Here is a 72,089-nt window from a genome sequence, read left to right as displayed (position 1 = left end):
GATTTCATTCACAAGCAGGGTTTGGCACCTGTCCACACTGCCAAAAGTACCAATACCTGGTTTTCACAGTATCACTGTGATTGATTGGCCAGCAAACTCACCTGAGCTTAACCCCATAGAGAATCTATGGGGTATTGTCAAGAGGAAGATGAGAGACATCAGACCCAACAATGCAGACGAGCTGAAGGCTGCTATCAAAGCAACCTGGGCTTCCATAACACCTCAGCAGTGCCACAGGCTGATCGCCTCCATGCCACGTCACATTGATGCAGTAATTGATGCAAAAGGAGCCCCGACCAAGTATTGAGTGCATTTACTGAACATACATTTCAGTACGCCAACATTTTGGATTTTAAAATCATTTTTCAACCTGGGTTTTCATTGGCTGTAAGCCATAATCATCACCACTAGCAGAAATAAACACTTGAAATAGATCACTATATTTGTAATGACTCTATATAGGAGTTTCACTTTTTGTATTGAAGGATTGAAATAAATTAACTTTTTGATGATATTCTAAGTTAGTGAGAAACACTTGTATATATCTGGTTATATATATTTATCTTTATTTCTATTCAGGATCATGATTTTTTTTGCATAATTATTATCATTGTTCCAATTTCATCATGTTTTTAAATGTCCCTTGTCATTTATGACTTACTGTTCATTTTTTAGCCTTGTTTTGCCAATAAAATATACCTATGGAATGTCACGATGGTAACTCGCATGCCTTATCAGGACCATCCTACTCACTGGGTACACCACTCTACGCCTCTAAATTTCAGGCTGTCTTGCTGAGCTGCCTCTTGCAGTACTCCCAGCACTGCGGCTTCCTACTGCCGTCTCCACCTCACTATAGGGAGGCACGGCCAGACTCTGCAGGAATTTAACTCTGCTGTGTCCTGCAGCGTTTTGCCTCCTTGCCTTATAACAGGAGATATATTAGACGGCTTCTCTCTCCATACCTTGCCTGAACTTAGGTTCCTAGTTCCAGACCATTCCTAGTTACCTGCCTTGGTGCATTCCTGTTTTGACCTTCCTGTTACTGACCCTGCTTGTGTAATTATTTTATCTGACCTCTCTGCTTCTCACCCTGGCTTTATATTCTGAACTGTGCTGCCAGCCCAGACCTCGGACTTCCTGACCAGGTCTTCTTTTACACCCTCTGTACTCTTCAATAAGCTGCTGCAGGTTCGGGGACTGCCCTGGATTGACTCCTGGTGGCTATCCTAATAGCCTTAAGGTACCTTCACACGAAGCGACGCTGCAGCGATAGCGACAACGATGCCGATCGCTGCAGCGTCGCTGTTTGATCGCTGGGGAGCTGTCACACAGACCGCTCTCCAGCGACCAACGATGCCGAGGTCCCCGGGTAACCAGGGTAAACATGAGGTTGCTAAGCGCAGGGCCGCGCTTAGTAACCCGATGTTTACCCTGGTTACCAGCGTAAAAGTAAAAAAAACAAACAGTACATACTCACCTGCGCGTCCCCCAGCGTCTGCTTCCTGACACTGACTGAGCTCCGGCCCTAACAGCACAGCGGTGACGTCACCGCTGTGCTTTCACTTTAGGGCCGGCGCTCAGTAAGTGTCAGGAAGCAGACGCTGGGGGACGCGCAGGTGAGTATGTACTGTTTGTTTTTTTTACTTTTACGCTGGTAACCAGGGTAAACATCGGGTTACTAAGCGCGGCCCTGCGCTTGGTAACCCGATATTTACCCTGGTTACCAGTGTAAAACATCGCTGGTATCGTTGCTTTTGCTGTCAAACACAACGATACACGGCGATCGGACGACCAAATAAAGTTCTGGACTTTATTCAGCGACCAGCGACATCACAGCAGGATCCTGATCGCTGCTGCGTGTCAAACTAAACGATATCGCTAGCAAGGACGCTGCAACGTCACGGATCGCTAGCGATATCGTTACAAAGTCGTTTCGTGTGAAGGTACCTTAAGCCTATCTCACAATCAGAGGATAGTGAAAACCAGGTAGCCAATTAGTTACGCCCTCCAGGGTAAGCCCAGCCAGTGGCGCAGTCGGTCCACACCCACCGTCGTCACATGGAATTACTATAAGCTAGAAACCCATCCTGTCATGTTGCAAGGCTTGTTAAAGGGTCAGACATGGACTTACATGGTAGCTAGCTCTCCATGGTGTCACTAGTGAGTTTTCATCCTCTAGGAAAGAACTCATTTGCATGTTTATGTCTCATGCAACATTGTAAAATTGCCACTATTCACACATACGTAAATGTTATATCAGAATTTTTAACGCATACAACATGTACCCATTATAGTCTATGGACATTTCCACATGTGCAAGTTTTAAACACAGTTCAATATGGCATGGTTTCAGGATGCCACCATCAGCCTGTGAATTATCCCAGTAGGGCCTCTGGTCAAGCACGAGTTATTGTGGAAACATTCAGGAGCTCCAATCTGTCCCCAGCATCCAGAAACCTGAGATGGCCGGAAAAGTGTAAAGCACATGGATATGATCAAAAGATAAATGTGAGCTCTGTATGATCTCATACTTATTATCTGGGAATCTGATGAACACTCTGGCTTTAGTTGGAGATCGGAGAAAGCTGGGCAAAGGTATATTGCATCTGTAGAAAAATCTCAATGTGTTTTAACTAGTCTCATTCATAGGGATGTATGCATTGAGGCAAAAATAGGCCTGCTCCCTTTTGAAAGGCTTTTCTGTTTGGATATTTTTCATCTGTTTAAAGGTGTTTGTCAGTACAAATTGACTGTCCAAACCAAGTACAGGGGCTGGGTGGACCTCTGACATGGTCCATCAGTTCAGTGCACTTTCCCACCTACTTATTTTCCTTATATTTCTGCCATTTTCTAGCTGCTTTAGGACCAAAGCTGTCAATCAAGGAAGATGGAGGTGGAGATAGATAAAAAAACAAATAGGTGGGAAGGTGCACAGAGCTGCAAGGCCATGACGAGGGTGCACCAAGTGCCTCTATTGGTCTGACAAACTCATTTTAACTTCTGAAGTGCCAGTGAAGAGATCCAACAGGTCTACCACTAGTCCATTAAAGGGTTACTGTCGTTTCAGGAGAACTTGCGGCAGAATGTCTGTGTCGGCCTCTAGCTCCTCCACCTCGTCTCTCCATAGAATGTCACGAGCACCACCTGTCATCTCCCATCTCAGTAATGGGAAAGTCTGTATTCACGGATGACCGATCAGTCCAGGAGAAGAAAGAAGCAAATTCATCTGGTCTGATAAATCATAAAGTTGTTTTTTTATTGGCATGTGTACTATTGATTTATGGGGGGTAAAATGATGGTTACAATTTAAGCAATGTCTTGGAAACACCTGTAACTTATGGGTAATGAACATGTATCTACAGCACCCAACAGAGCCAAAGGCTTACCGTCACATGAAAGATCATGCCACGATGAGTAAGACTTCTCTTTTCCTGGAACTGAACATACAATCTATATCTAGTTGATGCTCCTCACACAATGGCTTACATGCTGTTGGAATATGCTGTTCTGCGCTGCCGTCTCCGGGGAGGTCATAGTATGGGAGAACTTGGTATAAACGATGACTGTAGTCAGGTAAAAGCCAAATCAAATAGACATATTGTTAATAATAGACTTCATGACTTTTAAAGGGTTTGTCATAGGAAGGCAATCCTCGTGCATAAAGGGGATCATCCACTTACCCGAAATTCTGAGTCAATACTAATAGCCACTTGATGAGGGTTTCCATACATTTTTCATTGCTTTTGAAGAGACACTTACTCAGTGGATGCCGATTCCTTCCTTAAACAAGCAGCCTCGGCTTAGCAGAAATGTGTTCTCAATGGGGAAAGTGAAGTAATCCATGGCCAGACACCTCTTTTGGCCGCATGTCTTTTGACAACAAATGGATCAAGTATATTGAAATAGAACATGCCGGACACCTCTTTTCCATAACATTCATCTCACATGTACAGCAACCACAATGGGGTTTTCAAGCACTTTATCATTGATGACCTTTCATAAGGATAGGCCTTCAATGTCTGATCGGTGTGCGTGCGACACCTCCACCAAGCAGCTGTTCTTGATGTCGGTGGAAGTTGGAACTGCTCCGTTGTGGAGCTGCACAGCGCGACTCCGTCACCAGAATAATGTTCATGGCCGGGAACTGTACATCCACCACCTATTGATTTGAAAAGTGGGCTGATGTTCAGTACCCACGGTGCCGCTCCAAAACTGAGGAGTTCCAGCCATCGCTGACACCGGGAACAGCTGACCGGTAGGGGTGCCAGGTGTAGCATCTAGCAAACAGGCAATCCCTGCATGTGTTGTGGCTGTCAAACAGTCACGAGATATGCAAGCTCGGGGACTTGAACATATTTTTCAGACACGCCGAAGTCACTTGGTTAGCACCCGAGCAAGCTCAGATAACATGTTATCTGAGCACATTCGCTCATCACTAATCTCGATGGCAGCTTCCGATTAAAAAAAAAAAAAGCAGCCAGTGTGGCTCAACACAATCTGTTGTATTAGAAAGTGGCTGATGACCCTGATCTAGATTGAAGATGAGAACACAAGGGTCTGGCAATGGCAGACTGGGGCTGACAATAACGCTCTCATGGAGGCAGAAATGTTCTCTCTCTCCTCGTTGCATCATGCAGACTCCAGCGATGAGCGGATAGTGCAGCAGAACAGAGTGGGCGTATGGAAGAGATTATGGAAGATGTACAGAAATAAAACTCACGCAATGCCTGATTGAAATAGTCAAGCATGTCACATAAAGCTGAAAAACATACCGAGTAAATGAACGCAGAGCATTAAGAACAAACACGCCGTCGTTTTAGGAAGTAGCTGGAGTGGGCACGGTGAATGAGACAAGTGTTTGAAATGGAACAATTCTCAGATGACACATAAAGGGGAAGGAAAAGGGGTGAAGAGGTGACAGAACGTTTGCTGAATTCGTGAATGGGACAAGTGAGGGTTGAACAGATGAGTGGATACATCCTACAACTGGCAAGATCCATAGAGCTTCAGGGAAATGATAGAGAGGAAGGTCAGGCCGGTGTACAAGTCATAAAAGCAAAGTTTGCTCAACAATAAATTCTTTACTTTTAGAAATGGAGCATTGATCTTCCTGCAGCAAATGTTGGCGCCAGAAAGGATCAAGTCCAAACTGTGACACTGCACTTACTCTGTTCTCCTAGGATTCCCATTGAAATTCTTGAGAACATTCACTTCTTTCATACAGCAGCAGTAAAAGTGCTCACACACGTTAGATAGCCATAGACCACATCTCCGCTATACACATGCATGCTCCACCGAGGGTGCATGTGTCCTCAGCATGGAAATAAGCATATACTGGAAATCTCTGGTGGCAACTTACATCCTATGAGAAAAACCGGTCCAATGAATCAAAAGCAAACCTGCCCGATACTCCTTCCACCCAACATTTGCCATTTGTCAGATGCCCCTTTCCACATTAAATGCTTTACCAGTCTTGCCAAAAGTGACAAGTTAGGGCTCAAGCTCGTCAATCATTTTCTCATAAGTGAGAAAGTCGAAAGAGTTTTATAAGTGTTTTCGATAAGAGTTTCACCAAATCTTCTTCAGAGTTTGGTTGGTTTCATCAGATGTTTAGAGTTTGGGCAGATCTTCAAGTTTGGTCAAAGTTTCATCAGTTTTTCGCTGATATTTTTTTTTCCCCCCACCTTCTCATATTTGTCTATGAAAAACAGACAGCACTCTGATGGATCCAAGTGCCATCCGATTATTCACAGACCTATAGACTTTCTTTGCCAAGTTTGATACCCCAGTCGGATCAACATTAGACACGTCTCTGTGATTTCGCATGGACCACCCAGTCCTCAAAACAATCATAGAATATGGGGCTGTTTATATATCAACTAGATGGTAGCCCGATTCTAACGCATCGGGTATTCTTGACTATGTATGTAGTTTATTTATGAAGATTTTAGAATAATACATTGAATACACAGGATTCGGCCGGCCGCAACCAATTAGCGAAGCGTGGTTCAAATCCCGCGCCAATTTGTGGCCGGACAACGCCTGTCGCTGATTGTTCGCGGCCGGCCTCATAGTATATTGCACAGCGGAGCATATAGCACAGCCCACATAGCGTATAACAGCCCACGCACGCAGTACATAACACAGCCCACATAGTATATTGCCCAGCCCACATAGTATATTGCCCAGCCCACATAGTATATAGCAATGTGGGCATCATATCCCTGTTAAAAAAAAGAATTACAATAAAAAATAGTTATATACTCACCTTCTATTGGCCCCCGGATCCAGGCGAAGCATTTACCGATGCTCCTCGTGTGTTCCGGTCCCAAGAGTGCATTGCGGTCTTGCGAGACTGCTACGTCATCATCTCGCGAGATCGCAATGCATGGAGCAGTCACCGGAGCGTCGCGAGGAGCGGGAAAGGCCTGTTCTGGATCCGAGGGGCCGACGGACGGTGAGTATATAACTATTTTTTATTTTTTTTATTATTATTTTTAACATTAGATCTTTTTACTATTGATGCTGCATAGGCAGCATCAATAGTAAAATGTTGGTAACACATATATAGCAGCGTGGCATAACGTGGGCCGTTACCGCTGCCATTAACCCTGTGTGAGCGCTGACTGGAGGGGATTATGGAGCGGGCACTCACTGCGGGGAGTAAGGAGCAGCCATTTTGCCGCCGGACTGTGCACGTCGCTGATTGGTCGGGGCTGTTTTGCCGCGACCAATCAGCGGCTTGGGATTTCTGTGACAGACAGAAGGACAGACAGACAGAAAGACGGAAGTGACCCTTAGAAAATTATATAGTAGATCATAGTGACCAGTGCTATCCATGAAGAACACTTACCTGAAAAACATGATCTGTGAATGAGCCTAGGTGAACATCAACATGTATGTGAGACTGCCTTAATCCAGGCATAAGGGCCCATTCACACGTACGTTCCTCTTTTCCCATCCACAAATTAGGGACCCACTTTTCTTCCATTTTTGATTTTCATTTTTCAATGGATTCAGACTTGAAAAGGAGTCAGGGGAAAAAAAAAGTAGACGGAAATAGGACAGGCACTTATTTTAACCTGTTCATGACAGCCAATACATCTTTTAACTGACCTGAGATATAAGGGAATAGCCTCCCCATACAGGTGACAGTCCAGCAGCTGTCGGCTGTCCACTATAGCTGACAACTTGCTGCATCAGCCACGATCAGTGTTTGCACTGACCAAATGTGTTTAACCCCTTAGATGCTGCTGATGACTACATCATATAAATGGTTAACAGAGTGTGGGGTCCTCCTCTTTATCCCAATCAGTGCCTTCAGATCATGATTGTGTGGCCCTGATGTCTGCTATAACAATTCATGACCAAATAGCGGCCTTAGGGTATGTGCACACGTTGCGGATTTGCCTCTGGAATTTTCTGTGCGGATTCTGCATCTCTTGGCAGAAAACGCAGGTGCAGATTTGATGTGGTTTTCTTATGCGGATTTCATGCGTTTTTACCCCTGCGGATTTCTATAATGGAATGAGTACAAAAACGCTGCAGATCCGCAAAAAAGAAATGACATGCTTCTTCTTTTAATCCTCAGCTTTTCCATTTTTTTTTCATTGATTTACATTGTACTGTAAATCACTTGCGGATCTGCAGCGTTTCTGCACGAAAAAAACGCTGCGGATCCGCAGGAAATCTGCAACGTGTGCACATAGCCTAAGGGTATGTGTCCACGTTCAGGATTGCATCAGGATTTGGTCAGTATTTTACATCAGTATTTGTACGCCAAAACCAGGAGTGGAACAATTAGAGGAAAAGTATAATAGAAACATATGCACCACTTCTGCATTTATCACCCACTCCTGGTTTTGGCTTACAAATACTGATGTAAAAAACTGACCAAATCCTGATGCATCCTGAACGTGGACACATACCCTTAGAGTCTGATGGCTGTAGCAACATGTTCAGAAGTTAGTGACAATTAGGTGGTAAAAATACACACATTTTCATTTCGGTTATGCCACTTTGCATTAATTCCTGAAAATCACCTGAAGGGTCAATAAGCTACCTGACTGCAGTTTTCAATATGTCAGAGGGTGCGGTTTTTAAAATGGTATAAGTTTTGGGGGGTTTCCCAATATATAGGTCCCCTAAAGGCACTTCAAACAAGGATAGGTCCCTAAAAATTACTGCTACATTTTTAAACCTACTAAAATGCTAACAAAATAAAAGAACATTTTACCAATGGTGCTGATGTAAAGCAGACATCAGGGAAATGTTATTTATTAATGTTTTGTTGTGGTATGACTATCTAGATTAAAGGAATAATCATTCAAAGTTAAAAAAAAAATAGCAATTTTCAAGCATTTTTCTCAAATTCCTGATTTTTTTTTTATAAATAAACAAAACATATCGACCTAAATTTACCATTACCATAAAGTATAATGTGTCATGAAAAAACAGTCTCAAAATCCCTGGGATCTGTTGAAGCGTTCCAGAGTTATTACCACATAAAATTAAACTGGTCAGATTTAAAAAATTTGGCTCCGTCACTAAGGGGTTAACAAACCACACACATGGATCAATTATAAAATGAATGTGTGATTAGTTTTCTTAGGCCGGTTTCACACGTCAGTGATTCCGGTACGTGAGGTGTCAGTTTTCTCACGTACCGGAGACACTGACACACGTAGATACATTAAAATCAATGTGTCTCTGCACATGTCAGCGTGTTTTCGCGGACCGTGTCAGTGTTCGTGGGAGCGCACGGATCACACGGACCCATTAAAGTCAATGGGTCCGTGTGCAGTCCGTGTGCCGTGCAGGAGACAGCGCTACAGTAAGCGCTGTCCCCCCAGTGTGGTGCTGAAGCCCCAATTCATTTCTTCTCTCCAGCAGCGGTCGCTGGAGAGAAGAAATGAAAAAATCATTGTATTTTGTTTTTTTTTGCGGTAGAAATAAAGATCTTTGTTTCCCCCCCCACACCCCCTGTGCGCATGACCGCTGGAAAGAAAATACTCACCCGGCTCCCTCGCTGCTTCCTCTCCGCGTCGCAGCTTCTCCTGTATGAGCGGTCACGTGGTGCCGCCCATTACAGTCATGAATATGCAACTCCACCCCTATGGGAGGTGGATCCGCATATTCATCACTGTAATAAGCGGCACCACGTGACCGCTCATACAGAAGCTGCGGCGCGGAGAGGACGCTTCGAGGGAGCCGGGTGAGTTTTATTTCCAGCGGTCGGGCGCACAGGGGGTGGGAGGGGAAACAAAGATCTTTCTTTCTACCGCAAAAAACCCCAAAAAACAATGATTTTTAATTTCTTCTTTCCAGCGAACGCTGCTGGAGAAGAAATGAATGGCGGCTTCAGCACCCAAAGCAGGGGACAGCGCTTACTTTAGCGCTGTCTCCTGCACGGTCCGTGTGGTACCCAGTCGGCACACAGGCGGCACACGGCTGCCGCACGTGTGCCACACTGATGTGCCACGTGAGCTCACGGACACGGATAACTCCGGTACCGATTTTTCCGGTACCGGAATTATCTGGACGTGTGGGACAGGCCTTAGAAATATTCCCAGGATGCAGGTAAGTAGAAATTTTAGATCTCATCTACACATTGTGGATTTTATCTGTGTCAAAATTGACCGGCTGTGCAGATCTGTAAATCCATAGTACATCAACTTGTGCAGATTTCCCGTGAATTTCACCCCTTGCAATGGAAGGAGAGAATATACAGATTCTGCACCAATATGCAACTTTTGAACTTTAGGTGCCCATACACATTAGACTAGGTTCACACTTATACAATGTATTCCACTGGACATGTACAACGGAATTGCAAAAAAAAATTGTACTCGGACATATATGGCAGTGAATCCATACACTAAAATCGCAAGACGTGGTTTAAAAAAAAATAAAAAATCATCTTTTTATATTTTGTTAGGTTTAGGTTTTTTGGTCCCTAAAAAAGATTAAAAACGTATGTTTGTTTTCTCCATTCTCACTGGGGGATGTATTCAAATACATAGAAGATACATTTTAGATGGATTGAAACTATGTTTTCCAGAATCCATCATTAAAAGTTAATAAAGAATAAAAAAATAAACGTAGATTGACTTATAAGTCGAAATTCAGACGTACGGCAAGCGCTTACTTCTGTTTTTCACATACATATCTGCAGACCTACAAATGTGAGCCTAGCTTTCACTTAGCTCTGCGGAGTTCTCTACAGAAGCAGCTGCTGGACTCCTCTGCCATCGGCTTATCTCCACATGGAACAAAAGGATCGGCCATCGAAATTCCAACTCTCCGACATTATCTGTCCACAGATTCCAACCAGATCATCAGACTTTAATGTGTATGAGAACTTTTAGCCTTAAACTCTTCTGGTCCCATTTTAAAAATGGCATGAATACAGTCTCATCCACACGTCTGATTTTTCTCATACGAGAAGAATGGACCGATTATTCTACTCAGTGTTGTCGGGAGGTCACCCGTTTTTCTTGTGTATTTAGAAGTTTAAAAAAAAATAAAAAAAATTATCTTCTTGATTCTGGCAGTCCATGAAAATCGCGAGCCATCGGACAGGTCTTCGATATTTTCAGGGGACCACTCTGTTCGAGAAAACAAATTCAGACATGTGCACAACCCAATAGGATATCACACGTGTGAGTGCGAGCCATGAAAACCACAAACATCGATACGTGAAATCAGACGTCTGAATTAGTCCCAAAACGGACTTGTGAGGGTATGTGCACACTTTCAGGATTTTTCGCATTTTTCCCGCTATTTATTGCATTGGGGAAAAAAAAAACGCACAAAAAATGCATGCGGATTTGTGGCAGAAATGTCCATTTTTTTGTCAGGACATTTCTGCAAGAAATCCTGAACGTGTGCATATACCCTGAATGTGCAGGAAGGGTGAATTCCCAAAACATTTGTTAGAAACTTACCCAACGTGAGGGGCAGCATGAGAGAGAGAGAGGTTACCTGCAGCACTGGGGGGTCCTGGATACAAATCTGAGAACGGCATCTTCTTCACGGTTCGAGTAATCTATATATATATATATATCTAAACAATATATGATTAGGCTAATTGGCCGTGTATTCCATTACTTATGGGTCAGAGCTTTTTATACCAGAGATGGTATGTCACTCTCCATAAGGAGAACCTTTACCCCTTAGACCCCAGTCCAGAGCCTCTCACCTAGCCAAATCAGTTCTCATGCTTCGCACTGACGAGGGCCAACAGCCCGAAACACCGTGTCTGCGAAATGAGATACTGATTTGGCTTTTATCCTAAGTCATATTGCACGACTCGTTAGAGGGTTGATTGTGACTTGTAGGATCGCTACTTCCAACAGGTGGCACTATAGAGTTAAGTCCTCTCTTTCTCAGAAGAGGCAATTTGCATATTATAGTCTTTTTGACCATTTTCTGCATATTCCATCGGTCCTGTCGCACGCCCGGTTGCTGATATGATGCACTTCTGCTACCGGGAATCTTGCTGTGACCCCAAACTGCATTTCACGATTTTTACACTTCCAATCCCTTTTCTGATTGTTTGACAGAATAAGGCAAAGGCGCAATAGAGCGACGAGGGTTTTACAGGTGTTGCACAAAGCAAGTGATTAAATACCCCCTGCTCAAACCTTCAGTGATGAGCAGTAATTTATTAACTAATGATTTACTAAATGCACAGACCGCATCAGAAGAAAATGCTGTACTGACTGTGTCACATGACCAATGATGGGGGATACAGCGTTTCCCCAACTGCAGTCCTCAGGGGCTCCAACAGGTCAGGTTTTCAGGTGATAATCATTTGATTAAGGAATCAAACCACATGTTCTCTCACCTGTGCAATACTACGGAAATCCTGAAGACATGATGTGTTGGGGGCCGTGAGGAAGGGGTTCGATGGATACCGATCTAGAAGCACAGGCCTATTATAGGCAGTTCTGGTTTAAAGGGCTCTGTCAGCACAGAATGACTGTTGGATCCACGTATAGATTGTTTATACACCTTTCTTCCTGCTTGGTTCTCTATCTTCATCTTTCTGTGGACTAGAAATGTTTCCATTAAATTGACAGAAAGCACAGATATTAAACCACTTGCACAGCTCCGTCTATAGATCATGTCGGCTGCTGCACATCCCCCCCCCCCACACCAGATGATCGGCAGGGGTACCCGGTGTCTCAGCGCCACTGATCAGACATTGAAGACCTATCCCAAAAAGAGTAGGTCTTCAATGTTAAAGTAGTGGACATCCTCTTTAAACAACCTTCTAAAACAGACTTCTTAAAAAAAAAAAAAGTTCTACCATTTTGTTGCTGCAGAGCTCAACTAAAAAAAATACATTTCAAGTGCTCCTGGTCCTCTGGACTCTTGACTTTCCTCTCCGTTCTCGCAGTGTTATCAGTAGAGAGGATGAAGGAGATTGTACACAGATCTGCAGTGCAGAGAAGGAAGAAGTATTTAAAGCTTTATGGAGAACAGAGGAAACCAGGCTATATACAAGAGGGAAAGCAAATGGAGAGGAAACGAGTGCAGGAGAGAAGCTGTGCTGAGACACAGTGCTCACATCCAGCCTGTATTACAGGGAGGACACTCCCGACAAGAGAAAAATCTGAGGTTAAGGCCTCATTCAGACACCAGATAATATTGTACAAGTTCTAACCGTGTTCTCCATGGATATCATTCGTACCTGTGATAGTCTATGGAGTAATTCACATGTGTATGTTTTTTTTTTTATGTGGTCCACACAAACTTGAGGAGACATGTCGAATTTTGATCAAAGTGTTGGTTTAAAATCAGTAATGCAAGTCTATGGGTCTGTGAAAATAAATTGGACAGCACTCAGATGACATCCAAGTGTGGTCCGATTGTCACAGGTTGTCAGAAAGGAGAAGGTGGAGAAACTTGTTCCTACATGTACAAGAAAAACTGAAAACACTGATCAGACTTCGATCAACATATTTGGTCTGCATTTCTTGTATGTGAGAAAAGCCGACATCTGAATGAGGCCCATGCTCAGATAAGGTGATATCCGCCATGCTTGGGCGCTAACAGAGTGTCTTCGGCGTGCTCAAATAATATGTTGAGAGTCCCCGCGGCTGCATGTCTCATGGATGTTCGACAGCCACAACACATGCCGGCAAGCACTAAGAAACGGGAACTTTCTACATTTGTTGCAGCTTTTAAAACAGCCATGAGACATGCAGCCGCGGGGACTCAAACATTATTTGAGCACGCCAAAGACACTCGGTTAGCCCGTGAGCATGCTCAGATGACACCTTATCCGAGCACATTTACTCATCACTAGTAACCATGTTTTCCCATATCAAAAGGGGTCTATAATCCAACTTTATAATACACAGTTGCTGAACGCTCCATTATACATCAATCACAGCAGCAGTGCCTTCACGTTTTTAGAATGGAGGTGTCCATTGTTATGGCCCTAGTTTTTTGGGTTTTTTTCTTTTGGGGGGGGGGGGGGCAGCTGGCACCCCCACTGATCATTTGGATGTAAACTGAGTGGATCCAGCTCCGCTCTGTGCACCGTGTATCGGCTGAGAACGGCAGCTCCGCTCCTACTCACCTCAATAGCAGCGACCCTTTCCTATAATAACATACTCCCGGGAGTCTCCATTTCACAATTTATTATTTGCACAAACTGCCAGAAGCAGCAATGACCCACAAAAATGGATAACAAGTGACTGTTCCGGATTTTCCTTTAAATAAACAGAGGATGACAAGTGGCTCAGAGAGAAGGACCAATTTATTCCAAATTACTTTAAAAATTTGTCTTAAAAGTTTTATGACATAATTACGTATTTAAAAAAAAAATCTCTCTAACCTAGGAGCGGACATAGGCCTCATTGTCTTCAGGATGTAAATGCAGAATGGGAACTGATGGAATGTTTCTTTATCCCATTTCTCGCGGCTGGTTTACTACATAGAACAATCCAGGAATTATGGAGACCTGGGATGATACGGGAGCATAGAAAGCCTAAACGGAATCAGCGGAAAGTATTACAGATCAAAGCAATATGAAGTGTGTGGAAGAGTCGCATGTACTGGTAGGACCGGTGGGGCAGAAGCCGTAAAGGACTAGTTAGTGTCACTCTACCATTTATCCGGGATTCTAGGATTCCGGCCTCATTAGATACTTGTATTCCCCCTGAAGCGACAGCATTATTCTTGGAATTCTGCACGGTTTTCCTCTGTTACTCTTCCTGGAAATCCATGAGTAACTTGACAACCAAGTGTCCAACCTCGTTACTAGAGTTTGCCTAGGGTGCTTGGGTACGCACCGAGTATCGAGAGTGCTCGAGTGACATTTTGAAGCCCCCATGCCCACTTGTTTCGCGGCTACTAGACAGCCATAAAACTTGTGTGATTGCCTGAAATGCATGTGCCTGAAATGCCGTCCAAGAGCCGTGATACATTTGGGTGCGGGGACTCGAACATGTCACTCGAGCACTCTCGACACTGTGTACCAAAGCACCCTCGGCAAACTTGTGCTCCTCACTAGCAGTAACCCATACATTGGCTACAAAGTCCCGCTCTGTGCGAGGCTGCATGTCTCCAGTATTGTGTCCTATACTCAATATCTCTGTACATGTTATTGCCCTGTTACCCCGAGGTTCTACCAAGCTGTAAAACAACTGTGTGCATGACGCCTTACCATTCCACTGATTACAACCTACAGAGCACCGGTAACACCCGACTGTCAATAGACTAATACATTGCCAGGAGGAACAACAGTAGGATCACACAAATCTATAGTAAGCCAGACCTATAGGGACAATTTCTGTGCTCTAAATGGCTTTGCCAAGATCCAGCTCAATAACCATACGGTAGGACAGGCAAAAAGCAAAAGATTCTGGAAACAATGCGATTTCCAGGAACGCTACGGAAAAGGTGTAACACTAGTTACGATTTAGCAACACTTTATGTAAACTCCCATGTTACTAGGTAAAAGACGACGTGTGCATCATGTATATATAGTGCCTAACACTGAGCGCCCACCGACTATGCACCGAACTGACGTCTTCGATTTTGCAACTGGCACCGACTTTTTTTTTTTCTCTGTGCTTCTTTAAAGAATCATGGACGCCAGAAAGAAACCAAATAAGACAAGCAAACTAAAAAAAAAAAAAAAAAAAAAAAAAAGGGAAAATAAACAAAAAAATAGTTGTTTTTTTTTTTTTAGTTTTGTTCTCTTTTATAGATACAGTTCTCTATATTTAGAAACGATCACATACACATTTGTAACCGATTGTGTTCCTGGGAATGATTATTGAGAATCTCGGCGTCCTCTGACCTCATCACCCGGACAAGTGCTTTCTTCTTAAGCCACAGAGTAAAAGAAGGGGGAAGGGGGCTGCGTCCAGTTTACAGCATATCATATATTGGAAATGTACCATAAATATTCCCAAAACTTAAAAAAAATAAAAAAACGAAATAGGCAAAATAACAAAGCAAGTCAATAGAGGAAACACAGCCGAGCTGGAAAAATGATCGTATTGCTGAGAGCAGGGCAGTGTGGAGCGAGCTAGGCAGGTAGCCGTGCTACACGGAGTCTGTACGGTAGGGAGAAAAAACAAAATCACCCAGAGACCAGAAGAGAAGGAGCAGATTTGAAGCAGGATACTAGGTGGAGAGGAAAAAAGCCTACCCATGGGGGCGTCGCAGCTTCTCCTGTATGAGCGGTCACGTGGTGCCGCCCATTACAGTCATGAATATGCAACTCCACCCCTATGGGAGGTGGATCCGCATATTCATCACTGTAATAAGCGGCACCACGTGACCGCTCATACAGAAGCTGCGGCGCGGAGAGGACGCTTCGAGGGAGCCGGGTGAGTTTTATTTCCAGCGGTCGGGCGCACAGGGGGTGGGAGGGGAAACAAAGATCTTTCTTTCTACCGCAAAAAACCCCAAAAAACAATGATTTTTAATTTCTTCTTTCCAGCGAACGCTGCTGGAGAAGAAATGAATGGCGGCTTCAGCACCCAAAGCAGGGGACAGCGCTTACTTTAGCGCTGTCTCCTGCACGGTCCGTGTGGTACCCAGTCGGCACACAGGCGGCACACGGCTGCCGCACGTGTGCCACACTGATGTGCCACGTGAGCTCACGGACACGGATAACTCCGGTACCGATTTTTCCGGTACCGGAATTATCTGGACGTGTGGGACAGGCCTTAGAAATATTCCCAGGATGCAGGTAAGTAGAAATTTTAGATCTCATCTACACATTGTGGATTTTATCTGTGTCAAAATTGACCGGCTGTGCAGATCTGTAAATCCATAGTACATCAACTTGTGCAGATTTCCCGTGAATTTCACCCCTTGCAATGGAAGGAGAGAATATACAGATTCTGCACCAATATGCAACTTTTGAACTTTAGGTGCCCATACACATTAGACTAGGTTCACACTTATACAATGTATTCCACTGGACATGTACAACGGAATTGCAAAAAAAAATTGTACTCGGACATATATGGCAGTGAATCCATACACTAAAATCGCAAGACGTGGTTTAAAAAAAAATAAAAAATCATCTTTTTATATTTTGTTAGGTTTAGGTTTTTTGGTCCCTAAAAAAGATTAAAAACGTATGTTTGTTTTCTCCATTCTCACTGGGGGATGTATTCAAATACATAGAAGATACATTTTAGATGGATTGAAACTATGTTTTCCAGAATCCATCATTAAAAGTTAATAAAGAATAAAAAAATAAACGTAGATTGACTTATAAGTCGAAATTCAGACGTACGGCAAGCGCTTACTTCTGTTTTTCACATACATATCTGCAGACCTACAAATGTGAGCCTAGCTTTCACTTAGCTCTGCGGAGTTCTCTACAGAAGCAGCTGCTGGACTCCTCTGCCATCGGCTTATCTCCACATGGAACAAAAGGATCGGCCATCGAAATTCCAACTCTCCGACATTATCTGTCCACAGATTCCAACCAGATCATCAGACTTTAATGTGTATGAGAACTTTTAGCCTTAAACTCTTCTGGTCCCATTTTAAAAATGGCATGAATACAGTCTCATCCACACGTCTGATTTTTCTCATACGAGAAGAATGGACCGATTATTCTACTCAGTGTTGTCGGGAGGTCACCCGTTTTTCTTGTGTATTTAGAAGTTTAAAAAAAAATAAAAAAAATTATCTTCTTGATTCTGGCAGTCCATGAAAATCGCGAGCCATCGGACAGGTCTTCGATATTTTCAGGGGACCACTCTGTTCGAGAAAACAAATTCAGACATGTGCACAACCCAATAGGATATCACACGTGTGAGTGCGAGCCATGAAAACCACAAACATCGATACGTGAAATCAGACGTCTGAATTAGTCCCAAAACGGACTTGTGAGGGTATGTGCACACTTTCAGGATTTTTCGCATTTTTCCCGCTATTTATTGCATTGGGGAAAAAAAAAACGCACAAAAAATGCATGCGGATTTGTGGCAGAAATGTCCATTTTTTTGTCAGGACATTTCTGCAAGAAATCCTGAACGTGTGCATATACCCTGAATGTGCAGGAAGGGTGAATTCCCAAAACATTTGTTAGAAACTTACCCAACGTGAGGGGCAGCATGAGAGAGAGAGAGGTTACCTGCAGCACTGGGGGGTCCTGGATACAAATCTGAGAACGGCATCTTCTTCACGGTTCGAGTAATCTATATATATATATATATCTAAACAATATATGATTAGGCTAATTGGCCGTGTATTCCATTACTTATGGGTCAGAGCTTTTTATACCAGAGATGGTATGTCACTCTCCATAAGGAGAACCTTTACCCCTTAGACCCCAGTCCAGAGCCTCTCACCTAGCCAAATCAGTTCTCATGCTTCGCACTGACGAGGGCCAACAGCCCGAAACACCGTGTCTGCGAAATGAGATACTGATTTGGCTTTTATCCTAAGTCATATTGCACGACTCGTTAGAGGGTTGATTGTGACTTGTAGGATCGCTACTTCCAACAGGTGGCACTATAGAGTTAAGTCCTCTCTTTCTCAGAAGAGGCAATTTGCATATTATAGTCTTTTTGACCATTTTCTGCATATTCCATCGGTCCTGTCGCACGCCCGGTTGCTGATATGATGCACTTCTGCTACCGGGAATCTTGCTGTGACCCCAAACTGCATTTCACGATTTTTACACTTCCAATCCCTTTTCTGATTGTTTGACAGAATAAGGCAAAGGCGCAATAGAGCGACGAGGGTTTTACAGGTGTTGCACAAAGCAAGTGATTAAATACCCCCTGCTCAAACCTTCAGTGATGAGCAGTAATTTATTAACTAATGATTTACTAAATGCACAGACCGCATCAGAAGAAAATGCTGTACTGACTGTGTCACATGACCAATGATGGGGGATACAGCGTTTCCCCAACTGCAGTCCTCAGGGGCTCCAACAGGTCAGGTTTTCAGGTGATAATCATTTGATTAAGGAATCAAACCACATGTTCTCTCACCTGTGCAATACTACGGAAATCCTGAAGACATGATGTGTTGGGGGCCGTGAGGAAGGGGTTCGATGGATACCGATCTAGAAGCACAGGCCTATTATAGGCAGTTCTGGTTTAAAGGGCTCTGTCAGCACAGAATGACTGTTGGATCCACGTATAGATTGTTTATACACCTTTCTTCCTGCTTGGTTCTCTATCTTCATCTTTCTGTGGACTAGAAATGTTTCCATTAAATTGACAGAAAGCACAGATATTAAACCACTTGCACAGCTCCGTCTATAGATCATGTCGGCTGCTGCACATCCCCCCCCCCCACACCAGATGATCGGCAGGGGTACCCGGTGTCTCAGCGCCACTGATCAGACATTGAAGACCTATCCCAAAAAGAGTAGGTCTTCAATGTTAAAGTAGTGGACATCCTCTTTAAACAACCTTCTAAAACAGACTTCTTAAAAAAAAAAAAAGTTCTACCATTTTGTTGCTGCAGAGCTCAACTAAAAAAAATACATTTCAAGTGCTCCTGGTCCTCTGGACTCTTGACTTTCCTCTCCGTTCTCGCAGTGTTATCAGTAGAGAGGATGAAGGAGATTGTACACAGATCTGCAGTGCAGAGAAGGAAGAAGTATTTAAAGCTTTATGGAGAACAGAGGAAACCAGGCTATATACAAGAGGGAAAGCAAATGGAGAGGAAACGAGTGCAGGAGAGAAGCTGTGCTGAGACACAGTGCTCACATCCAGCCTGTATTACAGGGAGGACACTCCCGACAAGAGAAAAATCTGAGGTTAAGGCCTCATTCAGACACCAGATAATATTGTACAAGTTCTAACCGTGTTCTCCATGGATATCATTCGTACCTGTGATAGTCTATGGAGTAATTCACATGTGTATGTTTTTTTTTTTATGTGGTCCACACAAACTTGAGGAGACATGTCGAATTTTGATCAAAGTGTTGGTTTAAAATCAGTAATGCAAGTCTATGGGTCTGTGAAAATAAATTGGACAGCACTCAGATGACATCCAAGTGTGGTCCGATTGTCACAGGTTGTCAGAAAGGAGAAGGTGGAGAAACTTGTTCCTACATGTACAAGAAAAACTGAAAACACTGATCAGACTTCGATCAACATATTTGGTCTGCATTTCTTGTATGTGAGAAAAGCCGACATCTGAATGAGGCCCATGCTCAGATAAGGTGATATCCGCCATGCTTGGGCGCTAACAGAGTGTCTTCGGCGTGCTCAAATAATATGTTGAGAGTCCCCGCGGCTGCATGTCTCATGGATGTTCGACAGCCACAACACATGCCGGCAAGCACTAAGAAACGGGAACTTTCTACATTTGTTGCAGCTTTTAAAACAGCCATGAGACATGCAGCCGCGGGGACTCAAACATTATTTGAGCACGCCAAAGACACTCGGTTAGCCCGTGAGCATGCTCAGATGACACCTTATCCGAGCACATTTACTCATCACTAGTAACCATGTTTTCCCATATCAAAAGGGGTCTATAATCCAACTTTATAATACACAGTTGCTGAACGCTCCATTATACATCAATCACAGCAGCAGTGCCTTCACGTTTTTAGAATGGAGGTGTCCATTGTTATGGCCCTAGTTTTTTGGGGTTTTTTCTTTTGGGGGGGGGGGGGGGCAGCTGGCACCCCCACTGATCATTTGGATGTAAACTGAGTGGATCCAGCTCCGCTCTGTGCACCGTGTATCGGCTGAGAACGGCAGCTCCGCTCCTACTCACCTCAATAGCAGCAACCCTTTCCTATGATAACATACTCCCGGGAGTCTCCATTTCACAATTTATTATTTGCACAAACTGCCAGAAGCAGCAATGACCCACAAAAATGGATAACAAGTGACTGTTCCGGATTTTCCTTTAAATAAACAGAGGATGACAAGTGGCTCAGAGAGAAGGACCAATTTATTCCAAATTACTTTAAAAATTTGTCTTAAAAGTTTTATGACATAATTACGTATTTAAAAAAAAATCTCTCTAACCTAGGAGCGGACATAGGCCTCATTGTCTTCAGGATGTAAATGCAGAATGGGAACTGATGGAATGTTTCTTTATCCCATTTCTCGCGGCTGGTTTACTACATAGAACAATCCAGGAATTATGGAGACCTGGGATGATACGGGAGCATAGAAAGCCTAAACGGAATCAGCGGAAAGTATTACAGATCAAAGCAATATGAAGTGTGTGGAAGAGTCGCATGTACTGGTAGGACCGGTGGGGCAGAAGCCGTAAAGGACTAGTTAGTGTCACTCTACCATTTATCCGGGATTCTAGGATTCCGGCCTCATTAGATACTTGTATTCCCCCTGAAGCGACAGCATTATTCTTGGAATTCTGCACGGTTTTCCTCTGTTACTCTTCCTGGAAATCCATGAGTAACTTGACAACCAAGTGTCCAACCTCGTTACTAGAGTTTGCCTAGGGTGCTTGGGTACGCACCGAGTATCGAGAGTGCTCGAGTGACATTTTGAAGCCCCCATGCCCACTTGTTTCGCGGCTACTAGACAGCCATAAAACTTGTGTGATTGCCTGAAATGCATGTGCCTGAAATGCCGTCCAAGAGCCGTGATACATTTGGGTGCGGGGACTCGAACATGTCACTCGAGCACTCTCGACACTGTGTACCAAAGCACCCTCGGCAAACTTGTGCTCCTCACTAGCAGTAACCCATACATTGGCTACAAAGTCCCGCTCTGTGCGAGGCTGCATGTCTCCAGTATTGTGTCCTATACTCAATATCTCTGTACATGTTATTGCCCTGTTACCCCGAGGTTCTACCAAGCTGTAAAACAACTGTGTGCATGACGCCTTACCATTCCACTGATTACAACCTACAGAGCACCGGTAACACCCGACTGTCAATAGACTAATACATTGCCAGGAGGAACAACAGTAGGATCACACAAATCTATAGTAAGCCAGACCTATAGGGACAATTTCTGTGCTCTAAATGGCTTTGCCAAGATCCAGCTCAATAACCATACGGTAGGACAGGCAAAAAGCAAAAGATTCTGGAAACAATGCGATTTCCAGGAACGCTACGGAAAAGGTGTAACACTAGTTACGATTTAGCAACACTTTATGTAAACTCCCATGTTACTAGGTAAAAGACGACGTGTGCATCATGTATATATAGTGCCTAACACTGAGCGCCCACCGACTATGCACCGAACTGACGTCTTCGATTTTGCAACTGGCACCGACTTTTTTTTTTTCTCTGTGCTTCTTTAAAGAATCATGGACGCCAGAAAGAAACCAAATAAGACAAGCAAACTTAAAAAAAAAAAAAAAAAAAAAAAAAAAAAAAGGGAAAATAAACAAAAAAATAGTTGTTTTTTTTTTTTTTAGTTTTGTTCTCTTTTATAGATACAGTTCTCTATATTTAGAAACGATCACATACACATTTGTAACCGATTGTGTTCCTGGGAATGATTATTGAGAATCTCGGCGTCCTCTGACCTCATCACCCGGACAAGTGCTTTCTTCTTAAGCCACAGAGTAAAAGAAGGGGGAAGGGGGCTGCGTCCAGTTTACAGCATATCATATATTGGAAATGTACCATAAATATTCCCAAAACTTAAAAAAAATAAAAAAACGAAATAGGCAAAATAACAAAGCAGGTCAATAGAGGAAACACAGCCGAGCTGGAAAAATGATCGTATTGCTGAGAGCAGGGCAGTGTGGGGTGCGGAGCGAGCTAGGCAGGTAGCCGTGCTACACGGAGTCTGTACGGTAGGGAGAAAAAACAAAATCACCCAGAGACCAGAAGAGAAGGAGCAGATTTGAAGCAGGATACTAGGTGGAGAGGAAAAAAGCCTACCCATGGGGGCAGACCACGAGCCGACAGGTCTCGTAGTCAGAGCTTTGTGCCATTACATGGGCCACATTAACAAATATGGAACAAAGCTCTCCCCCAGGAAACCAGGACGATAAAAAAAAAGAAAAAAAAAAGGACACCCCTTCCCCCTGCTAACGTCGATAGGCTTTTCCAAGTCATGTAGCTGAATGAGTTCAAAGATTGGCAATAAAGGAAATAGAAGGAAAGCTTTAGAGAAGCAACAGGACAGGCAGCGGGGCTTATCGGACAGTCACGCCGAGCTTCTCCAGCACGCGCACACCCTTCTCCTGGTACTCCTGCCTGGTCATCCAGAAGTTGTCTTTGTCTTTCATGATGTCTGCTAACACGGCGCCCCCCAGGAATACCATGTGCTTACGACGAGGAGGGTCTTCAATGCGAATCTTGAATTTCTGCAAGAAAGAAGAAAAAAAAAAAAAAAAAAGGAAAAAAGATTAATATAAAAGTATTAATATTAGGTCTCGTGCACATGACCGTATTTTCAGTCCGAGTGCAATCTGACAAAACATCAGACCAATATTATTTTATGGGGCCGTGTATTTGTTTGTTTTTTTCCACAGACTGTCAGAGGGAAAGCGATCGCTGCACGCCAGAGTTTGATCTGATATTCGGATCGCATTTGGCCACGCAGGTCAGAGGATGACATCCCAGTGGAAGAAGATTTCCACGGACTGACAGAATGGAGAAGACTGAGACATTTCTCATCATCTTCTTGTCCCAGAGAAGGGCGATCAATGAATGGAAAAGGCTGCCAGGAGAGGTGGCGAGTTCTCCTTCAATGGAAGTCTTCAGACAGAGGCTGGGCAGACAACTGTCTGAGATGGGTTGGTGAATACTGCATTGAGCCAGGGAATGGACACGACGACCCAGGAGGTCCCTTCCTGTTCTCTGCCCTTACTGGGTACGGGGAGGGATCCTAAACTCTGGAAGATCTGAAAAAATTCTGTTCATGTGAGATCTCATGATAAAAGTCATCTATGATATCTTCATAGAGCACCGTCATGGGACCCCCGTCCCAGACAGTAATGGCCTCACTGTATACAGGAGCTGAGGGGTTTACATTGTAGTGGAAAAGACAAGAATACGATCCGTTTAAAGATGGTCAGCAATGTACCTCCTGCAGCGCCTCCGCAGTAGAAATGAAGAATTACAGTTTTCCATTAAAATCAATGGTCTCTCTGCTTAGAAAGTGTTTAGCACAGGGGAATTGTTACAGAATTATACCATAATTTTTCATTCCCCGGACAAGTTGCCGCCGGGATGCAGTCACTGCCCTTTCCTGTGTGTTATCAATGGTGGTCTCTGGATACGGCTCCCCTCCCTCCCAGCTGTGAGCACTACTGTTCTGAGACCCCCCAGTCAAGGAAAAGTCACCACCGCCGGGATCCAGTCACTGCTTCCCCTCCAGCTGAGATCCGTTGCGGCCACCTAACGCCCAGGACCGTACCCTCGCTGTCATGTGGACCCATGGACGAGGAATGACTATTGCTAGACTCCAAGGATCTCCCCCTACTGAGAATACGCGGAGGGTCGTGGTCGTCATCCTCAGCGTGGAGGCATCCAGATCATGTGAAATGCGATGGAGGAGAAGTGCTGTGTCTGGTGTCATTCTCGGCCCGTAAAATGAAGGGAGTAAAGTCTGTATAATGGACAAGCCCTGGGAACACACATTATACTATGATCTGCACGCGGCTCCTGCTTCATACAAAGAAACGGAAATCTACAAGCAAATGTATACTGAGCGAGGAAGCCATGGGGAGCAGGCGCCCTCTGGTGGCAGCACAGTGACATTATCCTCATGACCAGTCAAAAGACCCAAGTTACCATTATTCTTCAGAAAACCGCAGATATTTGTGAAGTAACATATTATATTTTATCAGCACAGGTCAGAATATGGAATTCCAAACCTAAAATATGCAGACAAGGATTATTGTGTGCTTTTATAATGAGCTCAGCCTACCTAGCAAGCAGGACCAACATAAACATATTCTAGCTTAACCTTAAAGGGAATTTGTCACCAAATCTTTCCTACCTCATCTGAGAGCAGCAGGATAAAGGGCAAGATCACCTTATTCCAGTGATGTGTCACTTACTGGGCTGCTTGTTGCAGTTTTGATTAAATTCCAGGTTTATCTGCTGCAGATCTAGCAGTGCTCTGAATGCAGAGTCAAGCGTATTCATGAGCTCCGTAAAATCCACTCCTCACCCTTTCACTGCTTTCTGCCTATGCACAGTGTAAAGCTGTCAGTCAGGGGTGAGGTTTGGGTTTTACAGAGCTCACACATGATGGACTGCTCCTGCTGATCAAACAGTGATTTCATGTAAACTGCAACAAGTAGCTGGAATCAGGGTCTCTGTCTCTACGTTATGCTGCTCTCAGATTAGGTGGCAAAAATCTGGTGACAGATTCCCTTTAAATGGAAGGTATTTGGAGACCTGCTTTACAGCAGCCATGTGGATCTAGTTTCTGGGAATCACTCCGATTTCTGTAGGAGGGTGTTGTGCATCTGCGCCATGACCTGTGGCGAGATCACCGTGTAGGGAGGGGAGGAGATGAGCTGTAACATTACATATTATAAAATGACAGATCCTAGGTGTCATCTCCTGTACAGAGGTGTTATCTGACACACATGATAATGAGACTGCTGAAAAGTCTTCTGGACAGAACAGGAAGTGTCGGCTTATGAGGCTCACTGATTGCTATGAAAACTGCAAGAATTGATAGGCCCGAATTCATCATGGCCTTCGCACCTATTTTTTGTTTAGCTTCGTGCTTCCCCCCCACACACACACACACACACACACACAATTCTGCTATTTGTGCCTTTAAGTCATTTTATTTGTGTGCTCGCCTGTATATTTTTGGGGTTTTCCGCTTTGTGGGCCGAGTTTAGTAACTCTCTGCGACTTTTTAAAAAGTAGCAAAAACTTGCTCCTACTTCACTCCAAGCCCAATGCACAGTTTGTAGGGAGAAGTGATTAACCCTTACCGATAATTTCTCAACATCTCCCTTTAGGACTCTCTCCAAGTAGAGCTGCTTCAGCTCCCTCTCCAGGCGGGACGGCAGACCCGGGTACATGGTGGAGCCTCCGGACAGCACAATGTGCTTATAAAACTCTGGCCTGTAAACGGAAGGGAATTATTAGGAGACGCAGAAGAGGGAAGCAAAGAAATCATTGTCTCCTATGTTACCAGCCAGTGCACGATGTATTACAGCGCATCCAATGCCAGTGGTACAGACGGCAGAAGATCTCACCGGGTGTCAATGTCGGCTGCCTGGATGGTGTTGAACAGCAACTCCGCGACACCAACCCCTTCTACGTTGATAAGATGAGGCTGGAACAAAGCTTCTGGGGCTTCAAAGCGTTCGCCGCCGACTTTAATAACCCGGCCATCTGGAAGCTACGCGATAAAAAGAAACATGGCTGCATTTACTGCTCCAAGACAAGGACTCCAGAGAACAAATAGTGGCGCTCGCTGATACTCCTCTTGTGTACTGCTCCACATCAAGGGCGGTAGAGTATGGCGGACACAGGACAGAAGCAGAGGGTCACCCCGCTGTGCGAGATACTCCGCCGCTGATCATGTGCGCAAGGAAAAATATTTCAGTGATTGCCGCCTTTTGCTCTTCTGGAGCAGATTTATTGTAGATTTTCATCTAGGACCCTCATCCATCACATGCCATGAGGGTCCTATGATGAGGATTTGCACCACATGGTTGCACAGTATTTTAGCTGTTGTAAAACTAAGGATATGATCCGTGCTGATTATCCTCCATTATCCCTGTTATTGTATCCATGGCATTTGTACTGATTTGTTACGGCCGAGTTCAGATGTGACATTGTATAGGTATACTCTACATGTGCAATGCAGATTTTGCAGCAGTTACCTGTCGCATCTGAACTCGGCCAAAACATATCAGTACAAATGCCATGTATACAATAACAGGAATAATGAAGGATAATCCAAGCATTAAGGCTTGTGACATGTTGACTCCTGGACTTTGTGTTACAGGGTGTAAGTGTGCTGTAAGGGTGCACACGTGCCGCCATATAAGACATTTATTCCCACAGCTTCCGGTACCTTTGACCCCATTAGACAATAGGGAAATGTCTCATACCTCCATCAATGACCACGTCTGATATGACAAAAGGTTTTTAAGTTCACAGGCTTAAGAGGGCATTAACCTAAGCAACATCCTATAAAACCTGATCTACAAGAAAATAGAAGTGTAAAGGTAATTTCAAGCGATTTCCACTTCGAGACCTGCCAAGTCTTAACCCGGTTTCTTAATGAGTTGAAAACCGTGGCCATTGGTAGTGACATTCTCCAATATACATTACTCACGAAAAGTTAAGGAAATTTGGCTTTCGGGCAAAATGTTTTGAAATTGTAACAAGTCCACGCTACAGTGATATTTTATCATGAGTAGGGCATGTAAGGAGAAGCATGAAGTGGAGATTTACTTATCGCAAACACTGAACGTAGCCAACAGTGGTGGGTAGACCCCAACAAAAAGTGTCAGTGTCTCCATAACTTGTCATGTGGCCTTGACAAGTTAACTCCTGATTCTCACAAGTGTCAGTTAATGTCGCTGAGGATTGGCATCCCACTTCTTGAAAGGCATACCCCCCCCATCATTGAGGTTCTGGAGTACAGAGTTACGAGTCTCTACATGGATGCTCAGCTGATCCCATAGTTTTTCTATGGGATTCAGGTCTTGAGAAAGTGCAGACCGCTCCATTTCAGGTGGCCCCAGTCTCCAGCAGCCTTTCCCTAATGATGTGACCTCCATGAGTTGGGTCATTGTCATCCATGACGACAAAAATACACCTGTTATTCAGGCAGAGGTACAATGACTTATTCTAGTAGTAGGGGCTTGTCACTGTACCATTAAAGTGTAGGACAGTTCTGTATTGACTAGGCACACCTGCCTCCACTAACACCACCACTTGTGACCACAGTGGCTGATACATAGCGCTCTACTTAACGTCTCCAACTTCGTTGACGGCCGTCATTTCTGCTCAGCGTGTATCGACTTTCATCAGTGAACAGCACTGGGACCCACTGGTCCCGTGTCCAGCATAGATGCTCCCCAGCCCAAGCAAGATGATCACACCTGTGCCCGTTAGTGGTGTCAGATACCCTTACAGGTCATCCAGCACACAGACCACGCTGACGTAAACGGTTTCGAAAGGTCTGAGGTGACACTTGGGTGCCTCTCACCTCCCTTAAATGTGACTGTCACATATCTCCATTCATCATTGTTTGGTTCACAATGAAGCAGTCCACGTCGCTGCCTTCGACTATTCCAGTCTCCCTGTATCTCTCTTGCATCCTGATGACTCTGTGACCCCCTAATCCGGACACCTGGTCCATTGTATGGAGGGATATCTAACTGGATATAGCGATCATTTGTGGATTCGGTCCTATGATATACATCGGCGTTTTGCAGTCCAATAGAAGTGCAGTGCATAATGTAATACAAAGTCAGGGAGTAGCCGCTGCGCGCGCCCCCAAGGAACAGCCGCTGCGCGCGCCCAAGGAACAGCTGATTAGTAGTCGGTCACTGACGAGCCCGTTCTTTGTAGTGAGAAGCCCACCATACCCAAGTACATGGCACAAAGGCACCATGACGGCCCATCACTCACTGTATAGGACTCCACCAGCACCGTAGTCTCCAACGCCAGTTTTTGCTCTTGCTCTATATTGTAGCCGACGTAGCAGAGCTTCTCCTTGATCATGCGAACGGTCTCAAAATCTGCAGAGTGATTGAATGCATATCCGCGCAGGAGAAGCAACTGCAAGAAAACACACATAGGCCGGGTTTACCTCCTGGACTTAAATTTCCACATTACTATAATTCTCTTACTAACCCCAATACATCTCAGAAACGGAAAGTAAAAGCATTTTGGTATTGTGATGTGGCTGCCTGAAAAGCAAAGTTAATTTTGTTAGCACTATGAAAAAGAAAAAAAAAAAAAAAAAAAAAAAAAAGTTTAAAATCCTGCCCCCCCCCACATACCCCCCAAAAAGTAGCACAGCGATAATCTGCTTCCATGTGTAAGGCTAAGTGCACACGTCGCAGAATTGCAGCGGAAATTTCTGCAGCAATTCTGCAACTCTTGCTGTGGGTATATCGCATGCGGAATTGGCATGCATATTCCTGCTAAAAACTAGCGTTTCGCAAGCATAATTAGCTTGCAGAATGCTAGCATTGTACAAGTGATCTGTAGCATCGCTTGGAAAACTGACAGGTTGGTCACACTTGTCAAACAAACAGTGTTTGACAAGTGTGACCAACTTTTTACTATTGATCCAGCCTATGCAGCATCTATAGTAAAAGATAGAATGTTAAATTAAAAAAAAATAATAAAAAAAATTAATGGTTATACTCACCTTCTGATGGCCCCGGATCTCCTCAGCGGCTTCCGTTGCTATAGATGCTTTGTGTGCAGGACCTTCGATAACGTCGCGGTCATGTGACCGCGACGTCCTCGCAGGTCCTTCACACAAAGCATCCATGGGAATGGAAGCGGCCGCGTGCACCGCTGAGAGGCGGGAAGACTCCGGGGCCATCAGAAGGTGAGTATATCACTATTTTTTATTTTAATTATTATTATTTTATTTTTTTTAACCAAATTATATGGTGCCCAGTCCGTGGAGGAGAGTCTCCTCTCCTCCACCCTGGGTACCAACCGCACATGATCTGCTTACTTCCCGCATGGTGGGCATAGCCCCATGTGGGAAGTAAGCAGATCAATGCATTCCTAGGTGTGCGGAATCCCCGCGATTCCGCAAATTTAATGAACATGCAGCTTTTTTTCTGGAATGCGATTCCGCTCAGGAAAACAACGCAGCATGTGCACAAAAAAAAAATGCGGATTGCATTCTATTAAATAGGATGCTTAATGTGAGCGTTTTTTTCGCATTTTTATAGCAAAAAAAAAAAGCAAAAAATCTGTTACGTGTGCACACAGCCTTACATTCAACCTAATGAAAGTTTCAACTGTAGACACAAGGTGGCGCCACCGAGTAACGGTAATTCTGCTCCAGAAACATTTTGTGGTTTCCATAATGGAAAAATGAAGAAGTCCGGAATGCAGGAGACACAAAGATCTTCAGAAATATAGGAAGCACATGGCCACATTTACAACTTAATCATTTAAGGTTTCTGTGACCCCCCATGACCAAAGAAAAATTGAGGGAGTTAACATGATACAACCCCAGCATCCCGCTGGGATCATGTCAGCTTGTTTGCTATAGACAAAGGTATTTCCTGCAACGAGTGGCCAAAAGCAGTGCCATTCAGGCTTTAACATCAATTTGGCTACTTTGAGGCTACGTGCACACGATGCGGTTTTTGCTGCGGATCCGCAGCGGATTTGACGCTGCGGATCCGCAGCAGTTTTCCATGCGGTGTACAGTGCATTGTTACCCTATGGAAAACAAAAACCGCAGTGCACATGCTGCGGAAAATTCCGCGCGGATTCTCTGCGGAAAAAAAGAAGTAGCATGTCACTTCTTTCTGCGGATTCCGCAGCGGTTTTCAAGATGCACCAATAGGAAAGTGCAGTTGAAAACCCGCAGAGGAATCCGCAGGAGAATCCGCAACGTGTGCACATACCCTGAAGGACTTTGTCTGTGTACCCACTTTTTTCAGTATACCCCCTTTTCTCTCTATACTCTATAGCTTCCTCTCCTGCCCAGGAGCTGTGGTATGATCAGACCATATCCCTGTACTAAATAGATCAATGGCCGCACTCATCTGTGCTAAAAATAAGGAAATGTGAAATATGTGGAATGTGAATAGCATAATAGCTTATGAACTTTATGAAAAAACACATGAGATTTTTAGCACAAGATTTGCAAACGTTGTGAGCCCATTCACCAAAACGTCAAGGTAATCTCAGATCGAATGGGTAACTACACTGACTGCCTGGTGTGAACACTTACCTATGGTATCTGAGCTGACTGCCTAATGTGAACACTTACCTATGGCTAATAACAGGATAAAGCCTACTTATATAGGAGGCTCAGAACCAACTGTGTTGAGATGTAATTAAAATCACAGCATGGATTATATATATATAATTTATACTAGTGTATAGCCAAAAAAAGTCAAATACAAAATAGATCAATGGCCGCACTCATCTGTGCTAAAAATAAGGAAATGTGAAATATATCCCTGTACCATCAGACACAGCTATTACACAGTACACAGCAGGGACACATTTATAAGATTCTCGGCCCAGGAACATTTTATTTTTTGGTTTTTTACCATTTAATTGAGGAAATATTCCAAGAACTATTAATTAAAATGTACTTTGTTCAAGGGAAACCGCTTATAAGCACAGCCATGGCTTTTTCTCCTCTGCACTGAATGCAATAGTAATTAATGCAGGGATATGGGAGTGTGGAATACATGCATCTTTTTTGTTTTCCTGTCGACACGCCGCATGATTGTTTTTATTTTTCTTGTGGAGCCAGTTGTAGTTGAGAACACATTAACTTTACCATATAAGAGTATTGAAAAATAGGGAGAAAAAAAAACAAAAAAAAAACCTCCAAGTGGGGTAAAAGGGAAAAAAAAAAAAAAAAAATGAACATTTTATACAATTTTTCTGTTATCCCTTTACCCCCCAAGGGTGGTTTGCACGTTAATGACCAGGCCAATTTTTACAATTCTGACCACTGTCCCTTTATGAGGTTATAACTCTGGAACGCTTCAACGGATCCTGATGATTCTGACATTGTTTTCTCGTGACATATTGTACTTCATTATAGTGGTAAAATGTGATATTACCTGCGTTTACTTGTGAAAAAAAACAGAAATTTGGCAAAAATTTTGCTATTTTCCAACTTAGAATGTTTATGCCCTTAAATCACAGAGATATGTCACACAAAATACTTAATAAGTAACATTTCCCACATGTCTACTTTACATCAGCACAATTTTGGAAAAAAATTTTTTTGTTAGGGAGTTATAAGGGTTAAAAGTTGACCAGCAATTTCTCATTTGTACAACACTTTTTTTTTTTTTTTTTTTTTTTTTTTAGGGACCACATCACATTTGAAGTCACTTTGAGGGGTCTATATGATAGAAAATACCCACGTGTGACACCATTCTAAAAACTACACATCTCAAGGTACTCAAAACCACATTCAAGAAGTTTATTAACCCTTCAGGTGTTTCACAGGAATTTTTGGAATGTTTAACAAAAAATGAACATTTCACTTTTTTTCAAAGAAAATTTACTTCAGCTCCAATTTGTTTTATTTTTACCAAGGGTAACAGGAGAAATTGGACCCCAAATGTTGTTGTCCAATTTGTCCCGAGTACGCTGATACCCTATATGTGGGGGTAAACCACTGTTTGGGCGCATGGCAGAGCTTGGAAGGGAAGGAGCGCCATTTAACTTTTCAATGCAAAATTGACTGGAATTGAGATGGGACGCCATGTCGCGTTTGGAGAGCCCCTGATGTGCCTAAACATTGAAACCCCCCACAAGTGACACCATTTTGGAAAGTACACCCCCTAAGGAAATTATCTAAATGTGAGGTGAGCACTTTGACTCACCAAGTGCTTCACAGACGTTTATAACGTAGAGCCGTAAAAATAAAAAAAATCATTTTTTCACAAAAATGATCTTTTCGCCCCCAATTTTTTATTTTCCCAAGGGTAACAGAAGAAACTGGACCCCAAAAGTTGTTGTGCAATTTGTCCTGAGTACGCTGATACCCCATATGTGGGGGTAAACCACTTTTTGGGTGCATGGCAGAGCTCGGAAGGGAAGGTGCGCCGTTTGGAACGCGGACTTAGATGGATTGGTCTGCAGGCGTCACGTTGCATTTGCAGAGCCCCTGATGTACCCAAACAGTACAAACCCCCACAAGTGGCCCCAAATTGGATACTAGACCCCCCAAGGAACTAATCTAGATGTGTTGTGAGAACTTTGCACTTAAGTGTTTCACTACAGTTTATAACAGAGCTGTGAAAATAAATCTTTTTTTTTTTTTTCTTTCCCCCCCCCCACAAAAATTATTTTTTAGCCCCCGGCTTTGTATTTTCCCAAGGGCAACAGGAGAAATTGGACCCCAAAACTTGTTGTCCAATTTGTCCTGAGTACGCCGATACCCCACATGTTGAGGTAAACCCCTGTTTGGGCGCATGGGAGAGCTCGGAAGGGAAGGAGCACGGTTTTACTTTTTCAACGCAGAATTGGCTGGAATTGAGATCGGACGCCATGTCGCGTTTGGAGAGCCCCTGATGTGCCTAAACAGTGGAAACCCCCCCAATTATAACTGAAACCCTAATCCAAACACACCCCTAACCCTAATCCCAACCGTAAATGTAATGCAAACCCTAACTTTAGCCCCCAGCCCCAACTTTAACCCCAACCCTAACTTTAGCCCCAACCGTAACGGGAAAATGGAAATAAATACATTTTTTAAAATTTTATTATTTTTCTTTTAACTAAAGGGGTGATGATGGGGTGTTTGATTTACTTTTACAGCTTTTTTTGGCTGATTTTTACGATTGGCAGCTGTCACACACTAAAAGACGCTTTTTATTGTAAAAAATAGTTTTTGCGTCTCCACATTTTGAGAGCTATAATTTTTCCATATTTCGGTTCACAGTCATGTGAGGCACATAATGCCGGATGTCAGCTGTGATATTCAGCTGACACCCGGCCCCGATCGGCCACGCTCCCCCCCCCGTGAGCGCGGCTGATCGGTGATGACGTACTATCCCGTCGGTGGTCATACAGGCCCATACCACCTCGACGGGATAGTACGTCCAATGTCAGAAAGGGGTTAAAACGATACAAACTTTTTTTTAATAAGTTCCCAAAATGCAAAATGAATGAACAAAAGAAATCTAAAAAAAACTCAATATTTGTTGCAATGTCCCTTCGTAACACACTGTTCAGGAAGTGAGGATATGGTGCCCACAGAGCCCAGATCTAAATGAAGATTGCATGAAGAGACAGAAGGGTTTGCACAAGAGAAATCCACAGAAGATCTGGGGTCAGTTATCCGAGATGTTCAGAACAACCTCCCTGCTGAGTTCCTTCAAAAACAGTGCAAGTACAGGTATACCGAGAAGAACTAAAGAAGGCAAAGGGTGGTCACATCAAATATAGATTTGATAGAGATTTTTTTTTGCTCCTTGACTTTGCATTTTGTTAACTGCTTAAAAAAAACTTAACACGTCTAATGTTGAAAAGACTGAGTATCACAGAACATTTTTAACACACAACATTAAAGCAAGGTTAATGACAACTCATTACAAAGGCTTCACTTATACTCAAATTATTTGATGCAAAAATGAGTACACCCCACATTATAAACAACTAAATCTAGTATTTTGTATGACCGCTATGATTTTTAAACGCCAAGTCTTCCAGGTATGGAATGAACAAGTTGGAGACACATTTCTGCATCTATAAACATTCTTCAAGAGCGACCTGTTTTAGAGCCTGGATGACAACTTCTCTTCAAATTAACCCATAGGTGTAAGGTTGGATTCAGATCTGGAGAAACTTGGCCACTGAATCACTTGCACCATGTTCTTAGGAAATGCATCAGATGTGCAACCATTTCTGAATTCATTCTTTTAAAATACATGGTGCCTATAGTGAAACATGGTGGTGGCAACGTCCCTATGTGGGGTTGCATGAGTTGCTGGTGTTGGGGAGCTGCATTTTATTGATGGCATCATGAATCCACAGATGTACTGCTCTACACAGAAAGAGAAGATACCGCCATCACTCTGTGCTCTTAGTAGACGTGCAGTTTTCCAACATGACACATCCAAGGCCATGGCTGCATTTCTATAGAAGAACAGGATGAAGGCGATTCAGTGACCAACCCAACCCCCATGGCGAATTATGAAGAGTCGAGTTGTCACTCTATCCAGCTTGGCTCCTAGAATAAAGAATTAGGTTAAGAGCCATATCTTTCACCTTGATCAGGTAGCGGGTGATATCCCTGCCGGCAATGTCCAGTCTTCTGGTGAGGTGAGGCAGAGAGAAGCCTTCATATACCGGGCAGATGTGAGTGACTCCATCACCAGAATCCACTACGACACCAGTCAGCAAACCTGAAGAGAAAGGAGAGAGATCAATGCTGATGACCCAGCAGATGGTTGAACATTAGCCAGGTGACTAATGTTTGAGTCACCGCAGCATTGTTCAGACCGTCAGACCCAGGCACCATCTTCCAATCAAAGGAAAGTCTGTTCTTGTGACTATTACAAGTCCGAAGCAATAGACAACATCTAGGTTGTCTAACCGGACACACACATGGAAAGGCATCTTGAGGAGATAACACTAAAGCAAGAGAGGAAAACTACCTTTTATGTTCTGAGGGCCACACTGTCTTTATTTGTGGTTGGTACCCCGCCGACAGTCGGTACCCCACATGGCTGCCTACACTTGGTCGCCATATCTGCAGCAGGGCACGCGCTCATCCTGCGAGGTGGGCAGTATCCGACATGGTGGAGGGCCATTAGCAGGACTACAGTGTGATATGTGCCGAACGCTTTGTGACTACATCCATCCTCCGTGGGCTAATGGAGTAAATTGCTGTTGTCATAGTAACTGGATAGGTTTCATGCATGCTCGGCTCTTGACGAGGACTAGTTAACTGCGTGGGATGAGGCGTAATTATACATTGTCACGCTCCCGTGTGCACTGGTGACAAGTGAAAATGCCAGGAACACCAACAATTCAACTGCTCTTTCGTTCGTTTTCTGCACAGGACTAAGGGGGCTAGCAATGTTCTCAAATCACATTTAGGTCACCAGTGTTTGTCAGAGGAACTTCGGGAGGATTTTACCGCAGATGGCGTGGGCATAGAGTGGCATCCTCACCCACAGATTTCCACTATTTGCTGGGAAGCTAGGACACTGGTGTGAACTGAACCTTAATGCTCCGATGCAGTTTGTCTATAGGAGATACGGATACAGCACAGTTCAGCTGCTCTCGACTGTTCCAGAGAGAAAAAAAAAGTGGTCTCTGAAGTTGCCAATTTCAGCCAACTATCTACTATGTAAGCGTGGGGGGGGGGGGAAATCGGCTCTTCTGACCAATCATATGCAAATAGCCTTTTCAGAGAGGAAGAGGACAGGATCTCTGGCGCTACCTATTAATGGTCACAATCCTAAGTGTCAGTATCAGCCCTGTAGCAAGCCTTGCCACTTGACTTTGGATAAGTAGAAACTCCATTTGCAGCCAAGCGTTTCTGGGCTTTTGCCCCTAATCAGTGCAAAGTAGGAGAACTGGCTTGGCTGAGTTAGATGCCACGTAGACTCTGTCAGAATGTCCGAAGCTTCTCACCCAACCAAACTAGTTCTACTAGATTTACACTGATGAGGAGCAAACACCCGAAACACTTGTCTGCAAATGAAGTTTATTCTTATAAAAAGTCATGTGGCAAGGCCTTTTAACAGGTCGATATTGATTTTTAGGATTGGTGATAAGAGGTTAATCTTCAGGTTAATAGCATTCTAAACCTACCCAGTGCCCGTACTTTGAGCCCCACTGCCGGGAGGAAATGGGCAGTGCCGGTGTGGGTTCAGTCACTTTTGTGTATAGAATGCACCGACAGTAAGTACCCCCCGTCACTGACCAACACCAATGATCAGCTGCTGTCAGTACAGGGGGCACGGATACAGACCCCACTCTATATACAGAATGGTGACAACCTATGCCACCCCGTGACTAAAAGCCAAACGCTGCCAGGATGAATAAAGTTAATTACTAGGCAGCAGGACTCAAAGTTCAGGCGTCGGGCAAATTCAGAACACTATTAACCTGCAGATTTACCCCATTTCTGCAGGTTAGTGTTTTTTCAGGAAACCGTTTCTCTTTAAAATTCCCAAAGGAGCATTACATGGCCTATAAGTCTCCTAACACCAATGTAGTACTCTTCAAAAGAAGAAACTTTACCCTTTATATCTCCCCTAACCTCACAAGATTGGCATGTTGAATTGTAATGCACGGTTCATTTTGTCCTTCTGACACATAAGCCACTACACCAAAGGGTTTTGGCAGCAGCTTACTTCATTCTCCCCATAAAAAGACCCATGCACGCTCAGGCTGAGCGTGCATGTGGAAGGCACTGTAAGGAGACACCAGTATCTAAGGTGTATGGGCACCTTTACTGCTACTTCATGCTTAGTAGCACTGGGCCAGATGATGACAAGATGGGTTTATCCCACTACTGAGCAATTAGGGCAACATCACGTGTGTGCCAACCTCAGCGGTTATATTTAGATAAGATTAGCGGGCATAAGTCAGGAAACATGGTAATCTTAGTCCCGTACCCACCTTGTGCATACAGTGTGAGAACGGCCTGAATGGCAACATAAACTCCCGAAAACTGGTAAGTCTCAAACATCACCTGGAAGAAAAGAGATTTAGTATAAAAAAAAAAAAACACACTGGCAACAACGGAAACATAACAGGAGACTGTGAAATGAGCCACCACCGGAAGTGACGGGCAGCAGCGTTCTTTGCTCTCAACACATACATGTCCGGTCTTTCCTCACCGCCGCACCCATCAGGACCATATTCAAGATGGATTATGGTCCCAACAACTGAAGATATATGGTTTATTTACACAATGTCTTTGCTAGGCTCACTAGATACCTAACTAATCTAGCAGCCATCAGCTGTAATCTGTGTGGGGGGAAAAAAGGCAGCGAGTGTTCAATCCTCCTGCAGCGCCCCCCGCAGGGAATATGAAGAACAACACGTGAAAACATGAGCGATCCGTGTACCGCATGGATGTGTAGGGACTGAAAGCGAGCGAAGCTCTCAGCTCAGGAAATGGAGAAATATGAATTGCCAAGGATCTTCTCCCAAGTCAGAATTTTCTACAGTTAGAGCACTGAATAAGGATTGCAGACCGGACGAGTCTGGACTCAGGACTTACCTCCACAATCTTCTCTCTGTTTTTGGTTGGGTTCATTGGAGGCTCGGTTAGGAGGATTTTACAGTCTCTGGTGTCGATGTTCAGTTTCTCAGGTCCGAATGTGTAGTCCCACAAGTGCTTCATGTCGTCCCAGTTCCGCACTATGCCATTTTCCATGGGATAGTTCACTTCCAGCATTGAACGCAACTCGCTGGCTTCATCTCCAACCATGAGGTCCTGGAAGACACAACAAGGTCTTGTTCAGACACAGATGTGAGACTTACACTACATTTACACAAATCGTGCCACAAGGACACCTGCAGGTTCCCCAGATCAGGTTCTAGAATTTACGACTAACTACACAACAACTGACAAGGATGCCTCGCAGTTAAGAGTAGCACCGCTGTAGTGCCTGGATCAAATACAGCAGCCAGACAAGCCCCCCGAACCCGCCAACATCGACAAGTTCGATCAACAGTCCAATGTGCAGGGAGACCTCATGAGAGGTGTCAGAGGTCATAAGGATGGAGCTTGTGAGACTTTGGGCTCACGATCCTTTTGTTCTCTAAAAGATGTTTGGCAGCCGTGCTCTCACAGCAAAGAAGCCCGTGGGTACGCCCGCGTATGGGAGAGTGGGACGAACCATCATTTGGCATATGGCCATCACAAGTCTACAGAAGGCTTAAAGGGGTATTGCCATTTAGAAGATCCTAGCCAAATGTGTAGTAGGTGGAATAGTAATATGTGCAAATACTTCTAATTTGAAATGTTGTGTAGTTCTTCTGATTAGCTATGTTGCTTATCCCATGTGCAGCCATTGCAGTAGATAAGGTATCCATGGTTACGACCACTCATGTCAGTTAGTTGTTAGTGGCCGTAACCATGAATATCTAAGCTACTGCAATGCCCTGCACATGGGTTAAGTGATAAAATCAAAAGAACTATACTATTTTTCTAACTGGAGGTTATTAAACCTACTACAGATTGGGACAGAAATTTGAGAGATGGCAATACCCCTTTAACTTCCATTGTATATTCTGAAAGCAGCATTTATATGGTCTACAAAGGCAAAATTGTCAAGAGTCCCAAATTCTGCATAATAATAAGTTGGTCCCAGTTGAATGTCGCAGTATAATAACCCATCCGATAAGAACGGAGTACATTATACATCCACATGCCAGTGCATTACCCAGACACTGGTGGTACACAAGCAGTTGTAAGTGTAAACCCAGGCATGGCCGTACAACCAGAACTATGCCCAGACAGCAGCGACCAGAGCGTTCTGCCCATGTTGCATCCCCGGGACTCCTCGTAATGCAGTCTGCTCTTAGTCTGATCTCAGTTCATTACATCTGTCCTCCCACGATCTGCACATCGTCATGTGGGTGCCGACTGCTGCCCACTCAGGAACGTACTACCCTTACATCTTCCTGCAGCGTCCATATTGGAGATGGACTAACCCCAGGAGCCAGGTAATGTGCTGCACTTCTTTTAAGGAATCCTGGTTGCACCTCCTCCCTGCTCCTGCCCTCGTCCATTGCTGCAGAGCTGGAATCAGCAGGTAGCAAGACGCGATGTTAGTCTAATATCCCAGGCTTTGTGATCCTCCTCGTTTTGGAGACCTGATGTTAAATATTTTATTTTCTTTTAAATTATTAGCAATAAGCCAGCACATTATGACCGTACATCAGAGAACTGGCTGAGGTGTGCCACCATTAGAACGAGCCCCCTAGGTCTCCTCGCTGAGTGAGTGCGGCATTATGGCACCAGGTTTTACTGCGATGTAAAACTGTTTACATTCCTGAACTCGTCTAACCTGGTGTTTGGAGACATGAGGGTACTCCGCTGGAATGCAGAAAGAACGGAGAGCCCGCCTGGAATGGAGAAAGCCAAACACTGGTGGTAGCCGGGAAACAGACTACTCACGTACATGGTCAGGGTCCAATTACTGAGACATCCCCTCACCCTGGTGACTGCACGTAAAAGGGGGTCCAAAGCCCTGTGTAATATCTATAGGGGCTGCATCCAGGATTTTACATCTGCACCACAGCCCCCAATGACTGAGACCATGATCGATGGAAAGACAAAATCAGAACAGAGTTCATGGTCGACATGTGCACCGTATCACAATTGCTTTTTTTTTTTTTTTTTTCATGAGCACTTCCATCCTTTACCTATAGGATAACTCTTTTATCAATTGGCCACAGACAGAAGATCTTTGCGTAAGAAAAGTCCCCGAACAATAAAAATGCGACATCCATCAACCAACTGAATGGCGCTAATCAGCGGAAAAGTGCTAAATAGCTGCACAGCACCCCCACAGGTGAAAAGAAGCATTACACAGTTCTCACTGAAACTGCCGGACTGTCAATGCACTGGACATGCGTGGCGATTACTCCAGAGCCATTGTAGATGCTCTCACCTTTATGTGGTAGGAGAATATGGGCCATATAGGGATTCTCTGCTCATATACTGCTAACCTAGCCTTAGGATTAGTAAGAGTGTGACATCCGGCACCCCTCAGACCCGCTATGGCGGGGGCTGGCTGTAAACCGGAGCTGCAATACACAGCTCCAGTCAATGTATAGCGTTCACTGCTGGTATCGGACCCCCACCGATCTGACATCAATACCCTTCCCAAGATTAGTTTTTTTATGATCAGAAAACAACTTTTATCACCCCAAAATTCCCTAACTCAGTGTTTGATAATGGGGCCTACCAAAACCACAGCCTCGATAGAGGACCCCTAATCCGGGAATATCTTTTAGCGTTAAATCACACATTGGATTTCCGTGTTTTTATCCAAAAATCATTCTCAGCAGCGCAGCCTCCGCATAATCTGAAGTGATCCCATCTCAGCAGCGAAGATAACGATCAATGGAATTTACATTTGTTCTTCATATATATATAAAAAAAAAAAAATCTGCTGAAGGTTACAATGCATTTCACTTCTGATAAACACTTAGCAAAGAAGCCGTTATTGATTCCTCATGCAGAACTGCAAACAGCAAAATCCATACAGCAAAGAACATTTATGGGTGACGCGGGTTAGTGTTACGTAAATTCTAAATATCCATGGATAGAAAGGTTCCTGCACCACCTGGGCGGACCGTGGAGGCGCAGAACTGCGGGGCGCTGCATGGCCTTGTTATAGGAGCATTAGACATGCCAGGACATGCAGGGGGACACATCGGCCAAACCTGTGGTCATCGGCACCGCAGAAGAAGAGGCGCAAACATCACCCTGCAGCCTCACTTACCATCTTATTCTTATTCTACTTGAGGTTTTCAGTAAAGGTAGAGAAGAAAAAAAAAGTGAAGCAGAAGAGAAAGTCAGAGGTGAGGTTGGAGGACGCGGCTCAGGACACGACTCTTCTAAAATGGAGATTATCTGGCAATCATGGTGACGGTTGTGTCGAGAGCAGTTCTTTTTGGTGGCTCAGTGTGCGTCACGAAGCAGGCAGCCACCATACAACATCTACACGGGCCTAGAATGATGGTCAGTCAAGTTTTTGGTTGATCATTATTCCTGCTTTTTCTCGGTTGAGATTTTGTCTAAGAAGAAAGAAGCTACACTGGTGTATAACAAAACGTGTTCTCCATTCTCGCCCATCAGATTTTGGCTGGTATCCTGTACCACACCGCCACTATTTTTAGCCAGCACATGACCACAATGTCTCATAATGAACACAATGCTAAGATCTCAGAGCAGCTGCTGCATCTGTAGCTCTGGGACACACTGGCCTAATGCTCCTATATGACAATCAGACCGCATAATGGGTGGCTGCCAAAAGAGCGAGCGCGGCTGCCGAAAGAGCGAGAGAGAGAGCGCGGCTGCCGAAAGAGCGAGAGAGAGAGCGCGGCTGCCGAAAGAGCGAGAGAGAGAGCGCGGCTGCCGAAAGAGCGAGAGAGAGAGCGCGGCTGCCGAAAGAGCGAGAGAGAGAGCGCGGCTGCCGAAAGAGCGAGAGAGAGAGAGCGGCTGCCGAAAGAGCGAGAGAGAGAGAGCGGCTGCCGAAAGAGCGAGAGAGAGAGAGAGCGGCTGCCGAAAGAGCGAGAGAGAGAGAGCGCGGCTGCCGAAAGAGCGAGAGAGAGAGAGCGCGGCTGCCGAAAGAGCGAGAGAGAGAGAGAGCGCGGCTGCCGAAAGAGCGAGAGAGAGAGAGCGCGGCTGCCGAAAGAGCGAGAGAGAGAGAGCGCGGCTGCCGAAAGAGCGAGAGAGAGAGAGCGCGGCTGCCGAAAGAGCGAGAGAGAGAGAGCGCGGCTGCCGAAAGAGCGAGAGAGAGAGAGCGCGGCTGCCGAAAGAGCGAGAGAGAGAGAGCGCGGCTGCCGAAAGAGCGAGAGAGAGAGCGCGGCTGCCGAAAGAGCGAGAGAGAGAGCGCGGCTGCCGAAAGAGCGAGAGAGAGAGCGCGGCTGCCGAAAGAGCGAGAGAGAGAGCGCGGCTGCCGAAAGAGCGAGAGAGAGAGCGCGGCTGCCGAAAGAGCGAGAGAGAGAGCGCGGCTGCCGAAAGAGCGAGAGAGAGAGCGCGGCTGCCGAAAGAGCGAGAGAGAGAGCGCGGCTGCCGAAAGAGCGAGAGAGAGAGCGCGGCTGCCGAAAGAGCGCGAGAGAGAGCGCGGCTGCCGAAAGAGCGCGAGAGAGCGCGGCTGCCGAAAGAGCGAGAGAGAGCGCGGCTGCCGAAAGAGCGAGAGAGAGCGCGGCTGCCGAAAGAGCGAGAGAGAGCGCGGCTGCCGAAAGAGCGAGAGAGAGCGCGGCTGCCGAAAGAGCGAGAGAGAGCGCGGCTGCCGAAAGAGCGAGAGAGAGCGCGGCTGCCGAAAGAGCGACTGCAAACTTGTGACTTCTCATAGTGCGCTGTGAGAATTCTCATGCACCGCACACGTGACCACAATTATGCGATTTGAATACTTCCGGTCACATTCCGACTAGACGTGTCCGGCCTTGCTTCATTCACTTGTATGGAGTATGGCTGCGCATGTCTAGTCGGCATGTGCGTGTATATCTGCAAATGCCATACTTGCAGTCACAAGTCTAACTGTTCTTAGCTCAGTCACTGGAGAATCCTGACACTGTGCATGATGTGAGGATTCACAAGTCCGCAATTGCATAGTGACTGCAGATTTGAGCCCTAATCCTGGAAATCCCCTTTAAAGTGACACTCCAACACAAATATGCTTTTAAAATGTATTGTCCCCATATCTAATGAACTTCATCTGACATTGGTGCAGTGGGGTATCTTTTGCCAAAAAGTTTGGTGAAGTGGCATGGAAAGAACTGTGGTGAGTCTGAACCACACCTCCCCGCCTTTTCCTAGGCAAGCAATGTACCAGTGCAGGGGATGATGGTGCCATGTCCATCCCACAGCAGAGAACAAGTAGGAGTGGTGAGGTTGAGAATTTCTCCAGTGCTCCCCACAGCAACATAAAATGGGGGAAAAAAAATAGATAGCAATGCGGCTTAGGAAGAAAGCCCCGTTCTAAGGATCAAGTGAGGTCCCAGCAGTCAGACCCCCATGGAGCAGGAGTTGTCTAATATCTTAGAGATCGGGAATATCTTGTCATTTTGGGGATTAACCCTTCAAAATCCACTTCGAGTTAAATACAGAACAAATGTCTCCAATCCCTGAAACACAGGTTTTATGGGCACTTGGACACCAAAACTGCAGATGTGTGAGCAAGAAAACGAGGCTGGGTCCACGAAACTAAGGATAGTGGTGACCCCCAAACTCCTTTGTGCTAATAATGCCTGCAGCCGTGTCACTCCACTATGTGCAGCTTATAGCTGAGGTCAGGGTCTCACCATGTGGCATCAGCATGCAGCTGAAAATCATGGCCCTCTAATGTAATAATTTGCAAATAAAACCTCACTGCACATGTGAATGGGGTTTTTTTATCCATCATACTGCGAGAAACCACACAAATTATCACAAGATTGACTTAAAGAAGCTGCACAGGGCAAATATTTTAACTTTTTGGGGGGTATTTTTCTAACAAACCAAATTTGCAATACCAGGAAAGTTTTTGACCCTAGGCAGCCAAAATTCAGCTCATGCTCTTTTGTGGAATAGTTACCTTGATCTCGATGTTTCCCACTTTGGCAGTAGAACGGATAACAGGTCGCCCGACCAGAGCTGGGAATATGTGCTCTGGGAAGTTGGAGCCGGCATAGCCACATTTCACAAACTGGATGAAAAAAAAATAAAAAATACAGAAAAATTACAAAAACACAAATCACCATAAAACCGAAATAAATCACAGCAGTGAAGTAACAATCCCTTTATACTAGATGGCCAAAGAAAATGTTGCACATAGATTTCTTACTAATGAGTATCTGATGTCGATACCCATCTTTATTTTAAAAAAATAATTTTTGTACCTTTAATAGGGCGGCCATCTTGCCTGAGCTGGTGTCAGAGATACAGTGCACAGCAACTGCAAAGGTCAAAGAATAAACTGGAGACGCATATTGACTTCTTTGGGATAGTTTTCTGGACGTGCCCTATGCAGTGATCAGTCTTTATCTTTTGCAGAAGTAGCAGCAGTCATGGAGAACATTTTACAGAAGTAGTGAGCAGTGTAGCTGTGAATCCTGTTCTGGGGTGATGCTGTGAAACCACCAATCTCGTCTCATTTTACTCTTCCTCAAAATATCCTAATAGCAGCAAATTGTAACCCGATTCCTCAGTGAGTTGCTAAACTGCTTGATTTTTCACAGTGAATTAGTAATTACTTTTGGTTTTTTTGTTTGTTTTTTTATATACCTAAATTGTCAAATGAAAAGTTACTCAGAAGTTTTCCTGTACATGAGAGAGCAGTATACTAGAAAGGATCAGTCTCTGGGGTGTATAGGTGGAGATGCACAGATATGTTGCAAGATCAGGGACAAGTAAGCACAAGAAGCCAAAAACTGCTCATCTGCTTAGAACCACAACTCCTATCAGACAGCCTTGCTGCAGATTAGTGCACGCTCCCCGCAGCGCCGGTGTGGGCATCCAGAGCTGTATTTTCTGCTTACAACACAGCACGGAGCATGAAGTGCAGTATATGGACCATATATAGAGATGTGTGCGTACACTTCCTACTGAGTCACGCACAGCCATAGAGTACACGGCACACATACCGCCCCACTGCCTGCCCATTATAACCCAGAGATGTGCTGCGCATTGTTCTATTCACCTAACACAGCGGCGGACCTTAACTCCACATAATAACCACAATTCCTGGATACAGCACCGTTGGTTTTGTAAAATGTATTAACCCTTTAGGAGAAATCTAATTTTAGTTCTTAAATACAAAGCTTTTCATTTTTTTCAGCTTTTTTTATTTGGTAGGAGATGCATTTTTTAATGTCACCAATTTTGGGTACATTTAAAACTACTTTTTTTTTTAATACTTTTTGCTTTTTAAACTTAATGATGTTCAGTATAAATAATTGTGTTCTCTTTCTACTTTCCGATTACAGCAATTTCACACATCACTGCTACATCACACAGGGCTATATGTTTTCATTTTTCTGTCGATGTTGCCATATGAGGGTTATTATCTTAAGAACCATTTTCAAAAAACAACGACAATGATAATCCACCCGAAAATTACTACTACTTTTGTATGCACCGTGTGTAAATAACATGGTACAGATCATGGGCTAGGCGGCATGGTGGCTCAGTGGTTAGCACTGATGCTTAGCAGCGCTGGGGTCCTGGGTACAAATCCCACCAAGGACAACATCTGCAAGGAGATTGTATGTTCTCCTCGTGTTTGCGTGGGTTTCCTCTGGGTTCTCCAGTTTCCTCCCACATTCCAAAGACATTCTGATGAATTTAGATTGTGAGCCCCAATGGGGACAGTGATAATGTCTGTAAAGAGCTGCGGAAATAATGGTGCCATATAAGTGAGTAAAATAAATTAAGTACAGGTCAGCAATGCCCATTAATAGGCATATAGCATGTTTGAGGTCCATTGTTAGATCCCCAGCTGCCATGACAGTAGTTGACACCCCACGATAGTGATGTAGGGGTAATAGAGGGAACCCCAATCCTATTAAACTCATTAGGTGCCGCGGTTACTACTAAAAGAAAGGGCCATGATCATTTGGAGTTTGAGGAACTTTATTTTGGAGTAATTAGACACCAAAAAGGTTTTAACAACTAATATAACTCCCCCACTTCTATGGGAAACCCACTTTGCTGATCATATGAGGAGTATGATACTTTTTTCCCTGTGATGAGTTTCTGAAAAATGCCTATTGGGTTAGAGAAAGCAAAAAAAGGTGCATGTCGCCTCTTTGAACTGATGACTCTCCAAACTAGGCGCAGTCAAAACAAAAGGCTATAACGTACTATGAGAAAGATTTTTTGGAAAAACTTCAGAAAAAAAAAAAGCCCCTCCAACACCCCCCCCCCCCGCAAAAAAAAAAAGAAAAACTTTAACACTTCAAAAAACGCCACTTCGAGCTGCAGAGCGATACGTTTGCTCAAAGTACGATGTCTGGTTACATGGTGATGCAGGCAGGAGTAAAATAGGCTTTACAATTGTAAATTTCCATTAGTCACACCATAAGCAATAAATTTTTTGTGAGAAGAAAAAAAAACAAATTCCTTATCTTCTGCATTCTGTCAATGCACAGAAATTGGACTGCACTCCGATGTCATCCAAGCGCAGTCCGATGTGTCCCACGCACTCATTGACTGGCATGATTGAGTGCAATGCAAATATGGAACAATCTCCGGCATGCAGTGATTTTTTCCTTGGACCGACAGCCGGAAAAAAAATCTAACACGTGCCCAGCCCCCATTGGTCTAAGTGCGATCCGATGTTTTGTCGGCTCACAATCAGATGCACGATCCAACAGTCAATAATAATAAAGTCATGCAAAACCAGTGCAGCCGCCCTCTGAAATGTCCGATTACACACCGGAGTTTGCAGTAATGGGATATAAAACATACTCGTCTTATCAAGATATGGAAACTAATTGTCGCTAGGAATGAAAAACACGTAGAACCAGCAATGTGAGGACCTGCAGGGAGTGAGAACATGAAGAACACATTCCTCAGCCTGAACAAGTCTCAACTAGGTAAGGGATTGCCTCCTCACACGTGGAGATGTCTTACCATGGATTGTGAAGGTCCGGATATCTGGGTCCCTGTGCCATGGGACCCACAGTCTAGCCTCCTTACAGATGGGCGTGCTACACCAGTCATATACGGACCCCAAATTACAGTCTCTTGTGTCTATAAAGGTTGTAAATTCATGCAGGGAGACCCCCGGTAAGTCCAGGCATCGTGGTAATGGATGGCCAGATACGCCCGTCCGAAACCAAACACACACTGAGGCCATTTCACCAATTTGGGGAGATGTTTGTAACAGGGGAAGGAACCAAAGTGACTAGAGAACTGCAGATCTGTGCTCCTCTTATTCCTCCTGGAAATGTGTAAATTGACAATACATTTCCATTGTCAATGGTGGGCTCCTAACGCTGTCAGTATTGACTGGGCAGCACGGTGGCTCAGTGGTTAGCACTGTAACCTTGCAGAGCTGGAGTCCTGGGTTCATATCCCACCAAGGACATCTGCAAGGAGTTTGTATGTTCTCCCCGTGTCTGAGTGGGTTTCATCTGCATGTCCTCCCACACTTCAGAGAAATACTGATAGGGATACAGATTGTGAGCCCCAATGGGGACAATGACGTCTAAATAACATCCACAATTGGATGAAAAATATAATGTTCCAGTGCTGAGATAATCTTATAAATGTGTCTGACCGTACAGGAACATGGCCTGATCATACCACATCTCCTGGGCGGATTCTTTTGGCAAAACATTTCACTGCCTGCTTTTAAACATGTTTTACCTCAGAAGGAATCAGTTACTAATTTTTATTCCAAGATAAATTTGTTCCAATGAACTTTGTTCCTGGGAAAAATCCTTTAAGAATCAATGACTACAAAAAAAAAAAACACACCAGAAGATGGCTGACAAGGGCCAGAGGTCCAGTACAGGTCTTCCATTCACCTCTCACCAATGCTCTTAGAGGCCATGATGGTGCAGAGCAAGATTGGAGGACTATCCTCTTCAGCAATGAGTTCTGCACGTAATGATTGTCGGAGATTGGTCTGGAGACCTTGTGGGCAACTCCCTGAAGAGGCCTTCATGAGGTAGCATCACATTGGTCCTACTCCCAGGATTATGGTGGGGGGGTGGCATCATGTACACTCGTTAAACCCCTCTAGTCAGCTCAGTGTTACATTGCTTTGGTGGTGGAACCAGCGACACGGCCATTTCTCCAAAGTGTCCAAGGAGCCATTTTTATCAACATACAAACGCTAGGCCGCACGCTGTTCGTCCTACTGTGAGCAGCCTGCTTGACCTAAATGTGCTGCCATGGCCTACAGCGTCACCAGACATAACATGACCACCGATCCTGTGACATCCATAAGTGAGTGAGTGAGTGTGTGTGTGTATTTCTGTGTCTTCTACAGAAAAAACCTTTTCATATTAAAGAGGAAGAACGGGTTTGTAAGAGAAGGAAATTACTAAGTGATCTCACACAGGACGTACACGGCTCAGAATGGGGGAGGTACAGACTTTGTGGTCACCAGGAAGATGAAGCACAAAACTTGTCTTGAAGGAACAGATGAGAGCAGATCCTGGCTGCACAGTCTGGTGGCATGGCAGCAGATTCATGGCTGTGTCTTCACATGGAGAAGCAATCCATACTCTGCAGTCAGTGAGGGACTGCCATGTTACTGTGTCAATAAAGCGCTGCTGTTCCCCAGAAATCTGGGTGGCAATCTCACAAAGTGATAAGATATACAGAGCACATTGGCTCATTCCTTGCATACCTGCGTCCTCAGGAAGGAAGGGGGATGGGAGCGCTGGATAGGTGTAACACAGATCACCTTACGCTTCTGCATCCATGGATAGATCCCAGAGCAAAGGTCTATGTACCTCATATATAGTGGTCTGCTGAACGCCTGCATGGCCGACAGGTCTACTGCACACTCGAGTGGGCTGCTGGGAAAAATCCATTGTTGTGGAGACTCATAGGGAAGAAGTGATTTGGCATCTCGGCACTCACTCACTTTGCATGTTTGGTTGTCCTCATAGAAATTGGCATCTTGGGCATTTGCCCAGGGTCCCCACTCTTAGGAGTCTCAGCATTTCTATTCCAAACTTAAGACTTAAGGACCTTTGGTAACCTCAGTCATGTGACCATGTCGTCAACAAAGGTCCTTCAACGACAAAAGTCTAGTGGACAAACCCTTTAAAGGGAACCTGTCACCACGTTTTTGGAAGATGGGATAAAAATAGCGTTAAATAGGGGCAGAGGTGGGCGTTACATTAGTGTGTGTGTGTTATGCGTTTATTACCCACCTAAGTTGCCGAAATAACTTTGCAAAGTCTCCGTTTTCGCCTGTCAATCAGGCTGGTCAGGTCGCATGGGCGTTGTCTTCCCCCAGATTTGGCGTAGTTTTCCGTTGGTGGCGTAGTGGTGTGCGCATGCCCAAAGTCCGGAATCCTCTTCCAGGGGATTTAAAATAGCGCGGTGTTCGTTATTGCATTGGTGGTCGGTGGGCGCGGCCATCTTCCTTTGGCCGCGCGTGCGCAGAAGCGGCGCTCTGCTGGCCGCGGCTTCAGGAAAATGGCCGCCGCGATATCCATCTGCGCACGCGCGGCATCCCGCGGCCATTTTCCTGAAGCCGCGGCCAGCAGAGCGCCGCTTCTGCGCACGCGCGGCCAAAGGAAGATGGCCGCGCCCACCGATCACCAATGCAATAACGAACACCGCGCTATTTTAAATCCCCTGGAAGAGGATTCCGGACTTTGGGCATGCGCACACCACTACGCCACCAACGGAAAACTACGCCAAATCTGGGTGAAGACACCACGCCCATGTGACCTGACCAGCCTGATTGACAGGCGAAAACGGAGACTTTGCAAAGTTATTTCGGCAACTTAGGTGGGTAATAAACGCATAACACACACACTAATGTAACGCCCACCTCTGCCCCTATTTAACGCTATTTTTATCCCATCTTCCAAAAACGTGGTGACAGGTTCCCTTTAAGTCAGCCAGGACTGCTGACATCTGTGTGAACAGAGGGTTTTTAGCAAGTAAATACCATGCTTCAGTATAAGCAAATATTTCACTTTAGCAGATTGCAGGAAGGGGATCCTCATACTGAGCTGCGGTCTAAGGATTGGCCTTGCAGACCCAGAATGACCACTAACCATTGAAAAGAAATTTGTGGTCGCATGTGCAGCAACGCTCTATAGGCACGGTCCTAAGCAATTATCACTGGTTGAACAGTCTTCGTATTTAATTTTCCAGAAGAGGCTCATTAGAAATGCAACTGGTCTTTATTTTATGGCACTACCAATCCTTTAATCAACATTATTAAATATCAGAAAATCCCTTTAAATAAGCACTCCTCCGAACAGCAGAGTTTTTACCCTCTTAATATATCGCAATCGTCATATTATAAAGCTCTGTGTACTTACAATTTCTCATTTTGTACTTCTACCCAGTTAATTCGTCTCTTCTCTGCTCTATGTAAAAGTAGGAAGTCACTTGTCCCTGCATTTATCATTCCCCTCTTCACCTCCTGACCCAGCTGCTCCCTCCTCCCCTTGCCAGAGACTTTTGCAGTGACTGATGACTCATACAGGGAAAATTTACCTCCTGCTTCTACATAGAGCTTGGAAGGACTCAGCTAGTCAGTTTTTGATCACGTGATGTCAGACCTACTGGGAAAGAGAATAATCAACTGGGTAGAAAGGCAAAATGAGCAATTGTAAGTACACAGTGTCATGTAATATGATGACTGCAATATATTAAGAAGATAAAATTTTGATGGGAGGGATTCTGTAACTATGGAACACCATCTGCAATCCATATGAGTTGAGGGAGATGTGAGCAATCTTGTGGACAGCCGCTGGCACAAATACCTTGGTAATGGGGATTTTTTCACTCCTATGTATTAAAAGAAATAGAAGGAAAAAAATAAAGGACAAATCAAATATTGAGTTGGAAAGTTACAAACCGACATTAGAGTACTGTAAAAAAGACCTGGAGTATGTCACAAGGTATATGAATACCTACAGTGGCATGTAAAAGTTTGGCCACCCCTGGTCAAACTTACTGTTATTGTGAACAGTTGAAAATGAAATGATCTCTAAAGGCCTAAAGTTAAAGATAACACTACTTTGCATTTTAGACAGCAAAAAAAAAAAAATAAATTTTATATTTTAAAAATTACAAAAAGGAAAATTGGCCGATGCAAAAGTTTGTGCACCCTTGGAGATATGTGTGCTCACAACTTTGACCAAGGTGGTTTTTTGCTCACCATCATCAGCAAATTTCCCATCTTTATAAAAAGCCAGCCTCCTAAAAATCAGCAGCCATTGATTCTGCTAAGCAGCTGCCTGGCTCTCTGAAAATGGTGGAGGCCCACAAAGCAGGAGATGGCTATTAGACGGTAGGAAAGCGTTTTCAAGTTGCCTTTTCCTCAGTTCCAAATGTACCGTATATACTCTAGTATAAGCCGAGATTTTCAGCCCACTTTTTTGGGCTGAAAGTAACCCTCTCGACATATACTTGAGTCATACCCGAGACCCGACTCCACTCCCATAGGGGTGGAGCCGCATATTCATTACTGTAATGAGAGGTACCATGTGACCGCTCACTTCAGGAAGAAGCTGCCTGCGCCGGGGAACAGATGTGCAGGGACCGTGCCAGGAGCAGGTGAGTATAACTCAGTGCTCGATATTCACCTGTTCCCCGTTCCACCGACGGCAGCCGCTGCGTCTTCCGCGTCCTCTGCAGTGACGCTCAGGTCAGAGGGCGCGATGACGCGATTGGTGTGCGCCGCCCTTTGCCTGAGCGTCAGTGCAGAGGACGGGGAAGACACAGCGGCAACCATTAAGCATGGGGGTGGATCAGTCTTGCTTTGGGGTTGTGTTGCAGCCAATGACATGGGGAACATTTCACAGGTAGCGGGAAGAATGGATTCAATGAAGTTTCAAATTCTTAATGCAAACATAATACCATCTGTAAAAAGCTGAAGTTAAAAAGAGGATGGCTTCTACAAATAGTCAAAATCCACAACAGACGACCTCAAAAGGTTCAAGCTGAAGGTTTTACAATGGCCCTCACAGTCCCCTGATCTGAACATCATTGAAAATCTGTGGCTAGACCTCAAAATAGAGTATGCAAGACAACTCAGGAATCTCACAGAACTGGTAGACTTCCCCAAGGAAGAATGGATGAAAATCCTTAAAACAAGAATTGATGGACTCTTGGCCGGATACAAAAAGTGTTTACAAGCTGTGATACTTTCAAATTGGGAGTGCTACTAGGTACTAACCATGCAGGGTGCCAAAACTTTTGCACTGGCCCATTTTCCTTTATGTAATTATTAAAATGTAAAAAATTACATATACACAAAAAAAATAAAAATTATATATTTTCAAAGTAGCTTTATTGGCAGGACCAAATAAGGTGTACAGTAAGGAATAGGGAGTAGGGATTGTGGGGACACTTTTTTTGCTCAAAATTCCAGATTATTTAATCTTCCACTTGCTTAACTGTTCACAATAACAGTAATTTTGACCAGGGGTGCCCAAACTTTTTCATGCCACGGTAAAACCCTCATGTTTGGTATGCATTTCATGCAGCAGTTCAGATTTTCTGTTACTCTAACCTTAGCTCTTGACTTAAAGGGGTTTTCCAAGAATATATTTGTTTTATTATTGGTTTCTGTTGAACGAAATAATAAACTTAGCTGTTATACAACTTACACTCCTCCAGCGGCCTTTCCACCGCTGATCTTTGTTAATATCCCCGCCCATATCACCGACTGGCCGCTGTGTACACAGTGCGTAGGCAGAAAGTGCTGGAGGTGGAGTTATGCTACGTTCACATTTGCGTTGTGCGGCGCAACGTCGGCGACGCAACGCACAACGCATGCAAAACGCATGCACAACGCATCGTTTTGTGACGCATGCGTTCATTTTTTGCATGATTTTTGGCGCAGAAAAAACTGCATCATGCAGCGTCCTCTGCGCCCTGACAGTTGCGCCAAAATGACGCATGCGTCACAAAACGCAAGACAACGCATGTCCATGCGCCCCCCATGTGTCGCCGCGGCTGCGCCCGACGCTGCGCCGCACAACGCTAATGTGAACGTAGCATTACACAGAGCTCATGAATATGGAGGACAGCAGGATTAGTACCTCTCTAGTGATAATCTTCTGCTAAGAAAACACAGATTATAGCAAAACTACAACAATCAGCCCAGTAAGTGACACATCGCTGGAAACAGGGTCTTTGTCTCTACATTTTGCTGCTCTCAGATTAGGAAAAAAAACAAAAACAAAAACGTGGAGACAGTTTCCCTTTTAAATATAATAGCTGAATGGAGTTTGGTTTAGCACCAGAATCTTTTGTCCCAGTGTTTAGTGGGAGTCCTAGCAATCAAACCCAAACCGATCCAGCATTTATCACCAATCCAGGGGTCACGGCAGCACTGGGGTCCCGAGTTAAAAAACGGATATATTAACTCCATGCACATATGGCCCCATGTTCTGCATGGGTTTCCGTTAGTTTCCTCTGGGGGATCGATCCCATTTTATCTCGCACTCTAAAAATACACTATGAGGTTAACTGGCTTTCTATGAAGTGGACCCCAGTAATGTCTAAAGTACAGAAAAGCAGAGCGAGTCCCACTGGTGACAGACTATCACTGTGGAATACCTCGACACTAAAATACGGCGTTTCTGACCTATAACTCGGAGGAAGCGGATGAGGTCTGTGCATTTTATCAGCCCTGGAACCGATCAGCCGCCATCAGAGCTGCGCAGCCAGATGTGCTGAACAAATACTTGTGGTTTTCAGACTGTAGTACATGGACTTTTGCCAGACTGAAGTGGAATGGCTTACATCGGGCTGGCAAGAGACCGTCAAGTGCTAAAGCGAGAAGTACAGAGGATCCTAAGGGAAACTGCAAAGCTGCTGAAGTTCTGGACAGGAAAGATGAGTCATCTATTTCCATCAGCTAAAAAAGAAGAAAAGAAAAAATTTCATGTGCATTGTACAGGCAAAGGGACCACACTGTGACGGCTACTTGTCTGATCGCTTACCATGCGGAGAAAGAAACTTTAAAGGGGGATTTATACCAAAAACTTGACGTCTAATCACGTGTCCTATGAGTCACATTGGTCTCACAGATGTACGAAGCGACAGCCGTCTAATGCATGAAACAACCGACAAATGGGTAGATATCGCTCAGGAGCAGATGACGCTATGCTAAAACATGCAGGAACCCTCAAGGGGTTGTCCCCTTTTAGAAAACTCCAGTCCCCAAACACTTAGGGAAAAAAAAAAAAAAAAAAAAAAAAAAAAAAAGTGTCCTTTACTCACCCTCCCCAGGTCAGCACAGTTTGTGTCATTACTGTGTGTGCTACAAGCTGCAGTGCTGACGTCACGTGCACAGCACTGCAACCATTGTGCTCAGCGGCTCTGCCCGTGTAGGTGGACGCCGCGCTCAGAACCACTGAGCACACAGTCAGCACTGAAGAGGAAATGTCTTTCTTTTTAACAGGTTTTTGGCATTGTTAGAAAACAGTCTGAATTACAATCAGCCAATTATATACACATACATGGCCAATATAAAAGCACAATGTGTGGCGTTTTGATATAGTAGTGTAGATATGTCTACAAAAACCATTGCATTTTTGTCTTGGATTTTACTTCACCAGGTCAAAAGTGACCAGTTTTTACACTTGTAATTTCTGCTACTCCGAGAATGCAACTTTTTTTTAAATCTACCCTAAAGTCCCAGAGACTGGGCATTTTAATGTTCTTCCAAAGGGGCAATGATCATAGGCCAATGCCTAAAGACACGCCCTAGAGGATCCTGTAAGAGGCACTCCCCCTTATAAAGCCCTTAAAAATTTGCACTAAAAACGCCCCCATCTTTAGATCTGTATTGCAGATTTACTCGAAAAATATGATCTCTCAGGTGAGCAGTGGGAATAAATTAAGAGAAAAAATGGCCACTTTTGACCTGCTGACGTCTCCTATTTAATGAATGGCAAAGGGTGAAATCCACATTTAAAATCCACAAAGATAAAGGTGCTGTGTGATATAAATACCTGCAACAGATCCACAGAGGGCGGATGAGCTTTTTATAATATCATTGAATTCTGTGGTTAGAGCGCCGTTCAACTATATTTCAAATTGCCAATAAAATTGCTATTAAAAAAAGATGTGGGACAAGTTTCCACTTTTTGGTGGGCAGAGTCACCTTACACAGCGGCAGCTCCAGAGCCATGCACTACATACACCCATTTTGCCAGCCGTTCGGCCAATATACACCTTCCAATTGGGATTTGCCTGGATCATCTGTCGATTAGAGGATAACCGATCCATCATTTCCATTGTAACGGCAGATGTTCAGGATCCCCGCAACATAACAGGTGCATATGACTGTCCACACTTAAGTCTTTGAAATTCGCCCAATTTGTAAATTTTGGCCCCATAACAAAACAATAATATTAGAGAAGCCCAATATCATACGTAATGACCATCACCCATACACTGGGCAGCATCAGTAGGCCGCATGCACACATATATAGGCATATACTAGTCCCATGCACAGCTCGGATTTTAGGTGCAGATTCCTGCTAGATTGCTTTGAAGTCCATCTCATCAAAGATATTATTTTTTTTCTGAGCAGCGCCCAAAGCTGACCACACAAGAAAATAAACCAGCGAGGGCTTGACTGGCTGCACAGATGATCAATCAGCTGAAAAGATACAAAGTTGTAGAATTCATCTTTAATACAGGAAATGAGTAAGCGAATGGAAAAAAAAAGAAGAGTGTGATTCCTAAGCAACGTGTGGTTTTCACATGTGAACATCTTAATTCGGCACAGAAGGAATAGTGCCGCAGAAATGAGGGGCCGAGGACAGGACAAAAAGCATCTTGCAAATACTAACAGATTGCACAACGCCTCTTTCTGTTCAGAAGGGGTGCTACATGGCGATCACTACATGAACGCAGTTCCTCCTCGTCACCGCGCTTCCTCTAACTGACAAGGAACAAGAGTCGCCAAGTCTTAAAAGGAAGTTGTGCTCAATGATTAAAACGGAAACCAGACATGAAGATTTCACAGTTCAGGATTCTGTAGCAGTGAGGACCCAGCAACAATGTATCACTGGTGGAAACTGGTAACAGCTCTGGATTACCAGGGAATCGTTCTGTGCTCGTCTGGATGGACCTCACCTGCACGGACAGAGACCAAGAGCTCACAGTCACCTTTGATCAGTAGTTTATAGTTCATCAACATCATAAAACGTTGGGTTCGGCTGTGCTAACATTTATCAGTCTGAGTCACGGGGACTCTGCCGAAAATGTCAGATATAAAGAACGAAACCTGACCAACCTCCTGAGGTCTATCATGCGTCCATGTTTCGTCTCCAAAATTATTTTCATTGGTTTTGTTTTTATGATGGAACATTAAGAATGGAATTAAAAGGGGTGTAACCATCTCAGTATATCACTAGAGAGATAGTGGACAACCCCTTTAAGTGCTGACCAATCCTCAGGATAGGTCATCAATGTCTGATCAGTGGTAGTGTGACCCCCGACATCCCCGCCAATCAGCTGTTCTCAGTGCCGGCTGGAACGGACCAGTTATGGAGCTGCACAGCTCAGTCTTCTGTTCGGTGGCCGCAGCCAAGTGCTGCACATCCGCCACCTGCTTATTTGACTAGATGGTGGATGTGCAGTACTGGGCCGTAGCCACTATAAAGTTCACGGAGCTGCGTAGATCCATAAACTGGTCAGTTCCAGCCGGCACTGAGAACAGCTGATCAGCCGGGGGTCACACTACCACTCATCAGACATTGATGACCTACCCCAAGGAGAGTCCAAATCTGAAAAAAAACTTGGCACTCTAGATGAATAACTATCATACGCAAAAGGTTTTATTGATGTGCATCCATAAAGGCAAGTTCAAACGTTTTCAGTCCACATCCGGACCTTCATCAGAACAAATATAAGAGATCTGGTGCAGGTAGAAACGTTAATCCTGTCTCTATAAATTCCAATACTGGTAGGCTTCTTTCACACTAGCGTCGGGCTCGGCCCGTCGCTGTGCGTCGGGCCGACGTTCCCGACGCTAGCGTGGTCTCCGCCGCACAACGGGGGCAGCGGATGCATTTTTCCAGTGCATCCGCTGCCCCATTGTGATGTGCGGGGAAGTGGGGGCGGAGTTCCGGCCGCGCATGCGCGGTCGGAAAAAGCGGACCGTCGTGAGCAAAAAACGTTACATGTAGCGTTTTTTGCTCCCGACGGTCCGCCACTGCACGACGCATCCGTCGCAGGACGGGTGCGACGTGTGGCAATCCGTCACAATGCGTCGCTTCATGTTAATCAATGGTGAAAAAACGCATCCTGCAAACACTTTTGCAGGATGCGTTTTTTCGGCAAAACGACGCATTGTGACGGAATGCAGTTAACGCTAGTGTGAAAGTAGCCGTAGGGTAGCCTGGATGCAGCAAGAAGTCCTGTCCACGTAGGCACACAAGTAATGCGACCGGAGTCGCTGGGTAAATGGTGCTCCAGATCTCTTATATTTATTCTGATGAAGCGAAAATGTGGCCATCACAGAGTCCATAGTGCGCCGTTATCTACAAAACCCACCAAGCCTCTTGTGATTGGACCCAACACAAGAGTCCTGAGATGCCTACAATTACTATGGACGGTCAGCTCCCCGACATCATCCCTCCATGTCTCACCACCCACCACGGTGACAATCGTCCTTCACATCAGCTTCTGAGCCTAAGTCCACATGAGACTGACCGAGCTGGGAAAATCAGCAACGAATGACACCAAAGAGGATGATTCTGAAAAGTAATCTCATGCACAGACTGCAGAAGAAACCGCCGCAGAACGGACCGGCACAAGGACTGAAAGCTGCAGGACGGCAGTTTCTGCTGCAGATTTCACACTCCGTGATGCACACAGTCTGCACCAAACCTGAAATCGACAACCATTTATGCTGCGTTTTTTCCTAAAACCTTCCTATGGGTTGTCACCCAACTGTCGGGAGATTCCTGACTGTAGCAGGATTGGCGGCAATGGTGGAATCGTGGCACAACTTTATAGATCAGTCATTAAATAATCTGTGAGACCGCGCTGCTGGAGCTGTAAGGGTCACGGTTCCTACAATTATGGTACGGTGAAGACTCAGTCACGTCAGGTAAACACTTCTGCACGAATAGATCACCATGATGTTGCTAAATCTGAGGTCACACAGCTCCTTGCGGCACCAGAATGGCATGATATGGGGGAATGGGTCTACAGTGCGGGCCCTGGAGCTGAGCATGCTGCAAACAGGGCAAGTGCCAGCTGCGGTATACAGCCAGCACCTACCTCTAATACAAGAGGCCAGAGCTAGGTCCAATGGCTGCCATATAAAGGTCACGGTCTATCCCTGACAAATGTTTAAATGGCGTGATCCCGGCAAAGGCTCTGTTCTACTGATGAGACTGAACATTGTAGGCCCCTGTAACCGCCATAATGATACTCCTGTAAAGGCCAGTCACAGGCTGGGCGGCTTCATAAGAAGAAGTCTTATGGTCTCACCACACTGGTCATTATTCTTTCCTTGCCCCCCACCAAAAAAAAATAAATGATACGGTGAAATGAATGGTGTCATTCAAAACTACAACTCATGAAAAAAAACAATACAAATAAATAAATAAAATAAACACAGACCGAGCCCTCCTACGACTATGATTAGGCATTGAAAAAAAAAAAAAAGTTAGGCTATGTTCATACGTTGCATTTTTTTTTTTTGCTGCATTTTTGTTGTTGCGTTTTTGTTGTCTCTTGTGCATGTTGATAAAGGTTAGTGCCCTCCTCCCAAAAAAACAAAGCATGATTTAACTTAGGTGTTTGCACCAAAAACATCGCAAAACCTCAAACCTGCATTTTTTGCACTTGAAAGAAGTGAGACACTGCAGTTGGCAAACACGCAGTCCAAGTCAGTCAGAAAATAAAACCAATGTGTGTAGGAAGTTTCTGAAATCTCAGACTTTGCTGGTGCTGTAAAAGACAACTTAAAACTTGCAGTAAAAATATGCAGCAATAAACCGCCGCAAAAAATGTAACGTGTGAACAGAGGCTTACATTTCTTCAATGAGCAAAAATTCAGAAATGTAAAGATGATAAGCGTCGGCGTCCTTCAGCAATGGATGATCGGGGAGGAGAGACGGCTCCAGTGGGGACCAAGAACACAAACTGTTAAATATCTTGCTGCCACCTCAACACATGTCAAGGTATGCAGCTCCCTGTGATCAGGCTGAGGCCTGCAGCTCCCCTCCCTCCCCAGCAGCAGGCGGGGGCAGGCAGTAACCCCGAACATGCCGGACCAGCGCTGGGAGGAAGAGGAAGAAGCCTGCATATGAATGGGACGCAGAAAATGACAGCGGATATATACATTTTACACACACACATATATACACCTACACCAATATATACACACACACATAAGCAGACATTATATATACACACCCTATATATACTCATACATGCACATTTTATATACACCCCCTATATATACACCCACACCCATTATATATACACATAGACCCCTATATTCACATATATATATACATACACACACACATACACATATACATACACACCCCTATACATACACACCCCTATACATACACATTGTATATATATATATATATATATACACATACACACATATACATACAACACCCCTATATATACACACACACACACACATATACACATATATATATATATATATATATATATATATATATATATATATATATATATATATATATATATATGTGTGTATATTATATATATATATATATATATATATATATATATATATATATATATATATACATACATACACACACACACACACCTATATATATACATACATGACACACACTATAGGTTGAGCAATAGCTGGAGATTGCGCATCACATGAATGGACCCTGGATTGCCGTGTGCTGCGCTGCGGTCTGTGTCAGCGCTATACCCCGCACACATCACACAGCCGGGTATGTGGGCGCTGCTGGCACCGGCTGTGCTGCCGCAGATGGCCACTGACTGTGGGGGAGCTCGCTGCTCAGAGACTAAGGGTGGTGACAACCAACGCCCAGCGTGCACCCGGCTCTCCGCGACTCACCCCGGTCCCGTTGTCGCACACCACCACCTTCCTGCCTTGGCTGTCCATATCGGTGCCTCCCTCCGCCGGAGCCGCCAAGCTCTCAATGACTGGCAAAACCGGAAGTGCGTCCCCCTCCCCGCCCGACACCTACTACCACTTCTCCTTCTTCTCCGGTAAGGGAACACGTGACCTGACGCAGCGCCCCCATGCAGCCAATCAGGAAGACGACTGCTGGGAGAGTGGGCGAGCGGTCACTCTGATTGGACGGTGCAGGCAGGAAAGCCGGCTGTCCATTCAAGGCGGCTTGAAGCCTTGGACGCCATCTTTATCATTGGCGAGTGATTATCATGTGATAAATGACGCCTCCTCACGTCCAGCACAGCAGCCACTTGTGTAATTGTAAGTAATGGCTGAAGTGAGGAAATAGAGACCCCGCCCACGTATTCCGTATATAAGCCCCGCCCTTTTATAAACATGACCACGCCCATCAATTCCTGGACAGCCGCTTCACCAGTGCAGACCTGCTCAGAATCCCGGGCAGCGCCCCCAGCGGTGCAGTGCGGGGCCGGGTGTTGTGAGCTTTGCACTTCATCTTCAGTTCCAACATCTCTGACGTGTATATTTTCTTCTTGTTTTTTTTTTTGCAGTGCGAGTTGAAGTTTTTATTGGCGCCATTTTAGTATCTGTGCGACTTTCTGATCTGTTTTTTTTTTTTTAGTGAATTATTTTATTTATTTTGCTTATATAGCGCTATCTTATTCCGCAGTTCTTTCCATACATTATCGCAAAGTGACCAAAACCAGCGATTCTGTGATTCTGCCATTTTAATTTTGATTTCTGCCGCATGAGATAAATGATTCACACACAGACGGTGATATCACAATTTTATTTTTATTTCAATAATGTTTTGAAGAAAGGTGTGTGTACTATTAATTGTATGTGTTGTTTTTTCCCCCTTCCCTTAAGTTCCTTGAACCCGCGATCGCTCGTGAAATATAACAAGACATGTGGAGGGGCCCTTCAGTGGCCCCTGGCTGCCATGACAACGCCATCACTGCAGGATTTCATACCGGCAGGTGGTAATTGGCAGCAGCATCTAAGGGGTTAAAGTGGTGCAACACAACAGTTTAGAGTCGTGTGTGGTCTGCACGACACAGCAGACCCCCGCTCTGCACAGGGTGGGCTCGGCTCCTGAGCCTGCCCCATGCGTTCTGCGGGTACAGGACGGGATTGGTCTCCTGGGTGCAGTGCGCCTGTGGTCCCCGGGTGTGGGCCTGGTGCTGTGACCACATCCTGTTCAGCATTGGCGCACAACTTACCTTATGGTCTATGGTGCTCCATCACCTGTAACCAGAGCGCAGCCGCGACTTTCATACTTGTCAGCGTTCCTAATTTTGCGCAACGTTCCCAGCAGTCATCAGTTTTGCATTGGAGTTGTCTGATCATTGTTTCGTGCTGCGGTAGGGCCGGGGTCACACCAGCGGAGAGCATCGAATGTGATATGCTAATGACACTCTGCTGCTGCAAGTGTGACCCGAGTGTCTGTGCTCTGATCGCAGCAGACAAGAAGGAGACCGTAATGACTTCATCTGCCCCATTGCCGGCGTCCACGGGGATCGCACTGCACTCGGATGACGTGCAGCCTGATGTTTTGCACACACCCATATACACACACTGCTCAGGCAGGCTGTATGGTCGCATCATGCAACCATGCAGCCTGCCATCTTTATGTAGCAGAGCTAGACCCATCATGGGACAAATGGATTAGCAGCGTCTCTGCGGAAAAGTGAGGAATATTGTGTTTTGTTTTGTTTTTTTAATTGCAGATGACGAGGGCATCGGGGGAATGGGCGAGGTCGTAAGTATGGTTTAATTAAGATTATTAAAGGAGTCTGTGTCTTTCTTTCAATTAAAGAACTTTATTCTTGGTGTCTGTGTTTTTATACAATTTGACTATGGGGTTAGTAATGGGGGCGTCTTATTGACGTCTCTCCATTACTAACCTCGGGACTTGATGTCACCTGACAATACAAAGGTGACATCAACCCCCCAACTATCACCCCACTCGCTACAGGGCAAGTGGGAAGAGCGAGGCTAAGTGCCAGAATTACAAAAAAAGCAGTACAGCCGCACCCTATAATTATATAGTCTCTATGGACATCAGGGCGCACGTCCTCACCAGGGGATCCATCCCAGATAGAACATCCAAATCCAAACTGAAGAAAAGGACAGCGCCACACCACATAGTGAAAAGCAGCTCACATATTTATTCTGCCTCCTGCGGCAATGTTTCAGTCCGAAGACCTTTGTCAAGGCTTGACAAAGGTCTTCGGACCGAAACGTTGCCGCAGGAGGAAGAATAAATATGTGAGCTGCTTTTCACTATCTGGTGTGGCGCTGTCCTTTTCTTCAGTTTGGATTTAAGTGTCAGAATTGGCGCATCTTTGAGATGCACTTTCTCTGGGGCAGTTGAGAGTTGATGTTATACGGGGGGGGGGGGGACATTATCCATGGCCCCTTCCTAGGCTACTAATATCAACCCGCAGCTGTCTGCATAGCTTTTGCTGGTTATTAATTATAGGGGGACCCCATGTCATTTTTTTTGTAGGCTCTCACATTTTAAAGGGAACCTGTCACCCCCCCCCCCCAGTCGTTTCAAACTAAAAGAGCCACCTTGTGCAGCAGTAATGCTGCATTCTGACAAGGTGGCTCTTTTAGTTCTGGGTGCTGTAACTAGGCAGTTAACTGGTTCATGCAGCTTTACATGAACACCCGAGCCTTACACTATGGCTGGTCCAAATAACTAAAGCAATTGTTACCATCCACCTCTCGTGTCTCCCCTTTTCCCCATAGTTTGTAAGCTTGCGAGCAGGGCCCTCATTCCTCCTGGTATCTGTTTTGAACTGTGATTTCTGTTATGCTGTAATGTCTATTGTCTGTACAAGTCCCCTCTATAAGTTGTAAAGCACTGCGGAATATGTTGGCGCTATATAAATAAAAATTATTATTATTATTATTATTATCAGTTTTATAATTTGTCTGAAATACCTGCTCCTCAGTCAAGTGGGCCGGCGTTTCCCCCCTGCTTCAGACAGCACAGAGCTGTCACTCACATCTTCTTGGCGCCGGGCGCCGCCTCCTCCTCACCGCTGTTTTCAAAAGTAGCCGGCGCCTGTGCTCTTATCCCCTGCCTGGTGCAGGTGCAGTGAGCGCTGGCCGTCTTTCCTCATATGCAATCCAGCTGACTGCGCCTGTGCGGCCGCCCTGCCTGTGATTCGCAGCCCCGCAGTGACTTATGATTTATTCACATTCCGGGGCTGGGAATCTCGATGTCCAAATTCAACGCATATCAGATGCCCTGTGTCAATTAACTTATTGAGAGGCTAGAGTAAGCCAGACATTACCATGGACCTAATGATTGAGTACTGGCAAATCCTCATCTCCATAAGTGCCAATGACAATACAGCCTTCTCTACACCTAATGGTTGCTTCCAGTATACCAGAATGCCGTTTGGGCTGAAAAGAGCCCCAACTACCTTCAAGAGGGCCATGGACCGAATCCTAGCCCTCACAAAAATTACGCCACAGCTTGCTTGGATGATATTGTGATCTTCATCCCGGATTGGGGAAGTCATCTCCAGAATGTCCAAGCCATAATAGTTGAGTTGAGGAAGGCAGGGTTTACCATAAACCCATTAGAAGTGCCCCATAGGAAAGAAGAGGCAAAATACCACATCATCGTAAGGGGAGAAATAAAGCCGCAAGTGAATAAGGTAGAGGTGATCCAGAATTGGCCTCAACCAATCTCCAAGAAACAGGTTAGGGCATTTCTGGGAATGGTGGAATACTATCCGTGATTTTATTCCGAATTTCGCCATGATAGGCGCACCCCAGACTAACCTTATGGGCACAAAGACTTTGATGGCCAAGTGGTCTTCTGAAGCAGTGATGGCGTTCCAGGAGTTTAAGCTCACCCTGTGTAAACAGTCGGTCTTGGTCGCACTTGACTTCAGTAAGGAGTTTGTGGTCCAGATGGATGCCTCTGTGGTCGGGTAGGGAGCCACGTTGTCCCAGGAAATAAATGGGGAGGAATATCCAATCCTGAGTAGATAACTCTCCTCTTGTAAAAAAAAAACTATGCCATCATAGAGAAGGACTGCTTGTCCATCAATTGTGCTTTGACACGCTGGGGTACTGACTGTTAGGCTGGAAATTCAGGCTAATGTTAGAACATGCGCCCCTGAGATGGATGAGGGAAAGGAAGGGGAAGAATACCCAGTTGACTAGGTGGTTTCTAGCGCTCCAGGACTGCAGCTTTCACGTGGAGCACAAGCCAAGAAAACTACACGGTAATGCAGATGCCCTGTTTAGACTTCCCTGTTTAGTGGCTGAAGGTCCCAAAATCCCCAGCTTTGGGCAGGGAGGGATATGTGACAACGTCGCTTGTAAAGTGCTGGAGCAGAAATATGTATCATTGAAGATGTTAGCTTCAGTGATATGAACCTGTGGAAAATACTCCAGCACACTAAGTGCTGAGAGGGGTTAATTCTGCCATGGTAAGGGGGTGTTTTTTTTTGTTCACCATATCTTCACCCCATGGTGAGGTCTAGAACGTAAATAATCAGCCTTCTGAATCATTCAATATTCGGTGTGCCTGGAGACGAGAGCTCCAGAGCTGTGTTTTTGGTGAAGAGAGCTGAATCCCCACAGTCACATAGACTGTGCTATATGTTTTTGGTGTTTTCCCATTATGCAAGAAAGGCCCTGTTTATTTATACTGATTTATGCCGTACCTTTTTAATAAAGTAGAAGATTCAAACTAGAAACGTTCCTGTGTCTACCTCTGTGAGCAGCCAAGGGAGTCCATAAACAAGAAAAGAGAGAGGGAGAACAAACTCATTGGAAAGGAAGAGCTTCATAGACAATGCTTTCTATTAAATTCATACTTTGGGTTGTGTGCATTTAGCAGAAGCTGGCGCTCCTGTCTGCTGTACTGCACACCTCACAGGTGGGTTTATCATTGTGATTAATTATAGATAGCAATTATAAGCACAATGAAACATGAACATACATTGCAAAGGTTAAGTATGTTGGAATATTTTGGTTAAAAATATAGTGTCTTTCTTGTTGGCTAAACAGGAAAAGTAAGTGTCCCAAGATTGTCCAGGTAGGGATGTAACAATGTCCTGCGATGTTGATCCTGTTGGCATGTGCCGCCATATTAATTCTGCTGGTGATGGAGGAGAAGCAGGTAGTGCCCAGTCAGCGAAAAAAGAAAAGAAGAAAAGTTCCAACTTCTGGTAAAATTCCAAAAATTATCTTTATTCCATGAAAAAATGAATTAAAAGTAGTGGACAGGATGGTCAGCAAGCAACACGTTTCCAATACGGTCGTTCTTTATCAAGCTTGCACGCTCAGATCACTGCCATCACTGTTCTTTACATGGATCCTGTTGATGATTTGGAGTGCTGGCGCCTTCAGCTGACAAGCTCTGCGATATGCTTTCCAATGACAAGCAGAACTTTCCAGTGAAGAGTTAGGTCTTATGAAAGGGGGTCAAATAATGTTGGAAAACCCCTTTGCCCCTAAATGTATTTGCTAATTTTAAAATGAGTTCACAAAAAAATAGAAGGATTTTAGTATCGCCAAGAAAAATGCATACAATTTATATAATGTGATGCATATAAGTCTATAATACAAGATTGTTACCGGTATGAACATTTTGGTGTAAGGTAATAAATAATATATTCGCCTATATGACTTAGGCCTCTTTCACACTTCCATCTTTCTTTTTCTGTCACAATTTGTAGTTTTGTGAGAAAAAAAACGGATCCAGCAAATGTTTCTGCTGGATCCGTTTTTTTTTCCTCATAGACTTGTATTAGTGACGGATTGTGACGCATCTGTTGTGCACTGGATCCGTTGTAAAACTGCTGTCCGTCGGGCAGAGACAACGCACAGAGGAACTTTTTTGTGTACGTCGGAAAATCGCTCAGCGACGGATCCTGCGCTGCCCGTCGTTTGCTATAGTGAAAGCCTATGGACGCAAGATCCGTTGCTGACCGTCAAAAGCAGGAATCCAGCGACGGATGCCATCTTTTGAAATGGAGCATGCCTGGAAGAATTTCCCGTCAGGGAAATTCTCTCTCTCTCTCTCTCGCAGCATCAATAGTAAAAAGATATAATGTTAAAAATAATAAATAAAAAATAAAAAATCGTGATATTCTTACCTTCCGGCGTCCCCTGCAGCCTTCCTGATGCTCGCGATGCTCCCGGCAGCTCCTGTTCCCAGTGATGCCTTGCGACAATAACCGCTACGTCATCACAGGTCACTGTCTCGCAAGGCATCACTGGGAAAAGGAGCTGCCGCGAGCATCGGGGGCCGCGGGAAGGGTGCGGGGGACACCGGAAGGTAAGAATATCACGATTTTTTAAAAAATTTTTTTATTTTTTTTAACACGGGATGTGTTGGGTATGCGTTTTTGCAGCAAAAAAACACTGTGAAGACGCATACACAACATGTGCACATAGCCTTAAATTATTATTATTATTTATTTATATAGCACCATTAATTCCATGGTGCTGTACATGAGAAAAGATTACATACAGTTATAGATATCGTTTATAGTAAACAAATTTACAATGACTGGTATAGAGGGGAGAGGACCCTGCCCTTGCGGACTTACATTCTACAGGATTCTGGCAACAATTGCCTCAACGGATCCGTCAAAAAACGGATCCAATGCATCCGTTTTTTTAAATCTGCACAGGATCCGTCTTTTCAACATTTTGACGGATTGTGACTGATTGTAAAAAACAAAAGTGTGAAAGAGGCCTAACAGATCTCTGCAGCATGTAACATACGGTAATTACAAAGAAATGAGATCGGAGACCTTGTAAAGTTCTTGTGCTCACTGGAGACCTCTGGTGGCAACTAAAGAGATATACCCGTACAATGTTTAATGCTTTATTTACTCATCTGTTACATGTAATTTATAGGAATCATTTAGCAGGATAAATAATGCATCTCTGATTAACATAGAACCAGACAAAGCATTCAATTACCTTTTGTTGTTGTTAAAAAAAATCATGATACATAAAAACAGGTTACATTAGTTTTTTTTTTCTTTTTGACGCACATTTAGAAAATATAAAAAAGGGAAATCCTGACCTATTTGGTGAAAGTATAGTCCCAACTAATGTAACTGTATGATATAAAGTTGTGGCCAACCGTTTTGAGATGGACACAAATTTTGGTTTTCACAAAGGTTGCTGCTTCAGTGTTTCCACAAGCTGATATCAAGCTGTCAGGGAGAATTGCAGAAGTCTTGAATAATAAGGGTCAACACTGAAAATATTGGCTCGATGTAACCAGAGTCTGAAAACAATGAAGCTGCAAAGTCTTTGAAAAACAAACTTTGTGTCAGTCTGAAAACTTTGCATGTGCTACTCATTTACATCTCCTGGATTAACATACCAAGTGTTAGAGATTTGGTAAAAGATCAATTAGAAGAAAAATGAATCAGAGATCATGAAATTAAAAGAAGTGGATGTGCCAACAGGTTTCGGTTACTCTTAGACTATTCCCAGGCTAGGTGATAAGTTGCTGATCGCTGGAAGCCATAGATCTCTTTAAAGGGATTGTTCAAGCTTGTCATCAAACTAAGAACCATTGTCATTGAGAACGATCTTAAGAGTATGGCTATGTGCATATGTTGCGGATTTGCCTCTGGAATTTTTTGTGTGGATTCTGCATCTCTTGGCAGAAAACGCAGGTGCGGATTTGATGCTTTTTTTTATGCGGATTTTGTGTGGATTTAATGCAATTTTTACCCCTGCGGATTTCTATAATGGAATGGGTACAAAAACGCTGCAGATCCGCACAAATAAATGACATGCTCCTTCTTTTAATCCGCAGCATTTTCCGTGTGGAATTTTCCGCACCATTAGCACAGCATTTTTTTTTCCATTGATTTACATTGAACTGTAAATCACTTGCAGATCTGCAGCGTTTCTGCACGGAAAAAAATTCTGCGGATCCACAGTAAATCCGCAACATGTGCACATAACCTAAAGAAGAACAAGGAGTCCTGGAGGTGATGATATTGGCCCCACAGAGCCCCGATCATCATACAGTCTCCATGGGATTATATGAAGAGACAAAAGGATTTGTACAAGTGACATCCACAGAAGATCAGTTGTCACATTACAAAGTCAGCTGAACTTTCCGATATCGGTGGGTTTAGCCTACATTAGCCAAATATGTATAGAGGGCTTTCCTCACCCCTACTTGATAGCTTACTACAACTCCAAATGTAAAAAGTTCGAATGCTGTGTAAAATGTAAAAAGAACAAAAGTGCAATGATTAGAACTGGCAGCTCTGTGGCTCAGTGGTTAGCACTGTTGCATTGCAGCGCCAGGGTGCCGGGTTCAAAACCCACCAAGGACAAAATCTGGAAGGAGTTTGCATGCTCTCCCTGTGTTTGCGAGGATGTTCTCTCGTTTCCTCCCACACTCCAAGACATACAGATAGGGAATCTAGATTGTGAGGACAGTGATCATGTCTGTAAAGCGCTGGTGAATTAATGGCAGTGTATAAGTGAGTAAAATAAATTAAGAAAATGTCTAATAGCCACAATAAAATTAATAATTTAGGTCATGCAAATCACTGCATGGGCTCAGGAACACTTCCAGAATTCCCTGTCTGATCATATTCCACTGTGCAATCCACAAATGTACGGTAAGTGAAAGAGATAAGTCATATATCAACACAATCCAGAAACGCTGCAATCTTCTCAGCCAAAACTCATTTAGAGGGAACCTGTCTTTACCTACGGCCACCACCTTTCAGCCCCATGTGACAGCATTCTAAAATGCTGCATATATGACTCCAATTAGCCCTGTAAGGAAAAAATAATAATCCCATTACACTCCCCTCCGATGGGCATTGCTGGTCTTCATCCAACAACTCATCTCATTTTGCGATTCCGTCCTCCTTCTTTGCTTCATGTGGATGGCGCGTCCTTCACGCTCCTGCACAGGCACACTTCTCTCTGTCCTGCGGTGGGCAGAGCTAAGCACTGTAATGCGCATGCGTCAGCACTCTTTGGCTTTTCCTCGCGCATGCGTAGAACAGTACTTTGCCCTCAGCAGAACCCAGGAGAGAAACTTGGGGCATTTCTCTCATGTATAGTTCAGATGTCAGATATCACTATTCCCCATATCACGCATGCAGCCCTTCACTAGATTTGTCACACAATTGTTGCAGCACATATGACATGAAATAGCACATGACATTACATATGATAGCACATATTAGCATTAATATGACATTTACAGGGCAACATAGGCAACCAGGTCATATTCCTACTGCAACAGGGTCAGCTTGTAACCCGTAGCAAGCAGCAACCATTAACACAATTATGAACAGCTCTGCACATAACAGTGTGATTCAGGAGGCAACAGTCCTTAGCGGGTTTGACCGGGCATATAATATCAATTACCTGTTCTTACAGTTATTATTCAACTAGATGGAGGCCTGATGCTATTGCATCGGGAGGGTGTGCGGTGGGGAGGGGTCCTTGCGGCGTGGGGTTCTTGCGGCGGGGGAGTCCCAGCACCGGGGGGTCCGGCAAGTTGTGCTTTGGTGAGGGGTACTTGCGGCGTGGGGTTCTTGCGGTGGGGGAGTCCCAGCATCGGGGGGTCCGGCAAGTTGTGCTTTGGGGAGGGGTACTTGCGGCGTGGGGTTCTTGCGGCGGGGGAGTCCCAGCAGCAGGGGGTCCGGCAATGACCCGCTGGTGGTACTGCGCAAGGGCCTTGTACCACCAGCGGGTGCCATATTGGAATACCCATCACTTGGGTATTCCAATATGGAGGTCGGCATAATTCCGGTGTGGCATGGTGGATTGTGGGATTCAAGGACATCCAGATGGAAGTGGATGACAGACAATTTAAGGTAATTATATAGATTGGTAGGGATTGTCCCCAGTGGCCAGATGCAAACACTGTACAGAGCTGAACAGAACAGCTTCGATGTAATGTGTTGCAGCCACTGCTGAGAACTGCAGATCAGTTTTCATTCTCTTAAATAGGATATGATGATGTAGGATGGGGGGCATTATATCAGAATGGGGATGAGGGCCATGTATACCAGGATGGGGATAGGGGTGATGTATACCAGGATAGGTATGAGGAGACCATGTATACCAGGATAGGGATGATGGGACCATGATTACCAGGATGGGGAAGGAGGGTGCTGTATACCACGATGGGGCCATATATACCACGATAGAGGAGGGTGTATGCCAGGATGGGGGGCCATATATTCCAGGATGGGGATCATATATACCTGGATGGGGATGCCATATATATCAGGGTCGGGACATGTTCCAGGATGGGGGATATTAGTACAGAATTGGAGGACATTCCCCATATAACAATGTCAGCATTACATACCTCCTCCCCCATAACAGTGCATCATGCCGATTTTTTTTTCCTATTTTCCTCATCTAAAACCTGGGTGCGTCTTATGGTCCAGTGCGTCTTATAGTCCCAAAAATACGGTGACAATGGTAGAAAACTTCTTGAGACGGCACATTGCCATGTGTCTGGAATCTTGCTAGCTATTTAGGGAATGAAGATGGAAAGCCATTATTTGGCAAAGTATAAGATCACCTATTCTGAGCTACCACATAATGTTAAGGGACCCTGTAGATGCGGCAATTTCTTAACATACTTATATACTTATGTATTTTATGTGCATGAACTTTTTATTAAATATAATGGAGGAGCAGTAAGGAAATCAAATTCTCTATGCATGTCTCTATTTACAACATCTTTTCTCCTGCCTATGAAGCTGCAGATGGACACTGCAGAAAGCCACAGGGAATATGATTTCTTCACAGCTGCTTCCTCCATTATCAGGTCATTCGTGCAAATAAAGCATGCAGCTCCAGTGATATACTGTAAATGCACTGGATATTTGCTGTATATGCAGTTTCCTTTTATTTCTATATGCATTTTAAATTAGAGGTAAAATTGGGCGGACACCTGGATATTCGGGTTCAGCCAAACAGTTACAAAAAGTTTGGATTTGCGTACCAGAACAGTACCCGAACCTGGACCTTATTCATTTGAATGGGAGGCCCGAACATCCAGTGTTTGCCATGCTGCCATGTGCATGTGCACGGCAAACACCGCTTCTGATTGGCGATAAAATCATCACCGTCGGTCAGACAGTCGCGGTTCCCACGTTGTCAAATGACAGTGTGAACCCATATGTTATGACCCCAATGGCGAGGGTCTCAGAGGAACGTGGAAGTCTGCAGAATACAAAAATCCAGCTCATAGGGCAGTGGTAACTGGGTTGACCATATATCTACTCCTAACGCCAACACTAGAAGTAGCCGGGGATCATTCCTACGTTGATTCTAGATGACACGCGCCAGCCGGAGAATCTAGCTACCCCTAGTAGAGGAAAACAAAGACCTTTCTTGCCTCCAGAGAAGGGGACCCCAAAGCTGGATAGAAGCCCCCCACAAATAATGACGGTGAGGTAAGAGGAAATGACAAACACAGAAATGAACCAGGTTTAGCACAGAGAGGCCCGCTTACTGATAGCAGAATAAAGAAAGGTAACTTATATGGTCAACAAAAACCCTATCAAAATCCACACTGGAAATTCAAGAACCCCCGAACCGTCTAACGGTCCGGGGGGAGAACACCAGCCCCCTAGAGCTTCCAGCAAAGGTCAGGATATAGATTTGGAACAAGCTGGACAAAAATACAAAACCAAAACAAATAGCAAAAAGCAAAAGGCAGACTTAGCTGATATAACTGGAACCAGGATCAGTAGACAAGAGCACAGCAGACTAGCTCTGATAACTACGTTGCCAGGCATAGAACTGAAGGTCCAGGGAGCTTATATAGCAACACCCCTAACTAACGACCCAGGTGCGGATAAAAGGAATGACAGAAAAACCAGAGTCAAAAAACTAGTAACCACTAGAGGGAGCAAAAAGCAAATTCACAACAGTACCCCCCCCTTAGTGAGGGGTCACCGAACCCTCACCACGACCACCAGGGCGATCAGGATGAGCGGCATGAAAGGCACGAACTAAATCGGCCGCATGAACATCAGAGGCGACCACCCAGGAATTATCCTCCTGACCATAGCCCTTCCACTTGACCAGGTACTGAAGCCTCCGCCTGGAGAGGCGAGAATCCAAGATCTTCTCCACCACGTACTCCAACTCGCCCTCAACCAACACCGGAGCAGGAGGCTCAGCAGAAGGAACTACAGGCACAATGTACCGCCGCAACAAGGACCTATGAAATACATTGTGAATAGCAAACGACACAGGAAGATCCAGACGAAAAGATACAGGATTAAGGATTTCCAATATCTTGTAAGGCCCAATAAAACGAGGTTTAAATTTGGGAGAGGAGACCTTCATAGGAACAAAGCGGGAAGAAAGCCACACCAAATCCCCAACGCGTAGTCGGGGACCCACACCGCGGCGGCGGTTGGCAAAGCGCTGAGCCTTCTCCTGTGACAACTTCAAGTTGTCCACCACATGATTCCAGA

General features: G+C 44.7%; 1 protein-coding gene across 1 annotated transcript; it reads right to left on the bottom strand.

Annotated features, from left to right (window-relative positions):
- Window positions 1–20,281: 20,281 nt before the first annotated feature.
- ACTR2 (actin related protein 2) lies at window positions 20,282–59,891 on the bottom strand. Its single transcript, XM_077282527.1, has 9 exons — window positions 59,521–59,891; window positions 43,348–43,458; window positions 37,311–37,526; window positions 36,704–36,776; window positions 34,337–34,473; window positions 28,019–28,168; window positions 25,624–25,769; window positions 25,357–25,489; window positions 20,282–22,758 (listed from the first exon to the last, which is right to left on the bottom strand). Exons 1-9 carry the CDS (start codon window positions 59,566–59,568, stop codon window positions 22,588–22,590), a joined length of 1,185 nt encoding a protein of 394 aa, XP_077138642.1. The 5' UTR covers window positions 59,569–59,891; the 3' UTR covers window positions 20,282–22,587.
- Between the last annotated feature and the right edge of the window lie 12,198 nt (window positions 59,892–72,089).

Source organism: Ranitomeya variabilis, chromosome 2 (genome assembly GCF_051348905.1).
Source record: "Ranitomeya variabilis isolate aRanVar5 chromosome 2, aRanVar5.hap1, whole genome shotgun sequence".
Classification (NCBI taxonomy): domain Eukaryota; kingdom Metazoa; phylum Chordata; class Amphibia; order Anura; family Dendrobatidae; genus Ranitomeya; species Ranitomeya variabilis.
This window is presented reverse-complemented; position numbering and strand designations above follow the sequence as displayed.

Coding starts and splice junctions, on each gene's coding strand:
- ACTR2 (XM_077282527.1), bottom strand. CDS start 59,568: ATGGACAGCCAAGGCAGGAAGGTGGTGGTGTGCGACAACGGGACCGGG. Junction 36,777..37,310: donor ACAGAGAGAAGATTGTGGAG/GTAAGTCCTGAG, acceptor CTTTTCTTCCAG/GTGATGTTTGAGACTTACCA. Junction 25,490..25,623: donor GCAGCCGACATTGACACCCG/GTGAGATCTTCT, acceptor TTCCGTTTACAG/GCCAGAGTTTTATAAGCACA.